The 72,089-nt window shown below is 41.2% G+C and overlaps 2 protein-coding genes and 1 long non-coding RNA gene across 4 annotated transcripts; all 3 read right to left on the bottom strand.

Annotated features, from left to right (window-relative positions):
- Nucleotides 1-17,353: 17,353 nt before the first annotated feature.
- On the bottom strand, nt 17,354-20,786 carry LOC115151145 (uncharacterized). Its single transcript, XR_003867222.1, has 3 exons — nt 20,703-20,786; nt 18,564-18,712; nt 17,354-18,290 (listed from the first exon to the last, which is right to left on the bottom strand). It is a non-coding gene; the product is annotated as an uncharacterized LOC115151145 (long non-coding RNA).
- A 134-nt stretch (nt 20,787-20,920) lies between these two features.
- Nucleotides 20,921-41,692, bottom strand: LOC115151139 (vicilin-like seed storage protein At2g18540). Its single transcript, XM_029695152.1, has 2 exons — nt 40,372-41,692; nt 20,921-21,064 (listed from the first exon to the last, which is right to left on the bottom strand). Exon 1 carries the CDS (start codon nt 41,681-41,683, stop codon nt 40,610-40,612), a length of 1,074 nt encoding a protein of 357 aa, XP_029551012.1. The 5' UTR covers nt 41,684-41,692; the 3' UTR covers nt 20,921-21,064; nt 40,372-40,609.
- LOC115151140 (trichohyalin-like) lies at nt 21,228-24,688 on the bottom strand. Of its 2 annotated transcripts, none has more exons than XM_029695153.1 (3): nt 24,377-24,688; nt 22,405-22,945; nt 21,228-21,362 (listed from the first exon to the last, which is right to left on the bottom strand). In XM_029695153.1, exons 1-3 carry the CDS (start codon nt 24,606-24,608, stop codon nt 21,347-21,349), a joined length of 789 nt encoding a protein of 262 aa, XP_029551013.1. In that variant the 5' UTR covers nt 24,609-24,688; the 3' UTR covers nt 21,228-21,346. The 2 variants fall into 2 exon arrangements, with proteins under 2 accessions (XP_029551013.1, XP_029551014.1); XM_029695154.1 differs by having other exon boundaries at nt 21,228-21,369.
- Nucleotides 41,693-72,089: the final 30,397 nt, after the last annotated feature.

The raw sequence follows: 72,089 nt of genomic DNA on the forward strand, positions 1-72,089 counted from the left end.
GAGACTCAGAGTTACAAAATGGTATATCATACACTGCATTTGAGGAACAATGGGAAAGTCATTCTGATTTGAAAGTTGATCAACATGTAAACTCACTTTTGTGAAAAATCGCCGTTGAATGTTTTGGTATGTAGTGAAGAGCTCTTTGAGAAAATCGCCTTTGAATGTTTTGGTATCTAGTGAAGAGCTCTTCTGTGTCTACACCCATTCAGCATCGTTCACACCCTCTTAAGCTTTAGCCCCACCCATCTCGGAGCTCTCTCTGGCCGATGATTTGTTTACTTCTGGATAACATGAAAACAGCCTAACCAGCTCTGCTGGCAACAATTTCATTATGCTTTTTTGCAGACGTTTACTGACACCGGCCATATTCAACGGGTGTTGTACACACGTTATGTAATGTTAGCTAACGAGCCAGCCAGCTAACGTTAGCTAGTGAAACAATAATGAACAAAGTGCCAACACTGCCTAACATTAGGCTCTAACTAGAAAAGCAAACAGTTCTGGGAAACGTATAATAACGTCCGCTAGGGAGCCAGCCAGCTAACGTTAGCTAGCTAGCTAACAGTACACTTTAGCTTAAGACATATAGCTAGCTAACTAGCTAGGTAAACAATGAACCTAGCTAGGTAAACAAGCTAGGTAAACAATGTTTAAGACCACACACATCACGTAACTTTAGCTAAGGAGCCAGCCAGCTAACATTAGCTAGTTAAACAACAATGAACAAAGTGGCAACAATGCCACAGTGCTGGGAGCTAACCAACCAGGTCTAATGTTAGCTAGCTAACATTAGACTCTTAACTAGAAAAGCAAACGGCTCTGGGAAACAAATAATGTCAACTAGGGACCCAGTCAGCTAACGTTAGCTGGCTAGCTAACAATGCAATTTAGCTTGAAATGAAACCAGTTTCTGTTAAAATTAGAAACATGTTATATATGAAAATGTAGTTAGGTAACGCTAGACTATCTTACCCGCATACATCAACATGCATCATTGATGCGTCTCACTGTCAGTGATGCCATGTCACGGTTGCCCTTAGTTTAAAGATGTAATCCGGAGACAGGTGTTTTCTCCATCTCTTTAGCTATCATAGTCTAATTCCACTGATTTCAAAACTTGATCCTCCAGAAAATGGAGAGCAACACTTATGCAGCTCCACTACACAATACATTAAAAAAGAGCTGCGTTCAACAGGATTACCAACACAGGCTGATGAGCTCAAATAGACAGACGCCTTCAATATGGCAGACCAATCCGAACTCCTCTCTCGGCATGTCCAGCCCACTCATTATCTCAGCCAATCATGGCTAGTGGGAAGGTTGCAACTTTTTCTGTGGCTTAACCAACAAGGCTCATAATTTACAGATGGCATACAAGTTTGTTATTAAGGCACATTAAAGTTCACATGTTTGAGAAGGCATTTCTGGCAAAAAACGCATTTTGATAAAACCATTCTTTTTCGTTCAAACGACTTGGAACATACGCCTGGTTTCCTGAATCAGGTCAGAAATGGTCACACTGCTCTAAAATGGCCAGTGGAGCAAAAGCTGGTCTCTGTACCTTTTTCATTCTAACAAGTCATATGGAATGGAAGTAATTGAGATTTGAAGAAAGTATTTGTCATGTTAACACAATTAACAAAAATAGAGAATGTCCAAACGTACTTATTGGTTGTATTCATACAAGTCATATTGAGTTGAAGCTATTGAAGTTTTATTAAGGAAGTTTTCTTAACATAAAATGAAATGAATTGAAAATATTTTAAGTCAAAAATTGCATGGAATTGCTGTTGATTGGAGGGAAGAGATCCGTGAACTAATATCAGTTTGTTGTATTGAAGCTATTGAAGTTTTTTAGGGAAGTATTTTTAATGTAAACTCAATTCAAATTAATTTAAAAAATACCAAATACAAAAAAGTAATATGTGGGGTGAGGTTCCTGTACCAAAAACAGCTGGTTGTATACATATCCTATAGGACACCATATTTGGTGAGAGAGCAACGCCGGCGGTCTTCACTTGAATGTCAAATAAGCACAAACAAACAAAGCTAGCTAGATAGACAGTGAGCTGGGCTTTACGGGAGTATTCGGAAACCCTGTATCTGTCATAAAATGTAGCTAGTAACCTTGTACGACAGCATGCCTTTTCCTTTTGGACAAAAATTATAAGAATATTTAGAATGTTGAAGTTATAATATGGCTACTAATACTGGAAGAGCTAAATAAAAGTCCAAGTATCAGAAAAATGTAATATGAATGCAAATGTCTCCTTCACGATTTGCCCAAATGTACCTGGGTGACTTCACACTAAATGTCATGTAGTTTGCTCATACTTCAAGTTATCCGTCTTTGCTCATACACTGCTGCCATCTTGTGGACACCAACAGAATTACAACCAAAGTGATGGCTGGAACTGGGACCTTTCTGTTGCGTTTCAGAGATGGTGGTAGAAAAAAAAACGTTAGTTTTTTTCTTTGTATTTTCTACTACCAGATCTATTGTGTTATATTCTCCTACATTCAATTAATATTTCCACAAACTTCAAAGTGTTTCCTTTCAAATGGTGCAAAGAATATATAATAATATACTTGCTTCAGGGCCTGTGCTACAGGCAGTTAGATTTGGGTATGTAAAATTGCTAAAGAAAGAAAATACAAAAGTAATTGTAGTTGATTGTAGGGATGAGGTCTGTGAACCAGTAACAGTTGGTTGTATTCATGAAAGTCTTATGGTGTGGAAGATATTGACATTTTTTGGAAGTACTGACTTTTTTCACATTTTGTAGATAAAGTCAAACAGAGTTAAACTAATTGCGCTCGAGAGAAGAGGTGTCTTTACAATGTCAAATTGGTTTGAGATCTCTATGTCATGTAGCTGAGAAGATATTGACATTTTTAATTTACAAGCAATAGTAGACGTTGCAGTTTTAAGACGGTCCCTTAACCCTCTGAGCAGAAGATGGCACATTGTTAGCTACATTTCACCTCCAAAAAGTAAATATGACACCGGATTGGAAAAACAAGGGGTGTAACTTATTAACTATCATCAACCGATTTAGAATATTACAGTGATATCATCCTTGCATGTTCCGTTGAAGAGGTATTGAAGAGCAAAGTCTGAATCTTTCATATAAAACTAACTTCGCTGTAAAACACTGTATGATTGAATCATCCCATTTTGATTCACCAATAAAAACGGTGAGCTCATCTTTTAATAATAATGTATTCATCATAGAATCATCTTAGTATTGTAAGTGGCGAGCCGTCATTTAGGGCAGGTGGGGCAGAGCCACACCCGTTTTGAGCTCAATGTGTTTAGAAAAAAACAAACATTTTGCAATTATGTTGCTTGTTTTGCATGTTATTTTGGCATTAACAAGTGTCACATTTAAGTTTGCAAACAATGTAAAAAAAAAAAAAAAAATATATATATATATATATATATATATATATATATATAATAAAGCCGCATTCGTACATGGTCTCTTTTCTTGCGTAAGGCAGCTCCAAAATGCAGGTGTTAAAAACTAGCTCAGTGCTCTCTGTGTTGTGGTGGTACAGCCAGCGGAAAATACAGAGCGTAGGGGTTGGTAATGTTCTCTAGTTGTGCCGTGATTGGCTCAGTGTTCTGTCACTCAAGGGGACACTACATCACCGCAAAACTTAAATTCAAGCCCCTTTGGTCCTGCCATAGTTACATTAGAAGTGCCCATCCAAGAATGCTCAAGGTAATTGGCCACAGATAAAATGAAGTAAAAAATCAGGTTATATTTACCGTAGCTTTGATTGGACTGATCATGTCAACATCATATTTTCTAAATCTTAGCTACTAAGCTAGCAGTCATCATAATGAATCCAGTCAACAATCTACTGGCAAATACTATTCAATCCTTGTCATATGAAGAGAAATTATAGCTAAAAAGTATCGGTGGTCATCGGCCATCGGACATAAACATTACACAACAAGTTGGAAATCGCTAATTCAACAATGAGTGGTTTGGAAGGAATCAGTGGCTAACTGCAAGCTTAACAAAGCAATCACTAGCCTGCTATTCAGCATGACTCCTGCCATGTTCAAAACAACTGGAAACTCAGAACTGGGAAAATACGTTTTGAACGGTCATCCAATTCGGTATTCAAAGTCGGGAACTCAGGCCTTTTTCTTGAGCTCCAACCTGAAGATCACTGATGTCATGATTCAACCTTGTTTTTTTTTCAAGTTCCCAGTTGTCTTGAAAGCACCATAAATCCTGAAAATGCCAGACTGTGATGACAAGGTTTGATGATAAACTTTGCCACAAGAACCGCCACACCACCTTCCTGTTCAAGTGAGCACAGCATAACAAGTTGAGTCCAAAAATGTATTGTATGCTGCTCTATAAATGATGTAATATGCCAGGGAGATATGTATACTGTAGCTAAGAAAGTAATACTAAGTGTAGGTTGTGTAGTAAGCTGTTAGTAGCCCATGTGGCTCACCCTAATAATTTTGTCCCTTTCCCCTCCGATACTGTTCTGACTTGGTGGTGCACATGTAGACTATAGCCCGTTTTAGAGAAATGTAATCATCGAATATTGTAAGAGCTTTCATTGTCTGCTTTATTTATCCTGCGGTTCTGATATGGTGTACAGGGAGAATACTGTAATAATGGCCCATGTTCTAAATTCTGTCGCTGTACATTTCAAAAGTGCTGAACAAATGGTTATATTGATTACAGTGGTTTTCCTGTTTCCTGTCACAACTTGCAGACTTGTTTACGCTGCTGTGCGTTTTTGTTGCCGATCTTACTTTGCTACCTAACGGTTTTTACTTTTTCATTACCGTATATTTTTACTTTTTACCCTCACTCAACTTTTTTCATTCAACTTTCTTACCCCGGAGGTTTTATCTGGACATGGTTCGTCAGGACTTCAAACAGCCGAAGCTAAGTAACATTAACATGATGCCTTCTAATTGCAGTCGTTGTACTTATAATATACAGGAGAACGATCGCCTTACGGCAAGGATAGCTGTGCTGCAAGCCCAGCTTCAGACGCAATCGTTAGGCAAGGGTAATTTCAGTGTAGGAAAGGATGAAACAGCGTCTGTGCCACCAGCAAGTACAGATAATAACGTTAGTATAAACCCCCTCGCACGGTCCCCGCAGCCGGACAACTTTCTCATGGCTTCTGGAGGGAAACGCTGTAGGAATGCTCAACCGGTGTCGCTTATTCAGCCGACAGAAACTTTCAACCGGTTCTCCCCATTAAGTGAGTCGGAGTCGGAGGCCGAGACTTCTCTGGGCTCTACTCCTCCCGCTGTGGGGTCTGAGACGCCGACGGCTCCCACCATTAGCTCTGACAAATTGAAAACACTAGTCATTGACGACTCCATTACCCGCAGTATTAGACTTAAAACGAATCATCCAGCGATCATACACTGTTTACCAGGGGGCAGGGCTACCGACGTTAAGGCTAATCTAAAGACAGTGCTGGCTAAAGCTAAATCTGGCGAGTGTAGAGAGTATAGAGATATTGTTATCCACGTCGGCACCAACGATGTTAGGATGAAACAGTCAGAGGTCACCAAGCGCAACATAGCTTCAGCGTGTAAATCAGCTAGAAAGATGTGTCGGCATCGAGTAATTGTCTCTGGCCCCCTCCCAGTTAGGGAGAGTGATGAGCTCTATAGCAGTCTCACAACTCAATCGCTGGATGAAAAGTGTGTTCTGCCCCTCCCAAAAGATAGAATTTGTAGATAACTGGCCCTCTTTCTGGGACTCACCCACAAACAGGACCAAGCCTGGCCTGTTGAGGAGTGACGGACTCCATCCTAGCTGGAGGGGTGCTCTCATCTTATCTACGAACATAGACAGGACTCTAACTCCTCTAGCTCTAGAATGAAATAGGGTGCAGGCCAGGCAGCAGGCTGTTAGCCAGTCTGCCAGCTTAGTGGAGTCTGCCATTAGCACAGTCAGCGTAGTCAGCTCAGCTTTCCCCATTGAGACCGTGTCTGTGCCTCAATCTAGGTTGGGCAAAATTAAAAATGGCGGTGTTCGCTTTAGTAATCTCACTAGTATAAAGACCTCCTCCATTCCTGCCATTATTGAAAGAGATTGTGATACTTCACATCTCAAAATTGGGTTACTTAATGTTAGATCCCTCACTTCCAAGGCAGTTATAGTCAATGAACTAATCACTGATCATAATCTTGATGTGATTGGCCTGACTGAAACATGGCTTAAGCCTGATGAATTTACTGTGTTAAATGAGGCCTCACCCCCTGGTTACACTAGTGACCATACCCCCTGTGCATCCGGCAAAGGCGGAGGTGTTGCTAACATCTACGATAGCAGATGAAAAAAACAATGACGTTTTCGTCTTTTGAGCTTCTAGTCATGAAATCTATGCAACCTACTCACTCACTTTTATAGCTACTGTTTACAGGCCTCCTGGGCCATATGCAGTGTTCCTCACTGAGTTCCCTGAATTCCTATCGGATCTTGTAGTCATAGCAGATAATATTCTAATTTTTGGTGACTTTAACATTCACATGGAAAAGTCCACAGACCCACTCCAAAAGGCTTTCGGAGCCATCATCGACTCAGTGGGTTTTGTCCAACATGTCTCTGGACCTACTCACTGCCACAGTCATACTCTGGACCTAGTTTTGTCCCATGGAATAAATGTTGTGGATCTTAATTTTTTTCCGCCTAATCCTGGATTATCGGACCACCATTTTATTGCGTTTACAATTGCAACAAATAATCTGCTCAGACCCCAACCAAGGAGCATTAAAAGTCGTGCTATAAATTCTCAGACAACCCAAAGATTCCTTGATGCCCTTCCAGACTCCCTCTGCCTACCCAAGGACGTCAGAGGACAAAAATCAGTTAACCACCTAACCGAGGAAGTCAATTTAACCTTGCGCAATACTCTAGATGCAGTTGCACCCCTAAAAATTAAAAACATCTGTCATAAGAAACTAGCTCCCTGGTATACAGAAAATACACGAGCTCTGAAGCAAGATTCCAGAAAATTGGAACGGAAATGGCGCCACACCAAACTGGAAGTCTTCCGACTAGCTTGGAAAGACAGTACCGTGCAGTATCGAAGAGCCCTAACTGCTGCTCGATCATCCTATTTTTCCAACTTAATTGAGGAAAATAAGAACAATCCGAAATTTCTTTTTGATACTGTCGCAAAGCTAACTAAAAAGCAGCATTCGCAAATGGAGGATGGCTTTCACTTCAGCAGTAATACATTTATGAACTTCTTTGAGGAAAAGATCATGATCATTAGAAAGCAAATTATGGACTCCTTTTTAAATCTGGGTATTCCTCCAAAGCTCCATTGTCCTGAGTCTGCACAACTCTGCCAGGACCTTGGCTCAAGGGAGATACTAAAGTGTTTTAGTACTATATCTCTTGACACAATGATGAAAATAATCATGGCCTCCAAACCCTCAAGCTGCATACTGGACCCTATTCCAACTAAACTACTGAAAGAGCTGCTTCCTGTGCTTGGCCCTCCTATGTTGAACATAATAAACGGCTCTCTATCCACCGGATGTGTACCAAGCTCACTAAAAGTGGCAGTAATAAAGCCTCTCTTGAAAAAGCCGAATCTTGACCCAGAAATTATAAAAAACTATCGGCCTATATCGAATCTTCCATTCCTCTCAAAAATTTTAGAAAAAGCTGTTGCACAGCAACTCACTGCCTTCCTGAAGACAAACAATGTATACGAAACGCTTCAGTCTGGTTTTAGACCCCATCATAGCACTGAGACTGCACTTGTGAAGGTGGTAAATGACCTTTTAATGACGTCAGACCGAGGCTCTGCATCTGTCCTCGTGCTCCTAGATCTTAGTGCCGCTTTTGATACCATCGATCACCACATTCTTTTGGAGAGATTGGAAACCCAAATTGGTCTACATGGACAAGTTCTGGCCTGGTTTAGATCTTATCTGTCGGAAAGATATCAGTTTTTCTCTGTGAATGGTTTGTCCTCTGACAAATCAATTGTACATTTCGGTGTTGCTCAAGGTTCCGTTTTAGGACCACTATTGTTTTCACTATATATTTTACCTCTTGGGGATGTCATTCGAAAACAATGTTAAATTTCACTGCTATGCGGATGACACACAGCTGTACATTTCAATGAAACATGGTGAAGCTCCAAAATTGCCCTCGCTAGAAGCCTGTGTTACAGACATAGGGAAGTGGATGGCTGCAAACTTTCTACTTTTAAACTCGGACAAAACAGAGATGCTTGTTCTAGGTCCCAAGAAACAAAGAGATGTTCTGTTCAATCTGACAATTAATCTGGATGGTTGTACAGTTGTCTCAAATAAAACTGTGAAGGACCTCGGTGTTACTCTGGACCCTGATCTCTCTTTTGAAGAACATATCAAGACTGTTTCAAGGACAGCTTTTTTCCATCTACGTAACATTGCAAAAATCAGAAACTTTCTGTCCAAAAATGACGCAGAAAAATTAATCCATGCTTTTGTTACTTCTAGGCTGGACTACTGCAATGCTCTACTTTCCGGCTACCCGGATAAAGCACTAAATAAACTTCAGTTAGTGCTAAATACGGCTGCTAGAATCCTGACTAGAACCAAAAAATGTGATCATATTACTCCAGTGCTAGCCTCCCTACACTGGCTTCCTGTTAAGGCAAGGGCTGATTTCAAGGTTTTACTGCTAACCTACAAAGCATTACATGGGCTTGCTCCTACCTATCTTTCCGATTTGGTCCTGCCGTACATACCTATACGTACGCTACGGTCACAAGACGCAGGCCTCCTAATTGTCCCTAGAATTTCTAAGCAAACGGCTGGAGGTAGGGCTTTCTCCTATAGAGCTCCATTTTTATGGAATGGTCTGCCTACCCATGTGAGAGACGCAGACTCAGTCTCAACCTTTAAGTCTTTCAGTAGGTCCTATGATTAAGTGTAGTCTGGCCCAGGAGTGTGAAGGTGAACGGAAAGGCTGGAGCAACGAACCGCCCTTGCTGTCTCTGCCTTGCCGGTTCCCCTCTTTCCACTGGGATTCTCTGCCTCTAACCCTATTACAGGGGCTGAGTCACTGACTTACTGGTGTTCTTCCATGCCGTCCATGGGAGGGGTGCGTCACTTGAGTGGGTTGAGTCACTGACGTGGTCTTCCTGTCTGGGTTGGCGCCCCCCCCTTGGGTTGTGCCATGGCGGAAATTTTTGTGGGCTATACTCGGCCTTGTCTTCGGACGGTAAATTGGTGGTTGTAGACATCCCTCTAGTGGTGTGGGGGCTGTGCTTTGGCAAAGTGGGTGGGGTTATATCCTGCCTGTTTGGCCCTGTCCGGGGGTATCATCGGATGGGGCCACAGTGTCTTCTGATCCCTCCTGTCTCAGCCTCCAGTATTTATGCTGCAGTAGTTTATGTGCCGGGGGGCTAGGGTCAGTCTGTTTCATCTGGAGTATTCTCTTGTCTTATCCGGTGTCCTGTGTGAATTTAAATATGCTCTCTCTAATTCTCTCTTTCTCTCTTTCTTTCTTTCTCTCGGAGGACCTGAGCCCTAGGACCATGCCTCGGGACTACCTGGCATGATGACTCCTTGCTGTCCCCAGTCCACCTGGCCATGCTGCTGCTCCAGTTTCAACTGTTCTGCCTGCGGCTACGGAACCCTGACCTGTTCACCGGACGTGCTTGTTGCACCCTCGACAACTGCAATGATTATTATTATATGACTATGCTGGTCATTTATGAACATTTTAACATCTTGACCATGTTCTGTTATAATATCAACCCGGCACAGCCAGAAGAGGACTGGCCACCCCTAATAGCCTGGTTCCTCTCTAGGTTTCTTCCTAGGTTTTTGGCCTTTCTAGGGAGTTTTTCCTAGGGAGTTTTTCCTAGCCACCGTGCCTCTTTCACATGCATTGCTTGCTGTTTGGGGTTTTAGGCTGGGTTTCTGTACAGCACTTTGAGATTTCAGCTGATATACGAAGGGCTATATAAATAAATTTGATTTGATTTTGATTTGGTTCCTTCTTTAAAAGTTGTGAGCTTACACCCCGGGACTTTAGAGGTAACCAGCGTCACCGCTTCATTGCTCCAGACCACCACAAGGGGGAGTTAGAGCACTCATTATGCATTTAGGTCCCAAGGTTTTTATATTACCAATCATATCAAATTTGATGTGAGCCACCCAGCCCTGGTGACTTTCTTCAGCAAAGATGGCTGACAAAACATTACGGGGGAAGCAAATGTAAGTAATAACGTCATAACGAGTCAAGCAAAAATTTACAATTGAGAGGAATATGTTAATTAATGTAAAGACAAACGATAGCATTTTTTCCCCATACAGTTAATTTACAAAAATCGCTATTTAGCAAGTTAGCTAACTAGCTAACATTAGCCAGCTGGTTTAATGACATGAGTATGACATTGTAATTTGTGTTGTTTAATGTTTTAGGGACTTCTGAGAAAACCAGCAAACCCAGGCTGTCGTCCTGGGAAACAGTGGATGTAAAGAATCTAGCTAGCTAAAGCACTTACTGAAAATTAAATGTACAATTGTGTAAGCTTGCCTTGCCGTGCAATGCATCTGAAGTAACATAGATAGCTAACTATTTACTTGCTTATTGTGTAGTGGAGGATAAAAATAACTGTATGCCTATGGATGTGTAGCTAGCTACAGTATGTAGCCGATCTGTGTATGGACCCTAAAACGTTAGGTTCTGAACTAATATTCATACCAAATCTATGAACCTCAGCTATCATAGTTGTTGTATCAACTTCAAGTCTGAATGGCATTAATGAAGCCTATGAATTGAGTAGAATATAATAACTTTATTGTGCCAAGGATGCAAGTCCTATATACATGTACTGTAGTTATTTCCACGCATGAGATTCCCACATTGTAGCCTGTACATTAAATATATATTCACTGATCATGTACTCTTCCTTGGCAAATAAAAGGTGCGGTTGAGGTATGAAACATATCAAACTCCATTATTTGAATGATGCTGTGTCTGCAGGCATGTATTACAATTATACACTTCAACAGTGTTTACCACTCCTGGGACATCAATGATTACACATTGTAACTATGCAATAGAGTAGAAACATGATTTAAGTAAAAGCTAATTAAAAGCTAATGTAATCCATATATACAGAAATAAAAATCTAACTCCCTTCATCTGCATCTGCATTAATCTGAGGACACAGGATAGTATTTCAATGAGATACTTAATTTCAACCAGTGGAGAACGTGAAATGCGTTATTGAAAGAAGTTCATTATCCAGGTGTTATAAATACATAATACATGCATTATAATTATGATAACTGTAATATTATATAATAAATACAAATTCAATTTGTACTTCAATGCACATATGGTGTACATTATAAAACGAGGAAAAAAGATGAGGTATAGAAGACAGAAAGGGAAAGAGGTAGGAACGGAGGCAGACAGCATATGATTAATGAATTACAGTGCTACCCTAATATTCTCTCAGTTCATCACAATTACAGTGTCTCCTAACCAGCCTTGGGCCCCCAGTTGGCCGGAAGGTTATCTTAAGAGCGGGTGAGGTTGCGATGACAGGACTGGCTTCCTCTTTCACATCAAAACATACCTACCTGCAGACGAGAGACAGATGGATAGAGAGAGAGCATGATTAAGCCTTGTTTTATTATTCTAACACGGTCAGTCATCATAATCATCAGGAAGTGAAATGCAAAACTGACCTTGGATCATTAACTCTGGGACTACTACATCTATCTGTATTTCAATGTAAAGCATCTCTTTAATAATACCTGTTGACCCAACCAAGTGACCTCTCACCTATGATCATGCTGTGCCCTCTGTGTCAGCCAGTTCAGATGCACATCTGATATAACCTAGAGGATTTAGGGAGAAGGGAGAGAGGGATGAAGTGAAGGAGAGAGACTGTTTTAGTGTGTTTGTGGTCTCACCTGGTGTCCACACCAAGTGGCTACAGAGTACTTTATGCTGAAAAACAGACACATGAGGACAAACAATAGAAGATAATGTCATTATTAGACAAATACCACTTGAAGCTTGATGATGACTTGAATCAGCTGTGTAGTGCTAAGGCAAAAAACAAAATGTCCACAGACAGGTGTTTGGAGCATTCCGGTATGCCACAGCTGGTGAGATGTCAGGTCGCCTCTGAACTTGAAGGGTGATTATTCCAACTCTCCGTGAAATGCTGCAGATCTGCCCGCAGACGAGGTAGGAACACATATCTCACACTGAGGAGGTGGATAGAATTCGACAGGTCAAGGTATCCTTCTTCCTCCAACCTGTGCATGTGAGACAGGTTCCATGTACAACAAGACAGGCAGAGAGGAAGAGAGAAAAAGAACACAGAACAGTTTAATTACCTCTGGTTATGGACACTTTTGCCAGCAATAAACCTTACACGACCTGTTCCTCGGACAGTGAACATCTGGCAATATCTACATTTTCGACCCCTTGATCAGCTTGCACTCTGAAAGTAAAGAAAACAGCTTATTTTTTTTGAGATGAAAACAATAACTGAGACATGACTGATCAATCTAAAGCAGCAGAAGTCATTTTCAGGATACATCAATACAGCACAGAAAGCTTAACACCAGACTGGTATTGTGGTTGTTCATTAGGTGATGGGAAATATGCAATATGTATACAAAATAATATACTTACATGTATCCTGAAAAAAAGCACTGAAATTAAAAGTGAAATGTTTAACTTCTTTTGGCTCAAATCCCGTTAACGGGATCGATTTGACAACAGCCAGTGAAATTGCAGGGCGCCAAATTCAAAACAACAGAAATCTCATAATTAAAATTCCTCAAACATACAAGTATTATACACCATTTTAAAGATAAACTTCTTGTTAATCCAACCACAGTGTCCGATTTCAAAAAGGCTTTACGGCGAAAGCATACCATGCGATTATGTTAGGTCAGCACCTAGTCACAAAAAAAGAGCCATTTTCCAGCCAAAGAGAGGAGTCACAAAAAACAGAAAGAGATAAAATGAATCACTAACCTTTGATCTTCATCAGATGACACTCATAGGACTTCATGTTACACAATACATGTATGTTTTGTTCGATAAAGTTCATATTTATATCCAAAAATCTCAGTTTACATTGGCACGTTATGTTCAGTAATGTTTTGCCTCCAAAACATCTGGTGAATTTGCAGAGAGCCACATCAATTTACAGAAATACTCATCATAAACTTTGATGAAAGATACAAGTGTTATACATAGGATTAGAGATAAACTTCTCCTTAATGCAACCGCTGTGCCAGATTTAAAAAAAACTTTACGGCGAAAGCACACCATGCGATAGTCTGAGTACAGCGCTCAGCCACCAAAACAAGCCATACAGATACCCGCCAAGTTGTGGAGTCAACAAGTCAGAAATAGCGTTATAAATATTCACTTACCTTTGATGATCTTCATCGGAATGTACTCCCAGGCATCCCAGTTCCACAATAAATGTTTGTTTTGTTCGATAAAGTTCATCTTTATGTCCAAATACCTCCTTTTTGTTTGCGCGTTTAGTTCACTAATCCAAATGCACAAAGCGCAGGCGCTAAGTCCAGACGAAAAGTAAAAAAAGTTCCATTGAATTTCGTAGAAACATGTCAAACGATGTATATATTCAATCTTTAGGATGTTTTTATCATAAATCTTCAATAATATACCAAACGGACAATTCCGTTGTCATTAGAAAGGAAACGGAGCTCATAAACAACTCATAGCTTTCAGCTGAGGCACTTACTGTGAGTGGTCTTATTCTCTCCCCTTTCACAATAGAAACAACTTTCTTAACCTGTTTGGGCTAGGGGGCAGTATTGAGAATTTTGGAAAAAATATGTGCCCATTTTTAACTGCCTCCTACACCAACTCAGAAGCTAGAATATGCATATTATTGTTCAGGTTTGGATAGAAAACACCCTAAAGTTTCTAAAACTGTTTGAATGGTGTCTGTGAGTATAACAGAACTCCTATGGCAGGCAAAAATCTGAGAAGGTTTCATGCAGGAAGTGGCCTGTCTGACAAGGAGTCGTTCATCTTGCCTCTGTTTATTGAAGAGTAAGGATCTTAGCTGTAACGTGACAATTCCTAGGGCTCCAATAGGCTCTCAGAACCCGGGAAAAACCTGAACGATGACGAGGCAGCCTCAGGCTGAAACAGATTATCGACTTTTCCAAGTGTCCCATTAGGTGACAATGGAATGAGGCGCGTGCGCGATTCGCCCCCGTGGAGTATTTTCCTTCGGCTGTTTAGCTTATTGCAGATTCCCGGTCGGAATATTATCGCTTTTCTACGAGATAAATGGCATAAAAATTGATTTTAAACAGCGGTTGACATGCTTCGAAGTACGGTAATGGAATATTTACATTTTTTTTGTCACGTTATGCGCCATGCTCATGACCGTGATTTACAATTCTGATAGTGTCTAGAACGCATGAACAAAACGTCGCTGATGGAACATAACGATGGATTATTTGGGACCAAACCTACATTTGTTATTGAAGTAGAAGTCCTGGGAGTGCATTCTGACGAAGAACAGGAAAGGTAAGACCATTTTTCTTATAGGAAATGTGATTTTGGTGAAGGCCAAACTGGGTGGGTGTCTAAATAGCTAGCCCGTGATGGCTTACAATATTGCAAAATGTGCTTCATCCGAAAAGCTATTTTAAAATCGGACATATCGAGTGCATAGAGGAGTAATGTATCTATAATTCTTAAAATAATTGTTATGCTTTTTGTGAAATGCAGCACTAACCTTTGATCTTCATCAGATGACAACCCTAGGACATTATGTTATACAATGCATGCATGTTTTGTTCAATCAAGTTCATATTTATATCAAAAACCAGCTTTTTTACATTAGCATGTGACGTTCAGAACTAGCATACCCCCCGCAAACCTCCGGTGAATTTACTAAATTACTCACGATAAACGTTCACAAAAAACATAACAATTATTTTAAGAATTATAGATACAGAACTCCTCTATGCACTCAATATGTCCGATTTTAAAACAGCTTTTTGGTGAAAGCACATTTTACAATATTCTCAGTAGATAGCCCGGCATCACAGGGCTAGCTATTTAGACACCCAGCAAGTTTAGCCTTCACCAAACTCCGATTTACTTTTAGAAAAGTTTGATTACCTTTGATGTTCTTCATCAGAATGCACTCCCAGGACTTCTACTTCAATAACAAATGTTGGTTTGGTCCAAAATAATCCATAGTTATGTTCCAACAGCGGCGTTTTATTTGTGCGTTCAAGACACTATCCGAATGGTAAATAAGGGTCACGTGCATGGCGCATTTCGTGACAAAAGATTCCTAAATATTTCATTACCATACTTCGAACCATGTCAACCGCTGTTTAAAATAAAAAATGTTATGCTAATTTTCTCATAAAAAAGCGATAATATTCCGACCGGGAGTCGTTGAATCCGTTCAGACGATAGAATAAAAACATGGTGTCGTATCGTGCACGAGCATGAATCCCTTTGTCCGCTGATAGACCACTTAGCAAAAGCGCTCGTGTGTTTCAGCCAGGGCTTGTAATTACGTCATTCAGCTTTTTCCCGGGCTCTGAGAGCCCATGGGAGCCGTAGGAAGTGTCACGTAACAGCAGAGATCCTTTGTAATGGATAGAGATAATCAAGAAGGGCAAGAAATGGTCAGACAGGGTATTTCCTGAACAGAATCTTCTCATGTTTTGGCCTGCCAAATGAGTTCTGTTATACTCACAGACACCATTCAAACAGTTTTAGAAACTTTGGGGTGTTTTCTATCCAAAGCTAATAATTATATGCATATTCTAGTTTCTGGGCAGGAGTAATAATCAGATTAAATCAGGTACGTTTTTTATCCAGCCGTGAAAATACTGCCCCCTATCCATAACAGGTTAAACTGCTTCATTATTTATGCATTACCAGTTTCATACATCATTAAAAATCTGTCTAGGAATAAGTAAGAATAAAAAAGTTATAATATCTTCTTAGATTTGATGGAGACATACATCTTAGTACCTTATCAATTTAGGATTTGTATCAATGTGGATGGAGTATTTTTGCCGAGCAATGCAACGAAGCTGTATCATTCTGGCAATGATACCTGCACCATCTACACGCAGCAAAGACTCCCTAACTCTTCGCCATTGTACAAGATGGCCCATTGCTCTGAGACTTCCTTTGACCATTTTAAAGCTGGCATGGGGCATCCTTGCCTTAATGGCGCTGACTTTCTGGTCTAACTCTTCATCTGACATATCAGAATAGCATTCCCTGACAGACATATTATGCTCTTTCATCCTTCTGTAAAAAAGCGAACCGTTTCACTGTCATGAAATATGACTATATATTGACTATGAAACAAACAGGACATTACCTGCTTATGAGTCGCCATGAAAGAAAGTTAATTAATTCAACTGAAAATGGCGAGAACAGGCTAAATGCTTTTGGTTAGCTTGAGAATAATAATTGCATGAATTATCATTTTATGGTATGTATGAATGTAATATAGTACAATGTTATGAACCAACACTGAATTGTATGAGTTAACTACTAGCTATGTAAAAGTTGGATGGAAGAACGCCCAGTGCTGCTTACCTGAGATGCCATCATCACACAGTCCTTCTTCGTAGGTGTCCACTATGACTTCCTTTGTGTCGGAAAGAAAGGCTGAACAGTATTGGTTGAAGTGTGGGAGAAAAACTCATGACTATGATTACATTTCCATTATCAGCAGCATTTAGGCTGTCCACTTTGAAGAACTGAGACAGAATAGCCATATAAGGAATGGAACATATATGACCAGGGCCTGCTACCATTATAACCTATACAGCCGTCAGATGTGGGCGTTATCAAGCAAGAACTGAGATGGAAAGATAATGGAGAAAGGTCAAGGAAAGCTATTTTCATATAGAGGGAGGGGACTCAATACGTTATGCAAAGACAGAATCCTATAAAGGTAGGACTCTGTGATATGAGAATTTAGTATTTTTCATGGAAGGGCTCGGCTCTGTTACATGTGTAATAGGGTCCTTCCATGGAAGGGCTCAGCTTTGCTACTCTGTATTAAAGTCTATATTGAATTCACAAGTTCTCGTAAGAGTGTTATATTTCTGAGGCAATATTCTACAACAGTAGCCAAACTGGCACTATGAAAACTGGCCAAAATGGAGGGTGGTTGATAGCAAAATTAAATTGGAGATTTGTCTAAATATTTTTTGGGGAAAAATGCATAAAGTTTTGCGCTCCATTACAAAACATTTGATTGCAAACATTTTTTTTATTACTCTGAAGCCTTGTTTTTGCTTTCAGATTTTTTTTTTTTTTTAAGTTTTGCTCTCAACAAAAATACATCCATTTGTTGCAAGTTGGGGAGGGGAGCTAATAGCTGAACAATAGACTATTCAACCATTACTAAAGAATAGTCTAATAGCCGAGCTAGGTGTGAAAAACCCCTGTGCTATCACAAACCAGATTTGCCCTAACGACCAAGGGGAGTTACACAGAACCGAAACCGACCATGTGCAAATTGACTTTGTCCCCCCACACCAAACGCGATCACGACACGCAGGTTAAAATATCAAAACAAACTCTGAACCAATTATATTATTTTGGGCGTGGAACAATGTTTTTAGCACCTTTTTTTGCCTGCATTTTTCAGTGACCCTGTTTATTTTGATTCTTCTGATTTCATCGCGATTGAGGAGTGATAACATTGGAAAGTACATGATTGCATATTGTACAATAGTGATGCCAGGACAGGAGTTAATACATTTAATAAAAACAAAATTGGTTTTACACAATTAGGCACTTTCCTCTCAAAGACTCCATTATGCCAATAATACACATGATAGCAGGCTGATTACTATAATTAGCCAGTCTCTTTCACCTTACAACCAAACCACTCTGGGATGATATAAACAATGCATTTACTCAATAAAAGCCCATGAAATAAGAAACTGTAATATTATACAACTAAAACTAAACAATACTTTATGCATGCTTTTCTAAACAGCATGGATTAACAGACCACCTGCTAAAACAGAAGTTGGTCGCCGTTGTATTATTGAGGCGCAGACAGGGAAGGAGGAGGTTATGGGTGCATCCCATAGATGTGCAGAGAAGGGAGCATGGGCAATACTACCACCTTGTCCAGGAGCTGCTCTTGGACCCTGTCCGACATCACCGATGCTTCTGGATGAGTGCAGAAGAGATGGAGACTCTTCTGTCTTTTGTTGGCCCAGACCTCACCAAGCAGACGACCAACTACAGGACCCCAAATAGAGTCGAAGCAAAGACTAGCTGTCACTCTAAGGTTAGTTATTGGAAAAAGTTGTATTGTGTAAGCAGGTGCATGGAGAAAAGCAGCGTATATGGTGTAAAGAAACTCCAGCACACTGGTGATCATGATGCTCCACAGATGTAGACCTGTGTTCCATTACATCTAGGAAGCAGATTACCTAAATAAGGCCAGCAATGCTGCAATTTGCTGAGATTTAGAATTCTGTGCAATCAATTCAAATGTATATTATAACTTACCTTCTTGGCTGGACATAAGGTATCAAGAATGATATTTTCATGTATTTCCATTCTTTCTGATTGGTTCCCCCAGAACCACAGGGCTGGGCCTTCCGTAGGTGCCTTACAAAAGTGTCACGGAGGGACTTCCATCTGGTTTTGCACAACTTCTGTGAAGAGTAAAATAGAATTGATTGTTAACAATAACAAAACATTTATTTTGTCATTACAGGTATTTGGCATCTGGCGACTATTTGTAGCCTGGCCTAAACCTATTGTCTTGGATTCAAGACAGTGTCGCAGTGTATTATGGAGACCTGTGAGGCCATAGAGAGGAAGATGCTGGCGACCCATCTGCCACGACCCACTGAGGAAACATGGAGACAAACTTCTCAAGTTTCATGAAAAATGGGATGATCCCCAAACCACCAAACTCGGGGAGCCGTTTTGTTTTTATTATAAAGGAACCTTCTCTCTGGTGATACTCGCCCTTCTGGATGCCAATTACCGCTTCACAGCTATTCAAGTGGGAGATTTTGGGAGAAACAGTGATGGAGGAGTCTATGCCAACTCCCCACTTTGGAAGGGCAATGGCACCAAAAACCCTGCAGGTGCCCCAAGATGCCTTTCTGCCTGGGAGTGAAGATTTGGGAACGATACCATACACAATGGTGGGGGACGCTGCCTTCCCACTAAAGCCCCACCTGATGAGGCCATATGCCGGGAATAACATCAGCTACGAGAAAGAAATGTTCAACTATCGTCTCTGTCGAGCTAGAATGACAGTGGAGAAGGCATTCGGGATCCTTGCAGCCAGATGGAGGATCCTCTACCAAAAAATAAACCTACTGCCAAGCAAGGTTGATACCCTAGTGGTTGTGATGTGCATCCTCCACAACTTCCTCACAAAGCCTTGTGATGTGGAGATGTGGCTTCAGCAGGGTGGGGCAGGGATGAGGCGAGGCATAGCCATCCAGGCCAACAGAGCAGGTCAGGAGGCAGTTTCTGTCAGAGAAAAGTTTACTCAGTATTTCACCTCTGTGGAAGGCAGAATTGAGGTTAGTTATTGGAAAAGGTTGTATTGTGTAAGCAGGTGCATGGAGAAAAGCAGTGTATATGATGTAAAGAAACTCCAGCACACTGGTGATCATGATGCTCCACAGATGTAGACCTGTGTTCCACTACATTTATTTAACTCTTTAGTTAAATAGCCCAGTACTGTACTGCTGACCGTCACGTTGTACAGCACCACATTTTCCGTTCCATCCTAATAGATGTAACATCCTACAAGGACAGCCTACTCCTTCCTCCCCGTCGGGGAATTGAACCCCGGTCTCCCGCGTAATGCCAATATAGAAGATTATCAAATGCTTCTCAAAGATGCCCTCTGGTGGTCAAACTAGCACTAACTTGCAGTAACAGAAAAAATGGCTGACAATTAAATGACGAGCTATGGAATGCTGCGGCAGGCCGCAAGTTGTGCCGTAGTATGATGCAACTTTTAAAGGAGGAACCACTGTATGTCCGTGCTAGCTTGCACATTAAGGTCTTAATCGAAATTACGGATTGCCTCTTATCCGCTCGTCGTCCCTTTATGGCATAGTTTGTACATCTAAATTGTCAGGAGAAACCACATTTAATTTCTCAAAACAAGAGTAGAGTGCTGAGTTTCAGTAGAAAGGTCTTTGTTTCTGGCCATTTTGAGCCTGTAATCGAAACCACAAAATGCTGATGCTCCAGATATTCAACTAGCCTAAAGAAGAACACTTTTATTTATTCGTTAATCAGGACAAGTTTTCAGCTGTGCTAACATAATTGCAAAAGGGTTTTCTAATGATCAATTAGCCTTTTAAAATGATAAACTTGGATTAGCTAACACAACGTACCATTGGAACGCAGGAGTGATGGTTGCTGATAATGGGCCTCTGTACGCCTATGTAGATATTCCATTTTTTTTTTAAATGCCGTTTCCAGCTACAATAGTCATTTACAAAATTAACAATGTCTACACTGAATTTCTGATCAATTTGACGTTATTTTAAAATGGACCAAAAATGTAATTTTCTTTCAAAAACAAGGACATTTCTAAGTGACCCCAAACTTTTGAACGGTAGTGTATATTAACCCTGTAAAACATGAATACAATTTTAAACATTTTACCCCTTAACTCTTCCAGATGCCTGGCTCTTTCTTTTTCTTGAAGGTTGGCTCTGATGTCTCAGCCTCTTCTGGACCGTATAACTGCTGGCTCTCTGGCTCCCCCTGCTGGCTCCCCCTGCTGGCTCCCCCTGCTGGCTTCCCCTGCTGGCTTCCCCTGCTGGCTTCCCCTGCTGGCTTCCCCTGCTGGCTCTCTGGGCATCTGGAATGTAATGGACACAGAATTAAGAATAGAAACCCCAGTTTGATCTCAATGATTCTTTACTCTTTTCAATTGAACAAGGCATGGAATTTGTCAATAAAGTGCAATAATTCCCATCCCGAATTGACCTGACCCTAAGTTGAACATGAGTCCCAAATGGCACCTATTCTTTGTATAGGCATATGCGATCGCTTAGGGCCCCATGGCCACTAGTGGCCCCCCCCAAAAAACATTTTGGGTGTCTATTTGTTAGGAAATATTACAGGGTCTCAACTTACTCTGGTATCAACTTAAACGTTATGAACAGAGGGAAAACGGGACTTACCTTTGTTGATGATCTTATAGCCCTTCTCAGCCTCTCTCTGATATGTTCTCTATCTTTTTGAGGTTCCTCTTCTCCCACTTCTTGTTCCCCCAGCCCACAGCTCTCCTTCGGATACTTTTATCAGGTGGGACAAGGTCTATGGTCTAAAATAGATGTGTATAGATGACTCCTCTCTAATATAACGTCATTTTTATTAGGATCCCCATTAGCTAACGCCGTAACGCTCGCTGATCTTCCTGGGGTCCAACACCAATTAACAAGACATTACAAACAACCACAAATCAAGACTTCACAAACATTCAACAAGTAGACAATACATACAATTAAAACACCTGACAGGAAACACATTTAACATTCAGTTGATGATTTCTATTTCCTGTCCAGTCATATGGTCTATTGCATTAGATGTTATTTTATTTTCTTCTTGAAGGGGTATTTACTTTTTGCCTGAGAAATATGGATTGGTAAAGAGTTCCATTCAGCTATGGCTCTTTATAAAACTGTAGATTTAAATTGATTTGTCCTTGGATTGGGTTGTTTTAGCTGCCCTGAATTTGCCTGTCTGGTTTGGTGGTTATGTGTGTTGCTAATATAAACTAACTGGCCTGAAAGATAACATTCCTAAAGAAAATCAGAAGACTGGATAGTAATTTGTTTTCAACATGAGGCCATGAGAGATTCTGATGCATTTGGATATTATTCATATGGATAGATCAATGAAGAGCTAATCTGGCAGCCCTGTTCTGAGCAATGAAGAGCTAATTTGGCAGCCCTGTTCTGAGCAATGAAGAGCTAATCTGGCAGCCCTGTTTTGAGCCATTTGGAGCTTTTTATATCTTTCTTTGCTGCAGATGATCATATAACTGGACAGTACTCTAAGTGTGATAGAACCAGGGATTGACCGTATAACTGGACAGTACTCAGTACATTTGTTAGCTCATTACATTCTGATGCTGTGCTATACATTGTAGAATCATCAGCATACATGACCACTCTTGCTTTGTTCATTAGTGAAGGTAAATCATTAGTAAAGATTGAGTAGAGAAGTGGGCCTCAGTGGTACTGTGGCTACGTCGAGTTCCAGCTCTCAGCTGGGATGCTGTAAGACATCACTTTTTAAAGTGAAAACATATATATCAACAGTGTAAAACATGAATACATTTTTAAACATTCTTTACCCCATCTTAATTCTCTTCCAGATGCCTGGCCTTTTCTTGTTCTTGGAGGTTGGCTCTGATGTTTCAGCCTCTTCTGGAGCTTCCAGCTGCTGGCTCTCTGGCACCCCCTGTTGGTTCTCTGGCCACTCCTGCTGGTTCTCTGAACTCCACTCCTGGTTCTCTGCCCATGCCTGCTGCCTCCTTGGCCCCTCCTGCTGGCCATCTCCAGATCCAACAGGCTCTTGGCTTACCTGTTGGCCTGTGGCCCATCCCGGCAATGCCTGACCGTGGTTGGAATCGTGGCTGTGTTGGGTGGTTAGACACCGGGTGTTGATTTGAGCATCAGCCTCCAGATTCATCTGCTCCAGGTACTTTTCCTTCATCCTCTCCTCCTTCAGTTTCTGATGAGTCCTGTTTTTAAGCAGGGACTGCTCTCTCCACTGCTTATTGAAATCCTCCAACTTCTTCCTTCTCTCCTCATCCTTCAGCAGCTCCTTCCTCTTCTCCCTCTCTCTCTCTGCCCGGGTCATGGTGGATATTACCCTTGGTTGTCCAGGGATGGCTGGGAGGGGAGAAGAAGTAAAGTTCACATTCAATTTAGTGGATCTGGTATCAACTTAAATGTAATGGACACAGGGAATTAGGAATAGAAAACACAGTTGGAGCTCAATGATTCTTTAATCTTTTCAATTGAGCAAGGCATGGAATTTGTCAATAAAGTGCAATACCTCCCTTCCGTAAGTTTAACATGTGAGTCCCAAATGGCACTTATTCTTGTATAGTGCCATGCCAGGGCCGGCCCTAGGCATATGCGATGACTTAGGGCTCCATGGCAACTAGGGGCTACCATTGATCGTGTTAGTCACTTTCATTCAGATTGCATCTTAACATGACATAAATCATGACAAAATGTGTAGAATTACACACTACCCAAACCGGACGCATTGTGTGTGCGAGCGTTGCAAAATAAATGTAGACATACATGTTATTAAATCATTGCACCCACACTGCTCGCACGTGCGTTTCCAAGCACGAAAATAGAAGTTGTTTCTATTTGTGACGGCGAACGCGATGCAAGTCCTGCCTCTCCCATCTCCTCATTGGCTTTCAGAAGCATAAACCCACGTGCCATCTCCTCATTGGTTATACCCGCGTGGGTGATTGAAAGATGAACTGAAGTCGGTCGGTTGTGGTAATACACCTTATTATGAAAGTTAGATGCCAATCGCCATATAAAGTCCAAAAAAGAAACGATTCAGATGACCGTTTTATGTGTGGATTCATTTTCAAGTAGAGGACAATTTCAGGTCAAATAACAACTCAACGTTTATATCCCTGGACAAATTAGCTAGAAACTGCAAGTTAGCTAGCTAATTTGCCATAAATGTTTAATACTTTTTGACCTGTCCCCAAATTAATATAATTGGTTCAGGGTTCGTTTTGATATTTCAACCTGCGTGTCGTGATTGCGTTTGGTGTGGGGGGACAAAATCAATTTGCGCACGGTGGCGCATGCGGACGCGTTTGGGCATGGTGTTAGATTCAAAACTGCCAACATTTTCTTTCAACCTCATGGCAAAAGGTGTAGAATTGAAGGAAATTAGCTTTGAAACGGTTAATTCTTCTCTCCACCCCATGGGAAAATGTGTAGAATTGCAGCAAACTTGTTTAAAAACTGCAACATGTTCTCTACGCCCCATTGCAAAGTGTAGATTTGGAGGAATTGTAGTCAAAAACCTGAACAAAATGTTTCTTAGGGCCCCAAAAGGCTATGATGCACTACTTTAGACCAGGGTAATTGAGATCCAGTTGAGTTTTCCATTCTAAATTCCCTGTGTACATTACATTTAAGTTGATACCAGATCAACTTGACCATTTTGGACAGTAGTTTTATATTGAAACAATGATGCAACATGATGACTGGTGTGGAACTTATGTGTGTAGAGGAGACTAAAGAGAATGAGGTCATAAGCAGAGGGAAAACAGGTCTTACCTAGGTGGACGATCTTATAGCCCTCCCTAGCCTCTCTCTGATACGTTCTCTCAATCTTTATGAGGTTCCTCTTCTCCCACTTCTTATTTACCCAGTCCACAGCTCTCCTTCGGATACTTTTATCAGGTGGGAGAATGTCCTCCTTGTCATCTTCCTTCTCCTCCTCTTCACTGTTCTCTGTCTCACCCATCTTGTAATTCCCAGGGATCTCTCTTCTTTCCTCTTCTGCCATCTCCTCTCTTTTGTTTGCCTCTATTTATCTTCTCTCTCTCCCCGATTAGAGCTAAACGAAATTCCCAATTCAATTTGTGATGTTACAACAATGTTGCCTCTGAAATTTATGCTTGTAGTAATTACTCCTACAAATGTTGCTCTAATGCAATTATTTACAACCTGCACAGATATAGTTATAAACAACAACAGTAATGATGTTAATATGGAAGTGTATATTCAACCAGCAGAAGAAAGGCATAGGGGTTGAGATAAATTAAGGTTAGGTTCAGGACCTAGGGTTGGGTTAACTTCTCAGGGCTACGTGGGACCTAGCGTCCCACTTGCGGGACACAGCCAGTGAAATATCAGGGCTGCAAATTCAAAAACAACAAAATGTCATAATTCAACTTTCTCAAACATACAACTATTTTACACCATTTTAAAGATACACTTCTCCTTGATGTAACCACATTGTCCGATTTCCAAAAGGCTTTACAGCGAAAGCAAAACATTAGATTATGTTAGGAGAGTACATAGACAAAAATAATCAGCCATTTTCCAAGCAAGGATATGTGTCAATAAAACCCAAAACACAGCTAAATGAAGCACTAACCTTTGACAATCTTCATCAGATGACACTCCTAGGACATTATGTTACACAATACATGTATGTTTTGTTCGATAAAGTTCATATTTATATCCACAAACAGTATTTTACATTGGCGCGTGATGTTCAGAAAATGTATTCCCACCAAAACTTCCGTTGAATGGTCACATCAATTTACAAAAATACTCATCATAAACTTTGACAAAATATATACAAATTATTTTAAAAGAATTATAGATAGACTACTCCTGGATGCAACCGCTTTGTCAGATTTTAAAATAGCTTTACGGAGAAAGCACATTTTTCAATATTCTGAGTACATAGCTCAGCCATCACAGCGAGCTATACAGACACCCGCCAAGTTCGGCGCAACCTAAACTCAGAATTAGTATTAGAAATATTATCTTACCTTTGCTGATCTTCGTCAGAACGCACTCCCAGGACTGCTTCTTCCACAAGAAATGTTGTTTTTGTTCGAAATAATACATATTTATGTCCAAATACCTCCATTTTACTCGTGAGTTCAGAGCACTATCCAAAGGCATAATGCGCGAGCGCGGTACCAGAGACGAAAAGTCAAAATGTTCCATTACTGTACTTAGAAGCATGTCAAACACTGTTTAAAATCAATCTTTATGGTATATGATGATTAGACAATGATGTTGTAATTTATCTGCAGAAAAACGTTGATCTGAGCTCAACAAGCAGTAGTAGCAGTATGCAAATCAGAGAGCCAGATGAATGGATCTTTCACCGATGCATTTCGGTTCCCGACGTTCAACAAAAAGATCCGTTCAAAAAGAGCCGTTCGTTCGTGAACGACACATCACCACACTGTAGTTCTCCACCATTGCGTATCGTGAGCTGGAGGAGCGTTCGTCCAACCTCTCATCCAAGTAAATGGCAGCGGCGCATCATCCATCCGCTGAATGTCCCAAGGGAGGGAGGATAGTTACCGATGCAACAAGCGTTTGGGGAGCACATTCATTGAAACGCAATGAGTGTTTTTAAATTGTTGAGGGACTCTTGCTCCAGGGGAAATCTCAGCAGCGATGTCTCTGCTGTGTGTCAGAGGTGGGATATTTACCTTCTTCACTATGCTTATTATACTGTACATATCTGTCACATTAATCACATTGCACTCAGGAAAGTTGTCTGTAGGCTATTGGCGAGATGCGCATAGCCCGTTGAGTTGTCACGTTCCAGTCCAAACATGACCTGGGATGTGAGAAGGGAGCTATTCTATAACACATGTAGATGACATGTCTTTATATGTAGATTATATTTTGGTTTTATATTTCATATTTGATTGATGATTAGGCCTATGACTTTTGATTCCACTTTGGCTACCTTGCACCATATTGTCCTCTCTTGCTATATCTTACACTTTATGCCCTTGTGCAGATCTTCTCTCTAAACAATAATCATGATAGTGTGAATGAGTTGCGTAAACTACACTGTTGTTAGTGTAACAGATGTTAATCTTACTCTCCTTGCATTGTGTTTTGTCCTAATAAATCACCACGGCCAGTGGTCCCAGTTGAGCATTAGTTATTAAATAGGTAACTACACGTTAGTTGTGCAGGGCCTAATGATGTTGATGGCTGTCGATGGTAAAATCCCTTGCATCACATTTTCATACTGGGCGAACAAAATACAAAAAATAACATGTGTAAATACCTGTTGTTAAATGGTTAACAGCGCGTTAGTTGTGCAGGGCTTAATGATGTTGATGGCTGTCGATGGTAAAATCTGTAGCATGAAAACAACTGTGTTAGCAGTGAGCTCATGTGACCATTACATCGGTGCATGCTAGCTAACACACATATTTACAGCAATCATATACCAAAGTACATCCCAGAAAGCCCCTCAATCCCTAACAGGTACCATATACCCACACATGTATAAATCACCAACGTACAGCAAACTTGTACACATTGTAAAATATAAAATAGTATTCACAACGTCACCTACCCCTTGCATCACATTTTCAGACTGGGAAGACATGACGTTCCCGATCTCCCCCTGTCTGCAAGCGGGCCAATCACATCGCGCCTTATTGTCATCAGAGTTGAACCAACCAATAAGAATGCTTGAACATTAAATTCGCCTTTCTTTAGAGGCAAGTGGAAACATAACGAACCCTGGAAAAGGCGCGCAAGATGGCGGTCAATGCAGATCATTTGTTTTGGTAGCTGAAGGAATTATTGGATTTCTTTACCCAATTATAACCATTGGATTATTTATACGGTCATAAAACGCTGCATGTATATGGTTTAGTTTATTTACCAAAGTAATTGATTACTTTCTGCAAGTTATTCACCTCTAAAACGAAGTTTGCGACAACAGTATCTGATATGCTAGCTAGCTCAAAAACTAGCTTGTCGAACGTACATGGAAACTGCCACGACCAGAACCAAAAGGAAAGAAATGGAGAGGTCGTCAGATGGACAATTAACCACAAAAGATAGTATGATTTTTATGATTTCATGGAAGATTTTTTGCCCATAAAATGAAGTGGGCAGAGAACAAACCCCTTTTCACATTATTTAAGATGGATTTGAAATATTATTTTGAAATGATCAGTAAATGTAAAAACAAAAAAGCAATACGCACCATAAAAGTATTTAACAAATTGAAAATTAATCTTGATATGTAGTAATAATAATGTCTAATATGTTTTGTACTCTTGTTTGTATATTTATTTTTTGTTGTTGTATTTGTTGTGTTCATAATAATAATTTAAAAAAACATAACCAACCCTGTTACATTAGCTTCTCAGTCTGTACTGTACTGTCCCTGGAAGACCCTCCACATAGTTCACCTAGATCCAGTCCACTTTGTACCGCTGGTCAACTAATCATCCATACCTCTGTTCACATGAGCATGTGGAATTTGGTGTCAAATGAAATCTAAGAGTCTATATTTTGGGGAAATGTGATTCTAGATACATTTTTCAACCAGTGAAGGCTTTGATTTCTGGGTAAACATGGAAAAGGGATATTAGAAAACATCTTCCAGAAAAAGTCTTAAAAGGTCCAATATCAGAACTACATAAAAACAGAATCATGTTGACGTAAAGACCCCTGACTACTAATATCAACACTTACATTTGGGTTTGGAGAAAGAGTTAACCTTCTTTAAGTTTCAGAAATATTCCCTTGTGCCTTAGAATTCCGTTACCAAAAACCCACATAACTTATATTAGATATTAGATATTTTCACATTTTTCTTTGTGGAGAGGGAGGATAATGAAAGTTCACAGAAGTAACAAGTAATGGTAGAGCTAACAATTAGTTCTACTGATTTTTCTGATGTATATTTTGTTTGTGAATTATTAAGTGATTTATTACCAAAAAATCTGTAACAGAATTACTGCAACTAATTGGCTAAAATGGGATATCATAATAGTCACAAACCACAATTGGGTCACCTGGTACTGTCCTCCCTTCCACTGGCATACTGTTCAGCTCATAACTGTTTTCTTTCTCCTCTGGTCATCAAACCAAGAGTATGGATCATTTTTCATTGCTTTGGCACAAAATGCATTCAATGACTACATCTTTCAAATTTCATGAATTCTTTTCTCACTCAGACACAACCACCACCAAAACTCTATGTCCCTACAGGCCAATTTGCACATGTTTACTTACTCTTTTCAAAACTGTTAAACTTAAGTTCAAAACCTAACATAACACAAAATTAAATAAGATAGTAATACCATATTGAAATATATTCCAAATTAGACCAACCACAGATGGTTCCCATTGTAGCTGAACACCTACCCAATTGTTAGTCTTTCAATTTCATTACCATCTATACAAAAGGGGACATCTTAGGAATAATGCTGTACTGTAATGTAAACATGGACCCAGCCAGATATAGAGAAGTGGCTGACAGAGGAAGAAGAGTGGCTGGGAGAGGGAGAGGAGTACGTACGCGTGGTGGAAGAAGACTGAGAGGAAGATCAAGAGTTGTAGTCTCAGATGAGATTAGGGCTACTATAATTGACAATGTAATAAATCATGGTCTATCAATGAGAGAGGCTAGTCTGAGAGTGCAGCCAAATCTGCAACGGTCAACAGTGGCATCTATCGTGAGAAATTTCCGGCAAAACAATAGTAAGATGTGCATTCTGCAAGGGCATCTGACTGAACTGCACATTACAGAAGTAAAGTAAATTGAGCAAAGCCTCCAAACCCATTTGTGTGTAATTTTTGTATTTCTGCATAGGACCAAACAGTTACCCCCCACAGGCGGGAGAGGTAGGATTTTCACTGCTGTGCAGGAAACTGCAACTTTGATATGGTATTCAGAAACAATGGCATAAAACTCACAGATATTCGGGACAGTGTTGGCAGACAACATTACATTTGGATATATTCACAATGTAAGCATGACAACTATTTCTAGAGTCCTGAAACAACATCAAGTCAGGATGAAGCAATTGTAAACTGTCCCCTTTGAGAGGAACTCTGATCGAGTCAAGCAACTCAGGAACCAATATGTCCAGGTAAGAGGACTATAAAATACACAACTGGTTTTGAACAAAACCAAACAGGGCAGATGCACACAATGGCATGTTTTTAGGTATAATGTAAACTACCGTAATAGCCTAACTCTTATGTTGCCTTGTGGATTTATTTTAGAGAGTCATGGAGATTGAAGCCAGGCAAACACCCCACATATTCATCTTTGCGGCGAGGAAGAAATGTGATTGGGAAAAGAGCCACAGTGGATGTCCCGGGCTTTTGCTGTTACACAAACCGATAATTGGGCCTCATTTCATTCCTGGATGACCTCTATGGAAGGGTTGTGCCAGGTGAGGAAAGGGTTTCAGTGAGGCGAAATCGGTCAACGTTTGTAATTGTATGGGACAATGTGGCATTTCACCACTCCCGTGCAGTCACAGAAGGGTTTGCAGCCCATCCCAGGATGGTGTCGATTTTCCTACCACCTTACTCTACATTCCTCAACCCCATAGAGGAATTATTTTCCTCATGGAGGTGGGAGGCTTATGACCACCATCCACATGATCAAATGTGTATTGCCCAAGATGACATAAGATGTGATGTGGATGAGAACCTGTGGTTAAATGCAGAAGACAGGGTTGACTAGCATTGCTACTGTATCTGTATCGGTAGATGGTGTATATACAAATTCTTGTATTTTTGGAGTCACTCAATGCCATAAAATGCCCTAAAACATATTGAAGCATATTGCATCATGTCTGATTCATTCCTGTAACATATACTGCAGTGAATTCTAAACAATAGAGAGGTGTCATTCTTGTTTTGTAAAATTTGACAAAAGAAAACATTGTGTAATGCTACCTGTTGTTAGTGTTGTTTAGGTGGTTGTTTTATGAGTGACAACGTGTGCTTGTTGGGTGACAACCTTTGTTAGTGTTATGGAAGAATGAGTTGATTTGAGACATGTATGAAGTGTTTTGGTAGTTTTAGTGCATTTTGGATGTGAAATGAACTGCTGTGCCAAGCTGAAAGTTGGTTAGAACTGTGTGAAAAGTTTTGAAAAAGTGACCTAAGTATTGAGAAATGGGTCCTAGCGATTGTAAAAAACTGTAAATAAATTATACCATAGCACATTCAAGGACATTATTGTTGTAGACTATAGGCTACTCCTGTATCTACCTTCTACAATACCGTAGTCAGTGAATGAAGCAGCATACCAATCCACATTTACAATGGTAGGTATGGTGATGGTAGGGCTGGTAGGTGTGATGATGGTAGGTGTGGTAGGTGTGGTGATGGTGGGGATGGTAGGTGTAATGATGGTAGGTGTGGTGATGGTAGGGATGGTAGGTGTAATGATGGTAGGTGTGGTGATGGTAAGTGTAGTGATTGTATGTGTAGTGATGGTAGGTGTGGTAGTTGGGGTGATGGTAGGTGGGGTGATGGTATGTGTGATAGGTGTGGTGATGGTATGTATGATGGTAAGTGTGGTGGTGGTAGGTATGGTGGGTGTGGTGATGGTGGGTGTGATAGGTGTGATGGTAGTTGTGGTTGATAGGTTTGGTAGGTGTGGTGATGAGCATCTTGTTTACATTTTCACATTTTAGGCGTCCAGCTGAGGCCTTGGATGGATCATATTGCAATGAGATGGGCACTGGGGTATGTACAGTTGAAGTCGTAAGTTTACATACACCATAGCCAAATACATTTAAACTCCGTTTTTCAAAATTCCTGACATTTAATCCAAGTAAAGATTCCCTGTCTTAGGTCAGTTACGATCACCACTTTATTTTAAGAATGTGAAAAGTCTGAATAATAGGACAGAGAATGATTTATTTCAGGTTTTATTTTATTACATACAATCAATTAGTATTTGGTAGCATTGCCTTCAAATTGTTTAACTTGGGTCAAATGTTTCGGGTAGCCTTCCACAAGCTTCCCACAATAAGTTGGGTGAATTTTGTCCCATTCCTCCTGACAGAGCTGGTGTAACTGAGTCAGGTTTGTAGGCCTCCTTGCTCGCACACGCTTTTTCAGTTCTGCCCACAAATGTTCTAAAGGATTGAGGTCAGGGCTTTGTGATGGCCACTCAATACCTTGAATTTGTTGTCCTTAAGCCACTCAGCCACAACTTTGGAAGTATGCTTGGGGTCATTGTCCATTTGGAAGACCCATTTGCAGCCAAGCTTTAACTTCCTGACTGATGTCTTGAGTTGTTGCTTCAATATATCCACATAATTTCACTTCCTCATGATTCCATCTATTTTGTGAAGTGCACCAGTCCCTCCTGCAGCAAAACACCCCCACAACAAGATGCTGCAACCCCCGTGCTTCACGGTTGGGATGGTGTTCTTCGGCTTGCAAGCCTCCCCCTTTTTCCTGCAAACATAACGATGGTCATTATGGCCAAACAGTTCTATTTTTGTTTCATCAGACCAGAGGACATTTCTCCAAAAAGTACGATCTTTGTCCCCATGTGCAGTTGCAAACCGTAGTCTGGCGTTTTATGGCGGTTTTGGAGCAGTGGCTTCTTCCTTGCTGAGCGGCCTTTCAGGTTATGTCGATATAGGACTCGTTTTGCTATGGTTATAGATATTCTTGTACATGTTTCCTCCAGCTACTTCACAAGGTCCTTTGCTGATGTTCTGGGATTGATTTGCACTTTTTGCACACCAAAGTATGTTAATCTCTAGGAGACAGAATGCGTCTCCTTCCTGAGCGGTATGACGGCTGCGTGGTCCCATGGTGTTTATACTTGCATACTATTGTTTGTCCAGATGAACGTGGTACCTTCAGGCATTTGGAAATTGCTCCCAAGGATGAACCAGTCTTGTGGAGGTCTACAATTTTTCTCTGAGGTCTTGGCTGATTTCTTTTGATTTTCCCATGATGTCAAGCAAAGAGGTACTGAGTTTGAAGGTAGGCCTTGAAATACATCCACAGGTATATCTCCAATTGACTCAAATGATGCCAATTAGCCTATCAGAAGCTTCTAAAGCCATGACATAACTTTCTGGAATTTTCCAAGCAGTTTAAAGGCTCATTCAATTAGGTGTATGTAAACTTCTGACCCACTGGAATTGTGATACAGTGAATTATAAGTGAAATGATCTATTTACAATTTCATTCATCAATTATATAAACGATACTATAACACATTCAATGACGTTATTAATGTAGACTATAGGCTACTCTACCTTCTGCAATACCGTAATCATTGAATGAAGCAGCATACCATCCACATTTACAATGGTAGGTGTGGTGATGTTAGGTGTGATAGGTGTGGAGATGGTAGGTATGTTAGGTGTAATTATGGTAGGTGTGGTGATGGTAAGTGTAGGGATTGTAGGTGTGGTGATGGTAGGTGTGGTTATGGTAGATGTGATAATGGTAGGTGATGGCAGGTGTAATGATGGTAGGTGTGGTGAAGTAATTATAGTATGGTATTTGTGGTAATGGTAGGTGTGATTGTTGTGGTGATGGTATGTATGATGGTAGTTAGGTGTGGTAGTTGTGGTAGTTGTGATATGTAGGTTGGTGTAGTAGTTGTGATAGGTAGGTGTGGTAGTTTTGGTAGGTAGGTGTGGTAGTTGTGGTACATAGGTGTGGTAGTTGTGGTAGGTAGGTTTGGTAGTTGTGGTAGGTAGGTGTGGTAGGTAGGTTTGGTAGTTGTGGTAGGTAGGTGTGGTAGTTGTAGTAGGTAGGTGTAGTAGTTGTGGTAGGTAGGTTTGGTAGTTGTGGTAGGTAGGTGTGGTAGTTGTGGTAGGTAGTTGTGGTAGGTCAGTTTGGTAGTTGTGGTGATGGTAAGTATAGGGATTGTAGGTGTGGTGATGGTAGGTGTGGTGACGGTAGGTATGGTAGGTGTGGTTATGGTAGATGTGATAATGGTAGGTGATGGCAGGTGAAATAATGGTAGGTGTGGTGAAGTAATTATAGTATGGTATTTGTGGTAATGGTAGGTGTGATAGTTGTGGTGATGGTATGTATGATGGTAGTTAGTTGTGGTAGTTGTGATATGTAGGTTGGTGTAGTAGTTGTGATAGGTAGGTGTGGTAGTTTTGGTAGGTAGGTGTGGTAGGTAGGTTTGGGGATGGTAGGTTTTGTAGGTGTGGTGTTGGTGGGTGTGGGAGTTGTGGTAGGTTGGTGTGGTAGTTGTGGTACATAGGTGTGGTAGTTGTGGTAGGTAGGTTTGGTAGTTGTGGTAGGTAGGTGTGGTAGGTAGGTTTGGTAGTTGTGGTAGGTAGGTGTGGTAGTTGTAGTAGGTAGGTGTAGTAGTTGTGGTAGGTAGGTTTGGTAGTTGTGGTAGGTAGGTGTGGTAGTTGTGGTAGGTCAGTTTGGTAGTTGTGGTAGGTGTGGTAATTAGGCTTGGGCGGTATCCAGATTTTCATATTGTCATACCTTCCTTCTCTCATACCGGGATTTACAGTACTACCAGCATAGCACATGAGGGGATGCTAAAAACACAAGAAAAGCCTGTGGGCATCTATTACCAGAATGCTAACAGATTAGCACAAACTGATAGCAAATTCACTTAGACGTTGTTGGCTAAATGCTAACAACTGAAAACGAACAAACTAATTGCAAAGCAGTGGAGGCTTCTGAGGGGAGGACAGCTCATAATAATGTCTGGAATGAAGTCAATTGAGTGGTATCAAACACATGGAAACCACATCTTTGATGGGTTGATACCACTCCATTGACTCCATTCCAACCATTATTATGAGCCGTCGTTTCCTCAGCAGCTTCCACTGTTGCTAAGAAGGCAAATCCAGCTCATAAAGTTATGTAAGGGATAATCAACGAGGGACTATGTGTTCTATGGTAAATAATGAACACTGTGGAACTGACCTTCCATGGACTTGCATTATTTTCCAGAGAACCCATAAAGCCCTGAGTTTTTAAAGTTTTTTTTACCTTTATTTAACCTCTCTTGGGTATGTGGGACTTGACCGCCCCACCTGCGGGACACACTATTCAACAGTCAGTGAAATAGCAGAGCGCCAAATTCAAAACAACAACAATCACATAATTCCAATTTCTCAAACAGACAACTATTATATCCCATTTTAAATATACACTTCTCCTTAATCCAACCACATTGTCCGATTTCAAAAAGGCTTCACGGCGAAAGCATAGCATTAGATTATGTTAGCACATCACCTTGACAAGAAAAACCACACAGCCATTTTCCAAGCAAGGAGAGGCGTCACAAAAACCAGAAATACAGCTAAAATGAATCACTTACCTTTGCTGATCTTCATCGGAATGCTCTCCCAGGACTCCCACTTCCACAAGAAATGTTTGTTTTGTTCGATAAGCTCCATATTTATGTCCAAATACCTCATTTTTGTTCGCGCCTTCAGTTGAGTTATCCAAATGCGCTATGTTCGCGCATTTTGTTGAGACGAAAAGTCAAAAAAGTTATACTACAGTTTGTAGAAACATGTCAAATGATATATAGCATCAATCTCTAGGATGTTTTTATCATACATCTTCAATAATATTCCAACCGGACAAATCCTTTGTCTTCAGAAAGGAAAAAGAAATCACCTCCCGCTGACGCATGAATGATCTAATGGCACTCAGCCAGACCTGGTTGAATTGACTGTCATTCACAGTAGAAGCCCTAGAGAAAACAATTTTTCTCAGGGTTTTGCCTGCCATATGAGTTCTGTTATACTCACAGACATCATTCAAACAGTGTTAGAAACTTCAGAGTGGTTCTATCAAAATCTACTAATAATATGCATATCCTACCTTCAGAGCCTAAGTAGCAGGCAGTTTAATTGGGCACGCCTTTCATCCAGACGTCAAAATACTGCCCCCTACCCTAGAGAAAACAAGGCAAGTCAGTTAAGAACAAATTCTTATTTTCAATGACGGCCTAGGAACAGTGTTCCTGCCTTGTTCAGGGGCAGAATGACAGATTTGTACCTTGTCAGCTCGGGGATTCGATCTTGCAACTTTTCGGTTACCAGTCCAACGCTCTAACAACTAGGCTACCCTCCGCCCCACTGTTGATTATAGTTGATTTTCCCTTTAATACCATGGCTATAATTTAACACATTTGCCAGTAGAAATGTGTTCAACATCCACTGAAGTAGCTAGCAAGTTTACTAGATAGCTACAGTAGTTGCCTTGGTAACCAAACAAACATACTTGCTAGTTTAGATAACCAAACCATCAGTCCTAGCTTGCTATTATGAAAACCTAATTCAACAATACCAATACTGTTTTCAATTTGACTAAATTTGTAATGTCAAAACGTCCAAACGTAATTGCCATGGATTGGAAGGAAGAGGTCCATGAACCAATATCAGTTTGTTGTATTCATAAAAGTAATATGGGGTGGAAGCTACTGAAGTTTTAGGGAAACATTTTTCAGGTAAAGTCAATTCAAATTTATTAAAAAAAATTTAAGTAAAAAATATACAAAAGTAATTGACGTTTATTAGTGGGATGAGGTTACTGAACCAATGACAGTTGTTTGTATTCATTAAAGTAACATAGGGTGGAAGCTATTGACGTTTTAAGGAAGTATCTTTAATGTAAAGTCAATTTAAGATGGTAGAATATCACCAAAGTAAAAAAATACAAAGTATTTGCTATTGATTGGAAGGATGAGGTCCCTGAAGCAATCACAGTTCGTTTTACTCATTAATGTCACATGGGCTGGAATCTATTGACAATTTAAAGTATTATTCATGAAAATTTAATTAACATTTGTAAAAAAGTATCCAAAGTCAACAAATACAACACAAATTGCTGTTAATTGGAGGCATGACGTCCCTAAACCAATAACAGTTGGTTGTATTCACGAAAGTCTTATGGGGTGGAAGATATTGATGTTTAAATTAAGATTTGTTTATGTAAAGTGATTTATTTTACATTTTGTAGATTTTATAGAAGTAAAAAAATGTAACTAATTGCATTCGAGAGAAGAGGTCTCCTTACCGTGTCAAATTTGTTTGAGATCACTATGTCATGTAGTTGAGAAGGTATTGATATTTTTCATTTACAGACAATTGTATGCATTGCAGTTTTAAGACGGTTCCTTAACCCTCTGAGCAGAGTGTCTTGTTTTGTGCGCTTTGTACAAATAATAAAACGCAGAACTACAGGATGTTTCTTAACATAACTCTTTATTAGCTAGCTACAACTACATGTTCGCCTATCTCCAACCACGATCACCTGACAATGCCCTAACCGTCTGGGTGGTCTTAACCAATCACTGCACAGTAGGATACGGCGGTAAAATGCATCCAATTATAATTCAGTATGTATTCACATATGAATATTACACAGAGGATAGCACATTTTAATCTACATTTCACCTCCAAAAAGGAAATATGACACCGAATTGGAAAAACAAGGGGTTTAACTTATTCACTATCGTCAGCCGATTTAGAATATTAAATGTATATATATTTTTTATTTATTTAACCTTTATTTAACTAGGCAATTGAGTTAAGAACAAATTTGTATTTGCAATGACGGCCTAGAAACAGTAGGTTAACTGCCTTGTTCAGGGGAGGAATGACAGATCTTTACCTTGTCAGCTCGGGGATTCTATCTAGCAACCTTTCGGTTACTGGCTCAACACTCTAACCACTAGGCTACCTGCCGCCCCCAGTAGCCTAGTCATCCTTGCATGTTCCGTTGAAGAGGTATTGAAGAGCAAAGTCTGAATCTTTAATATAAAGCTAACTTCACCGCTGTAAAACACTGTATGATTGAATCATCCAATTTTGATTCACCAATAAAAACGGTGAGCTCATCTTTTAATAATAATGTATTCATCATAGAATCATCTTTGATTATAGTATTGTTAGTGGCGAGCCGTCGTTCAGGGCAGGTGGGGCGGAGCAGACATGGTATGTTTTTGCTTTCTTTCTTTTTCCTTGTCATTTGAAGAGAAATTATGAAGAGAAATTATAGATTAAATGTATCGGTGCTCATCAACCCTTGGACATAAACATTACACAACAAGTTGGAAATCGCAAATTCAACAATGGGTGGTTTGGAAGGAAACAGTGGCTAACTACAAGCTAAACAAAGCAATCACTAGCCTGCTATTCAGCATGACTCCTGCCGCATTCAAAACAACTGGAAACTCGGAACTGGGAAATCTTAGACTTCAGTGAGTTCAAGACAACTGGGAACTCCGACTGGGAAAACAAGTTTTGAACGGTCATTCAACTCGGAATTCCAAGTCGGGAACTCGGGCCTCTTTCTTGTGCTCTGACCTGAAGATCACTGACTTCATGATTCAACCTTGTTTTTTATTAGTTCCCAATTGTCTTGAAAGCACCATAAATCCAGAAAATGCCAGACTTTGATGACAAATTTTGATGACAAACCGCCGCGACACTTTCCTGTTCAAGTGAGCACAGCACAACAAGGTGAGTCCAAAAATGTCTTGTATGCTGCTCTATAAATGATGTAATATGCCAGGGAGATATGTATACTGTAGCTAAGAAAGTAATACAAAGTGTATGTTGTGTAGTAAGCTGTTAGTAGCCCATGTGCCTCACCTTAATAATTTTGTCCCTTTCCCCTCTCATAACTTAGCCTACTGCTCTGACTTGGTGCACCTGTAGACTATAGCCTGTTTTAGAGAGAGGTAATCATCAAATATTGTAAGAGCTTTCATTGTCTGCTTATATGCCCTCTTTATTTATCCTGCAGTTATGACTTGGTGTACAGGGAGATACTGTAAGAACGGTCCATGTTCAAAATTCTGTCACTGTACATTTCAAAAGTGCTGAACAAATGCTTATATTGACTACGTCCATGCTAGCTCTCTCATTAATGTCTTAATCAAAATTACGGATTGCCTGTTATCCACTCATTGTCCCCTTATGTTTGTACATCTCAAGTGTCAGTAGAAACCACATTTGTTTAAGCAAGTCAGCCATATCAGCTATGTTCTTTTAAAAGGATTCACTCCATGGTGCTGAAATGAAAGCTCTGCTGTTAGGTTCTACATAAAGCTGTCCCAACTGTTTGTGGGCACCGTTTGTCACCGTTATAGTGCAATTTATGTGTATAGAGGACTCCTCTCTAATATAACATGTTACACATTGTGTCAGACTGATGGAATGTTAGGTGTCTCATTGAAAGTCTAACATCTACCATGACTACTGGATGTTTCAATTCTAATAAATTACAAAACAATCCACACCGTAACAACAATATTGCTTTTTTAATAACTTCTTTTATTAAAGTGTGAAACTTTGCTAACAAAAATGACATCAACTAACATCACTGGCCTGACTTGAGCAGCTCTGCCCGGGGATGGAGCCAGCAACTTAGCTGCTACCGGTCCGGTCCAGGCTACCTGCAGACCTCCTCCCAGACCTCCTTTTCAGCACCTCCCCTTAACAGGTGAGGTGGTGGAAACGATCAGAGTTGCGTTCAACTTGAATAAAGATGAGAAACTCTGGTCTGTGGAGCCACTGGTCTGAGGGGAGGACTTCTGTTTAAACCATGTCCATTTGGGGATATTTTCTAGGACAGTAGAGGTGGTGAGCAGAGATGAATTCAACTTGGATAAAGATGAGAATCTCTGCTCTGGGGAGGAGAGTCACTGACCTTAGATGGTTTGTTGCCTTGATAAAGAGGATACTTTCTGGCTTGAGGAGAATATAATGTTTTGTGGAGGAAATGTGGCTTGATGACTTGAAGAGGAGGAGGAATTATTGGGCGACACTTTTAATTACCAACGTAACCTCAGTGGAACTGTGGCTTCATGGAGTTCCAGCTCTAGGCAGACAGCACGTCAGGAATGCTGTAAGACATCACAGAGACAGGTAAGTATCTATATATTTACATGTGTGTTGCATGTACACTAAACCCTCACATTTGGATAATGTCACTTTTTAAAGTGACAATGTATATTTTAACAGTGTAAAACATGAATACATGTTTAAACATTATTTACCTCCTCTTGATTCTCTTCCAGATGCTTGGCCTTTTCTTGTTCTTGGAGGTTGGCTCTGATGTTTCAGCCTCTTCTGGAGCTTCTAGCTGCTGGCTCCCTGGCACCCCCTGTTGGTTCTCTGGCCACTCCTGCTGGTTCTCCGAACTCCCCTCCTGGTTCTCTGCCCATGCCTGCTGCCTCCTTGGCCCCTCCTGCTGGCTATCTCCAGATCCAACTTGGCTTACCTGTTGGCCTGTGGCCCATCCCGGCAATGCCTGACCGTGGTTGGAATCGTGGCTGTGTTGGGTGGTTAGACACCGGGTGTTGATTTGAGCATCAGCCTCAAGATTCATCTGGTCGAGGTACTTTTCCTTCATCCTCTCTCTCTCCTCCTTCAGATTCTGATGAGTCCTTTTTTTAAGCAGGGACTGCTCTCTCCACTGCTTATTGAAATCCTCCAACTTCTTCCTTCTCTCCTCATCCTTCAGCAGCTCCTTCCTCTTCTCCCTCTCTCTCTCTGCCCGGGTCATGGTGGATATTACCCTTGGTTGTCCAGGGAAGGCTGGGAGGGGAGAAGAAGTAGAGTTCACATTCAACTTAGTGGATCTGGTATCAACTTAAATGTAATGGACACAGGGAATTAAGAATAGAAAACACAGTTGGAGCTCAATGATTCTTTAATCTTTTCAATTGAGCAAGGCATGGAATTTGTCAATAAAGTGCAATAATTCCCATCCCGAATTGACCTGACCCTAAGTTGAACATGAGTCCCAAATGGCACCTATTCGTTGTATAGTGCCAGGGCATTTTTGATAGCTTAGGGCTCCATGGCAACTAGGGGACCCCCGACCCCCCCAAAAGCCTTTTTTGTGTGTGTTTTTTAGGAACTCTTTCTGGGTCTCTACTTAGTCTTGAGAGTTAGACTAGTAGATGACATAAGGTATCATTTAAAAACGTGGTTGTTACATCAGCAGTATTTTTCTTGTTATGTCAGTCAGTCACTCAATTAGCCATGTCAGCTAACATATTCTTTGGACAGTAGTTTTATATTGAAACAATGATGCAACATGATGACTGGCTTGGAACTTATGTGTGTAGAGGAGACAAAAGAGGATGATGTCATAAGCAGAGGTAAAACAGGTCTTACCTAGGTGGACGATCTTAAAGCCCTCCCTAGCCTCTCTCTGATACGTTCTCTCGATCTTTTTGAGGTTCCTCTTCTCCCACTTCTTATTCACCCAGTCCACAGCTCTTCTTCGGATACTTTTATCAGGTGGGAGAATGTCCTCCTTGTCATCTTCCTTCTCCTCCTCCTCTTCACTGTTCTCTGTCTCACCCATCTTGTAATTCCCAGGGATCTCTCTTCTTTCCTCTTCTGACATCTCCTCTCTTTTGTTTGCCTTTATGGTGTTCTCTCTCTCTCTGATTAAAGCTAAATGGCCTTCAATAGCTCTCTTTCTCTCCTCCTCTCTCTTTTCCTCTCTCTGCCTCTCCTCCTCTCTTAGTCTGAACATTTCTTTCTGTCTGGCAATTCCAATCTCTCGTTTTTTATCCTGCTCCTCTTGTTGTCTTGCCCTCTCCTGTTTTCTTTCCATCTCCAGCCGTCTTTCCTCCTTCTCCCTCCTGATTTGTTGTCCTCTTTCTATGTGTTCTCGTTCCCCCTTCAACACTTCTAACCTCCTCTCTTTACGTCTATTGAAGACTTCCCGTGCTTTAGCTTTAACATTAACTACTACATCTTTCTTCATGCTTACTTCCTTTCCTCTCTCTTCTCTTTCCATGTACTCTTCCTCTGCTTTCTTAATAATCACTTCCTGCTTTTCTTCCATCTCTCTCTCCTGTTCTATCTCCAGTTCATTCTGCCCCTCATTTCTTCTTCCTACTTCCTCCCTCTCTCTCATAATCATATTTTCTTTCTCCATCTCTTTCTGTTGCTGATCTTTTAATTCCTTCTCTCCCTGATTCTCATTGTCTTTCTCCCTTTCTTTCTCTTTCTCCATTTGTTTCTGTCTCTCCTCTTGTTGTTGTCGTCTGTGTATCTCTTCTATCTTTCTCTGTATCTTCTTCTCCCTCTCTTTTCCCTCCTTCTCCATGTCAATTTGCTTCTGTTTCCATATATCTTCTTCTTCTTGATTTCTCTCAAACTTTCTCTTTTTCTCCTCTTGTTGTTGTTGTCTCTCTTTCTCTCCCATCTCTCTCTGTCTCTCTTCTTCTCTTTCTTCCTCTTCCATCTCTATTTGCTTATTTTTACATCTTTCTTCTTCATTCTCTCTTTCAATCTCTCTCTGTCTCTCTTGCTCTCTTTCCATATTTTTTTGTCTCTTCTCCATTCTCTTTCTTTTGATCTCTCTCTGTCTCTCTTTCTCCCTCTCTCTTTCTTCCTCTTCCATCTCAATTTGCTTCTGTTTCCATATATCTTCTTCTTCTTGATCTCTCTCAAACTTTCTCTTTTTCTCCTCTTGTTGTTGTCGTCTCTCTTTCTCTCCAATCTCTCTCTGTCTCTCTTTCTCATCGATTTCTTTCTGTCTCTCTTCTCTTTCTTCCTCTTCCATCTCTATTTGCTTCTGTTTAAATAGTTCCTCTTCATTCTCTCTTTCAATCTCTCTCTGTCTCTCTTCTTCTCTTTCCATATTTTTTTGTCTCTTCTCCTTTCTCTTTCTTTCAATCTCTCTCTGTCTATCTTCTTCTCGTTCTTCCTCTTCCATCTCTATTTTCTTCTGTTTAAATGTTTCTTCTTCATTCTCTCTTTCAATCTCTCTCTGTCTCTCTTGCTCTCTTTCCATTCTTTTTTGTCTCTTCTCAATTCTCTTTCTTTTGATCTCTCTCTGTCTCTCTTTCTCCCTCTCTCTTTCTTCCTCTTCCATCTCTATTTGCTTCTGTTTAAATAGTTCCTCTTCATTCTCTCTTTCAATCTCTCTCTGTCTCTCTTCTTCTCTTTCCAAATGTTTCTGTCTCTTCTCCATTCTCTTTCTTTTGATCTGTCTCTCTTTCTCCCTCTCTCGTTCTTTCTCTTCCATCTCTATTTGCTTCTGTTTACATATTTTTTCATCATTCTCTCTTTCAATCTCTCTCTGTCTCTCTTCTTCTCGTTCTTCCTCTTCCACCTCTATTTGCTTCTGTTTAAATATTTCTTCATCATTCTCTCTTTCAATCTCTGTCTGTCTCTCTTCTTCTCTTTCCATATTTTTCTGTCTCTTCTTCATTCTCTTTCTTTTGATCTCTCTCTGTCTCTCTTTCTCCCTCTCTCGTTCCTCCTCTTCCATTTCTATTTGCTTCTGTTTGTGTCTCTCCTCTTCTTCTCTCTCCATCTCCTTCTTCTTCTCATCTTCTTGGTGTCTCTGTTTTGGTATTTTCTCCATTCTCTTTCTTTCTACATCTTTCTGTTTGTTGTTCTCACCCTCCATCTTCTCCTCCATGTCCATTTGGTTCTGTTTCCATAGATTTTTGTCTGTTTCCATATTTTCTAATTCTATCAGCTGTTCCTTGATTTTCTTGAAGACTTCCTCCAATTCAGACATCTTTTTGTCATTGATGAGGGCTGTCTCCATCTCCATCGCTCTCTCCACTCTATTTTTCATCTCCTCTTCACTTCGTCTCCAATCATTTTCTCTCTCTCTGTCTCTATCAAATGTTCTCTCTGGTTCAGTCTCGTTTTTCAATCTAATCTCTTCTTTCATTCTCGCAACCTCTCTGTCTAACACTAGTACATTTTGGTGAACCTGTTTCACTCTCTCATTCTGTCTTCTATACGCTTCTTTCGCTCTTTCAAATTTGATTTTGTATTGCATTTCTTTTATTGTCATATCTTCTTTCAGTCTCTCAACCTCTCTCTCTAACTCTTTTGCCTTTTCGTTAACCAGTTTGACTTTCTCGTTCTCTGCAATACGCATGTCTCTTTCTCTTTCAAATATTATCTTCTTTTCAATCTCTTTCAATCTATCAATCTCTCGTTCTAACGCTTTTATCGTTTCTTCTGCCTGTTTCACTTTGTTCTTCATTTCTTGTCTTTCCAATTCTGGTTTTCTCTCCCTTTCCATCTCCCTTTCTCTCTCTCTTTCCCTCTCTCTTTCCCTCTCTCTTTCTGTCTCAATAGGTTTGTTGTTCCAGGCCAGTCTTGGTCGCTGATCCTCCATGACTTTCTGCCATAGCCTCAATCTCTCTATCTCTTGCTTCATTTTAAAAGGTGAAATTAGTGATAATCTATGACCAAGACATACTTTCAAAGGATTTGCAGAGAATGATACATAGAAATACAACCTAGACCTAGGTAATTGAATCAAACACTGGACAACATCAATAGCAGGGTTATTTTGATCAATTCATCTGGACAATTCATTGTCAATTAATGTATTGACATGTTTGAAAAAATTACGAGACATTTTATGGACAAATACAAACACACAACTAGCTTGCCCATTCAGTTAGCGGTTTGAGAAATTCCCGTTGCAATTTGTGTGATGTTATAACAATGTTGCCTCTGATGTTTATGCTTGCAGAAATTACTCCTACAAATGATGTTTCACTAATGCAATTATTTACAACCTGCACACATACAGTTATCAACAACAACAACAGTAATGATGTTAATAAGGAAGTGGATATTCAACCGGCAGAAGAAAGGCATAGGGGTTGAGATAAATGAAGGTTAGGTTCAGGACCTAGGGTTGGGTTAAGGTAAAGGTTAGGTATAGTTTCAGTGAGGTCAAGGTAAGGGTTAATGTTAAGGAAAGGCATAAAAGTTAACATTGGGTTAGTGTACCGCTGTCCACCGTCATTCATTTTCAGCTGGGTGAATATACACTGCCTTTTAATAATAACAATGACATGTCTTACGTGGGCCAGTTGTAGATCCACCATCAGTAGCTCCAGCAGATGTTTGACTCTCTTGATCTCCTGCATTTTTCTCTGGTTCTCCATCGCTTCTGTGACTCTCTCTGCCTCCCTCTGTCTCTCTGCTTCTCTCTGTCTCTCTGCTTCTCTCTGTCTCTCTGCTTCTCTCTGTCTCTCTGCCTCCCTCTGTCTCTCTGCCTCCCTCTGTCTCTCTGCTTCTCTCTGGCTCTCTGACTCCCTCTGTCTCTCTGCCTCCCTCTGGCTCTCTGCCTCTCTCTGGCTCTCTGACTCCCTCAGTCTCAGGATCTCAGCCTTCCACTCATTCATTAGACCCCTTTCTACTCTTCTTTTCCTCCTTTCCTCTTTTAAAAGGGATCTGAGATGGTCTGTCTCAGACTGTAGATGTTCAATGATCTTGTCCTTCTCCGTTCCATCATTGCTCTTCTTCTTTTCCTCCTCCCAGAGGCAGACTTGAAGTCTGTCCATCTCCTTCTTCTGATTTCGGATCGTTCGATCCTTCCCTCTCAACTCAAGCATGTGGGCTTCCTTCGTTGTACAGGTCTTCTTCTCTTCTCTCAGGAACTGAAACTCCATCTCTGCCTGCTTGTAGCTGGGAGGAAAGGAATGTCAACACATTATTTAGGAAGTGAACTCAGACAATTTATTACAGCGTTAAAATAATAATTAAACCTCTGCGCAATTAAACTGTCTTTAATAACACAACTCACACAACTGTGACTTACAGTACGTGAATGTAATGTGTTGACTGTCCATGATGGCCAGAGGTGGGTAATGTGTAGCTCTGGTCCAGGGCGTTACGTACAGCTTGCAGACACTGAGCCTTCCTTCAGCAAGCCGCACATAATGCCCTGGACCAGAGCTAGGTTATTTGATGAATGACTTACAGACTGTTCCACATGATAGGAGGGGGTAAGAAGACAGTCCCAGTAGGAGACGGAGATCGTCCAGAAGAAGAAGAGGTGTCCATCTTCTCAGAGACTGTAGTAAAGGTCTACAAGTTTTATTTCTGGAAAATAAAGAGATGCCTTCGTTCAGCAACAATGTGTGTTTCTATGTTTCTGTCACTAGATGGGGCCATTGTACACAACATTTACTCACCAGGTCAGTGAATTCAGAAATAGTCTACACACTACAGTACTCAAGCTCTAGCCTACAACCCATCATGCATCAGCACAAGTAATATAATAATACCTCATCACAACTTCATAATCACAGTACACCTGGATTGTGTTCACAAAGTGTTTCAGGGTAGGAGTGCTGATCTAGGATCAGATCCCCCCGTCCATCAAAACGTATTCAGTTGGATTTAAAAGACAAAACTGATTATTGATCAGCACTCCTTCTATGAGACTTTGTGAATATGAGCCTGTGTGAAAGAACCTTTCTGGCATATGCTGGCTAGACGGTACACAGACAGACAGATAGTCCGACAGACAGACAGATAAGTCAGCAAGACAGACATATAGAAGAGTAGATATAGATGGACTGATTGATAGCAACAGAAAAAAACAAAGATATAATTGTATTTTATAATGTCAGAAAGAAAAAATATTTCAAATACATTAACGTTCACCTTCACATGTGTTATCTTACCATGACAGAATTATAGGCTAAGTAGGCTAGCGGTTGGTTCATGTATTGTAAACTTGTGTAAATATTTCACTCACCTCAAATCACACGTGTCAAAGCGCAGTTTTAGTGTGGAACCGAATAATATCTTTGGCATTAACTTTCTCTGGTCTGGAGCTGTATTGTTGCGTCATTTGAAACGCTTGAGCGTCATAATCGGTTCACCGCGCCTGCTTGATTGACAGCTAGGGGTTCTCCTGCGCATCAGTGTCCAAAAGTCAATATTGTTGAGCTACTCATAATTGATAAAGACATTTATAACCATTTTCACTTGACTTTTATTTCGTGTATTTTTGCCTAAGGTTATTTGGTAGTCTATGTTGTGTGATTTCTCTTTGTATGGACCTAAAGTTCAATGAAATACAAACAGCAACCATAGCCTACAAACATTTCCCACACAAATACAAATGTGGGTGTTTAGTGAGTACACAAAATAATAACAGGACAGCCATAACTGTACAAACAAATATACAATCACAACTCTTGGGCGCCAAATATTCAATGTAAAAGCCAAAAGGTAGGCTAACATGAAGTCCGATTCTTAAATGCGCGTCAACAACAATTGAAGAACTCGTTTTTAAGCATGAAATAAATCCTCGTGGACCAGATTGACCCGCTCTCCCCACTATGTATTGTTTCTGCAGTGAGGATTCACCCCCTTTAGACAATGATGTTGTAATTTATCTGCAGAAAAACGTTGATCTGAGCTCAACAAGCAGTAGTAGCAGTATGCAAATCAGAGAGCCAGATGAATGGATCTTTCACCGATGCATTTCGGTTCCCGACGTTCAACAAAAAGATCCGTTCAACGACACATCACCACACTGTAGTTCTCCACCATTGCGTATCGTGAGCTGGAGGAGCGTTCGTCCAACCTCTCATCCAAGTAAATGGCAGCGGCGCATCATCCATCCGCTGAATGTCCCAAGGGAGGGAGGATAGTTTACGATGCAACAAGCGTTTGGGGAGCACATTCATTGAAACGCAATGAGTGTTTTTAAATTGTTGAGGGACTCTTGCTCCAGGGGAAATCTCAGCAGCGATGTCTCTGCTGTGCGTCAGAGGTGGGATCTTTACCTTCTTCACTATGCTTATTATACTGTACATATCTGTCACATTAATCACATTGCACTCAGGAAAGTTGTCTGTAGGCTATTGGGGAGATGCGCATAGCCCGTTGAGTTGTCACGTTCCAGTCCAAACATGACCTGGGATGTGAGAAGGGAGCAATTCTATAACACATGTAGATGACATGTTGTCTTTATATGTAGATTATATTTTGGTTTTATATTTCATATTTGATTGATGATTAGGCCTTTGACTTTTGATTCCACTTTGGCTACCTTGCACCATATTGTCCTCTCTTGCTATATCTTACACTTTATGCCCTTGTGCTGATCTTCTCTCTAAACAATAATCATGATAGTGTGAATGAGTTGAGTAAACTACACTGTTGTTATCTTCTCAGTCTGTACTGTACTGTCCCTGGAAGACCCTCCACATAGTTCACCTAGAATTCTTAGATCCAGTCCACTTTGTACCGCTGGTCAACTAATCATCAAAACCTCTGATTAGTGAATCAGGTGTGCTGGTGGTGGAATACATGATATGAACTGGTTAGGGGGAGGACAGGTTTGAGAAGGGAGAGACTAAATGGACTTTTCTGACCAACATCCCATTGACAGCCCGTCTGGCCAAAACCTGAAACTGACCCTAACCTTAACCTTAACCCTAACATTAACCAAACCTTTAAGCCTTAAAGGTAGTCTCATCATGGGTGTGATTCAGACTGTAGTTTCTCCCTGTGTCCAGTAAACCTCCTCTCATCATGGGTGTGAATCAGACTGTAGTTTCTCCCTGTGTCCAGTAAACCTCCTCTCATCATGGGTGTGATTCAGACTGTAGTTTCTCCATGTGTGTCCAGTAAACCTCCTCTCATCATGGGTGTGATTCAGACTGTAGTTTCTCCATGTGTGTCCAGTAAACCTCCTCTCATCATGGGTGTGATTCAGACTGTAGTTTCTCCCCGTGTCTCCAGTAAACCTCCTCTCATCATGGGTGTGATTCAGCCTGAAGCTGGAGAGGCCAGTAGCAACCAGGCGATCACTTTATTACAAGTTGGGGATGGATAGCATCTCTAGAGTCACAGTAGGGCATTTCCATGCAAAAGGACCCAGGAGCACCAATGTGACGTTTATAGGAGCATGTGTAATTTGGTGTCAAATGAAATCTAAGAGTATACATTTTGGGGAAATATTATTCTAGATACATTTTTCAACCAGTGAAGGCTTTGATTTATGGGTAAACAGATGGAAAAGGGATTTTAGAAAACATTACCCAGAAAAAGTCTAAAAAGGTCCAATTGTCACCGTTGACGTCTGGAATGGAGGACCAAAACGCAGCAGGAATGTGGATGCTCATCTTGATATTTATTTTAACTCAAAAGTGAACACCAAAATAAACAATAAACAAAGGACGAACGATCAACAGAAGTCTTGTAAGGCTCACACACGCAAAACAAGAAACAATCTCCCACAAACACTAAACTAAACACATACCCATATATAGGACTGTCAATCAGAGGCAACGAGAAAGCACCTGCCTCCAATTGAGAGTCCAACCCTCCATTAACCTAAACATAGACATACAACCAACTAGACTAAACATAGAAATACATAAACAAGGAACAGTACCCAAAAACCCCGGAATACATAAATCAAATACCCTTCACCAAAAACACCACCCCGAACCACATAAAACAAATACCCTCTGCCACGTCCTGACCAAACTACAATAACAAATAACCCTTATACTGGTCAGGACGTGACAGTTCCCCCCCCCCCCCCCCCCCCCCCTAAAGGTGCAAACCCCGGATGCAAACCCCAGATCCGGCGCGACGGGCCTCTCTGGCAGCTCCGGGCAGACGGGCCACTCTGGTATCTCCGGGCAGACGGGCCACTCTGGCTGATCCGGGCAGACGGGCCACTCTGGCTGATCCGGGCAGACGGGCCGCTCTGGCTGATCCGGGCAGACGGGCCGCTCTGGCTGATCCGGGCAGACGGGCCGCTCTGGCTGATCCGGGCAGACGGGCCGCTCTGGCTGATCCGGGCAGACGGGCAGCTCTGGCGGCTCCTGACTGGCGGGCGGCTCTGGCGGCTCCTGACTGGCGGGCGGCTCTGGCGACTCCTGACTGGCGGACGGCTCTGGCGACTCCTGACTGGCGGGCGGCTCTGGCGACTCCTGACTGGCGGACGGCTCTGGCGACTTCTGACTGGCGGGCGGCTCTGGCGACTCCTGACTGGCGGGCGGCTCTGGCGACTCCTGACTGGCGGGCGGCTCTGGCGACTCCTGACTGGCGGGCGGCTCTGGCGACTCTTGACTGGCGGGCGGCTCTGGCGACTCCTGACTGGCGGGCGGCTCTGGCGACTCCTGACTGACGGGCGGCTCTGGCGACTCCTGACTGACGGGCAGCTCTGGCGACTCCTGACTGACGGGCAGCTCTGGCGACTCCTGACTGGCGAGCGGCTGACGCACTAGATGCCTGATGCGTGGTACTGGTACTGTAGGTATCAGTTTGGGAACAGGCACCTCAGGGCTAGTGCGGGGAGCGGGAACAGGACGAGTCGGACTGGGCTGACGCACTGGAAGCCTGATGCGTGGTGCTGGTACTGGTTGTGCCAGTCTGGGGACACGCACCTCAGGGCTAGTGTGGTGTTGCGGGAACAGGCCGAGTCGGACTGGGTTGGCGCACTGGAAGCCTGATGCGTGGTGCTGGTACTGGAGGTATCAGCCTGGGAACACGCACCTCAGGGCTAGTGCGGAGAGCGGGAACAGGACGAGTCGGACTGGGCTGACGCGCTGGAAGCCAGATGCGTGGTGGTGGTACTGGACGTGCCAGACTAGGGGTTCAAACTTCAGGGCTAGTGCGGGGAACGGGAACATGACGAGTTGGACTGGGCTGACAAACTGGAGGCCTGGTGCGTGGTGCTGGTACCATCTTCACCAGACACCTAGCACGCACCTCAGGATTAGTATACAACCCTAACTCAGGTGATATCATTAGGACACGCTCTGTAGGGCGAATGTCGTGCCTAATACACCAACACAGTAGCTCTCTCATCCTTTTCTCCTCCAATTTTCCCATTAACTCCTTTATAGTCTCCGTTTCTCTCACCTCCAATTTTACCCCGACTAGCTCTGGTTCCAACCTTGGCTCCGCCGATCTGTCCGTGTGCCCCCCCAAAAAAATGTATTGGGGGTGCGTCTCCGGTCTCCTCGCCAGTTGTGTACCCTGGTAGCGTTCCCGGTCCTCACCAGACTTCCTCCATGGGCCCTGTCCGGCCAGAATCTGCTCCCATGTCCATTTCTCCCGTTGGTCCAACTCAAATTCCCTCTGCTCCTTCCAGTCCACCTGTTGCTCCTTCCTCTGCTGCTTGGTCCGTTTGTGGTGGGAGATTCTGTCACGGTTGACGTCTGGAATGGAGGACCAAAACGCAGCAGGAATGTGGATGCTCATCTTGATATTTATTTTAACTCAAAAGTGAACACCAAAATAATAAACAAAGGACGAACGATGAACAGAACAGTCTTGTAAGGCTCACACACGCAAAACAAGAAACAATCTCCCACAAACACTAAACCAAACACATACCCATATATAGGACTCTCAATCAGAGGCAACGAGAAAGCACCTGCCTCCAATTGAGAGTCCAACCCCCCATTAACCTAAACATAGACATACAACCAACTAGACTAAACATAGAAATACATAAACAAGGAACAGTGCCCAAAAACCCCGGAATACATAAATCAAATACCCTTCACCAAAAACACCACCCCGAAACACATAAAACAAATACCCTCTGCCACGTCCTGACCAAACTACAATAACAAATAACCCTTATACGGGTCAGGACGTGACACCAATATTAGAACTACATAAAAACACAGATTAATGTTGACGTAAAGACCCCTGACTACTAATATCAACACTTACATTTGGTTTTGGAGAAATTGTTTAAGTTAAAGAAATATTGCTTTGTGCCTTGTAATTCCGCTTAAGATATTTTCACATTTGTCTTTGTGAGGAGGGAGGATAATTAACATTCACAGAAGTAACAAGTAATGGTAGAGCTAACAATTAGTTCTAGTGATATTTCTGATGTATATTTTGTTTGTGAATTATTACGTGATTAAAACTAATATTTCCGTTACGAAATTGGTAGCGGAATTACCAAAAATTCTGTAACCGAATTACTGCAACTGAATTGGCTAAAATGGGAAATCATAATAGTCACAAACCACAATTGGGTCACCTGGTACTGTCCTCCTTTCCACTGGCATATTGTTCAGCTCATAAATGTTTTCTTTCTCTTCTCTGGTCGTCAAACCAATCGTGTTAAATCAGTCTGAGTCTAGACAATCTCTCTCTCTCTCTCTCTCTCTCTCTCTCAATCTCTCTGTGTTGATTCAGTCTGTCTTTACTGAGTCACTCTGACCAGACAGTCAATTTGGAAAAAGCTATAAATTACTGGAGGTCTGTGCTAAACGGTGCTACAACCATTATATTATAAACCACTAACATGTAAGATAACACTGACTGAGATCAACTAGCCTAGAGCTAGCTAGCGCTTAGAGAAGCTAAATTTAGTTAGCATCAAGTTAGCAAACTTTTAAATGCTATTTTTGTAGAAATATTAACGCATTTTATCGTGACATCACATATATTACCTGAACTAAACTGGGTCTTTGTTGATAGAAAATAAAACAAATAGGATCTAAAACGTTGTTGAAAAAAAGTACAGAAAGTTCGGACGCCATCTTGATCCCTTCTCTTACATGTAAACCATTAGCAACCTAGCCAACCTCCATTACTTACAATGGAGAAAATACCAACCAGTTTATCACTCTGTTAAAACTCCCTTCAATTGTCTTCAAATGTGACCAAACTCATGGACAATGTAGTTAACCATGTTACCTCAATATTTTCAGAGTCATATTGCACTTTTGCACATTACCTAACTGAATTAATATGGTAAAATGATGAGACGGAGAAACGTTATTAGTTTTCAGTAGTAGGCATTCTCCAAGATTGAAGAAGAAACCTCTAAGACCTCACGATCTCACTAACGCTCCCCATTGACGTCACAGCTACCCCTAGCAGCAGTAATCATATACATTACTTTAAATGCAAATACCTGGGAGGCCTAGAAAATGATACAAGGAATGGCTCCATCAGATAACAAATGAAATAAACATAAAAAATATGACATTCATATTTGTGTGTGGCACATAAACACATGGCATATGCGTGGGTGTTACCTTAGCATCTCTGATCTGCTTGCCTCAGTGGTGGAAAAAGTACTCAATTGTCATTCTTGAGTAAAAGTAAAGATACCTTAATAGAAAATGACTCAAGTAAAAGTGAGTGTCACCCAGTGAAATACTACTTAAGTAAAAGTCTAAAAGTATTTGGTTTTAAATATACTTAAGTATCAAAAGTAAATGGAATATACTGGTGTGGTGTGGGGGCTGTGCTTTGGCAAAGTGGGTGGGGTTATATCCTGCCTGTTTGGCCCTGTCCGGGGGTATCATCGGATGGGGCCACAGTGTTTTCTGATCCCTCCTGTCTCAGCCTCCAGTATTTATGCTGCAGTAGTTTATGTGTCGGGGGGCTAGGGTCAGTCTGTTACATCTGGAGTATTTCTCTTGTCTTAGCCGGTGTCCTGTGTGAATTTAAATATGCTCTCTCTAATTCTCTCTTTCTTTCTTTCTGTCTTTGTCTCGGAGGACCTGAGCCCTCGGACCATGCCTCAGGACTACCTGGCATGATGACTCCTTGCTGTCCCCAGTCCACCTGGCCGTGCTGCTGCTCCAGTTTCAACTGTTCTGCCTGCGGCTATGGAACCCTGACCTGTTCACCGGACGTGCTTGTTGCACCCTCGACAACTACTATGATTATTATTATTTGACCATGCTGGTCATTTATGAACATTTTAACATCTTGACCATGTTCTGTTATAATATCCACCCTGCACAGCCAGAAGAGGACTGGCCACCCCTCATGGCCTGGTTCCTCTCTAGGTTTCTTCCTAGGTTTTTGCCTTTCTAGGGAGTTTTTCCTAGGGAGTTTTTCCTAGCCACCGTGCTTCTTTCACCTGCATTGCTTGCTGTTTGGGGTTTTAGGCTGGGTTTCTGTACAGCACTTTGAGATATCAGCTGAAGTACGAAGGGCTATATAAATACATTTGATTTGATTTTGATTTGAATATCTCAAATGTACTTAAGTATCAAAAGTAAAAGTACAAGTGTAAACCATTTCAAATTCCTTATATTAAGCAAACCAGACGGCACAATTTTCTTTTTTTTTAAATGTATTTGCGGATAGCCAGGGGCACACTCCAACACTCAGATATAATTTACAAATGAAGCGTTTGTGTTTAGTGAGTCCGCCAGATCAGAGGCAGGAGGGATGACCAGGGATGTTCTCTTGATAAGTGTGTGAATTGGACCGTTTTCCTGTCAAAATGTACCAAGTACTTTTGGATGTCAGGGAAAATGTATGGAGTAAAAAGTACATTATTTTCTTTAGGAATGGAGTGAAGTAAAAGTAAAAGTTGGCAAAAATATAAATAGTCAAATAAAGTCCAGATAACCCAAAAAACGACTTAAAAAAAAGACTTAAGTAGTACTTTAAGTAGTTTTACTTAAGTACTTTACACCACTGGCTACATTGGTAGCCTTCCCTTGTAACGAGCATCAGCGATATTGGACTCACTCACCACCTGTTATTACCTCCCCTATATTTGTCAGTTCCCCAGCTCTGTTCCCCGCTTCTGCATTAATAGTTTTTTGTTTGTATTACTAGGTTGCTGATGCTGTTCCTGTCTCGTTCCATGTCCGTTCTTTATTAAATGTTTGACTCCCCGTACCTGCTTCGTCTCTCCAGCATCATTCCACGTGACAGGATTAGCTGTTTGTATCTAGTCTCTTAATAACGGTGCAACGGTGCAAGCTAGACACACTTAATAAAGGTTAATAACGGTGCATAACGGTGCAAGCTAGACACGTGTTATCTTTTGTTTACATGTGAGCATGTCTTTTTCTGTCGGTCCTGTCAATGTTGAGTGATCACACATGCCTCAGCACACATAGGAGGTTACTTTGCCTGCTTGTAAATGTGTGCTAAAAGTGGGGATGTTTCATATTATTTCAGATTATCTTAACTCCCCACCACCAATGAACCATTTATTTTATTACAGAAAACCACTGAACCACCACTGCAATATAGGCCTACACTAATAAAAAGAGGTGCTTTCTACAACCTAAAAGGATTCTTCTGCTGTCCGCATAGGAGAACCCTTTTTGGTTCCAGGTAGAACCCCTTCTGTGCCTAGGTAGAACACTTTTGGGCTCCATTCCACAGAGGGTTCTACCTGGACCCAAAAAGGATTTTCCTTTGGTGACAGCCAAGAACCCTGTTGGAACCCCTTTTTGGAAGAGTGTACTCAACAAGTTCAACCTGTTAAGTTTACACCATTTCATTCTGTTCTCAAACATCTGATTGGTATTCAAGATAACACGCAACATAGCACCACCACCGTTGAAGGTTTTCATCAACCTCTTAAATAGCAGTGTTCCAAGATCCTCCACCAGAGGTGGCTGTAGTATCCTCAAACGGACAAAAGGAGACATGAGGGCCCCAACACTCAGTTTAGATCCCAAGGGGTCCTTATTTTCATCCTGGATGCTCTCACCCTCATCACTATCTCCTTTGCCATCTTCCACTCATGGCATTTCAACATGAAAACAGAGGGGCACATCACACTCATGTCTTTTCTTGGAACTCAAACCACACACACACACACACACACACACACACACACACACACACACACACACACACACACACACACACACACACACACACACACACACACACACACTACTATAGCATCTTGTTTACATTTCTCTCATTTTAGGCGTCCAGCTGAGGCCTTGGATGGATCATATTGCAATGAGATGGGCACAGCGGTATGTACAATTGAAGCCAGAAGTTTACATATACCTTAGCCAAATACATTTAAACTCTGTTTTTCACAATTCCTGACATTTAATCTAAGTAAAGATTCCCTGTCTTAGGTCAGTTAGGATCACCACTTTATTTTAAGAATGTGAAATGTAAGAATAATATTACAGAGAATGATTTATTTCAGCTTTTATTTCTTTCATCACATTCCTAGTGGGTCAGAAGTTTACATACACTCATTTAGTATTTGGTAGCATTGCCTTTAAATTGTTTAACTTGGGTCAAACGTTTCGGGTAGCCTTCCACAAGCTTCCCACAATAAATTGGGTGAATTTTAGAAAAGTTCTGTTTTTATTTCATCAGACCAGAGGACATTTCTTCAAAAAGTACAATCTTTTTGGCTTTTTTATGGCGGTTTTGGAGCAGTGTCTTAATCCTTGCTGAGCGGCCTTTTCAGGTTATGTTGATATAGGACTCGTTTTACTGTGGATATAGATATTTTTGTACCCGTTTCCTCCAGTCTCCTTCCTGAGCGGTATGACGGCTGCGTGGTCCCATGGTGTTTATACTTGCGTACTATTGTTTGTACAGATGAACGTGGTACCTTCAGGCATTTGGAAATTGCTCCCAAGGATGAACCAGAGTTGTGGAGGTCTACCATTTTTGGGCTGATTTCTTTTGATTTTCCCATGATGTCAAGCAAAGAGGCACTGAGTTTTAAGGAAGGCCTTGAAATACATCCACATGTACACCTTCAATTTACTCAAATGAGGTCAATTAGCCTATCGGAAGGTTCTAAAGCCATGACATCATTTTCTGGAAATTTCCAAGCTGTTTAAAGGCACAGTCAACTTAGTGTATGTAATCTTCTGACCCACTGGAATTGGGATACAGTGAATTATAAGTGAAATAATCTGTCTGTAAACAATTGTTGGAAAAATGGCTTGTGTCATGTACAAAGTAGATGTCCTAACCGACTTGCCAAAACTCTAGTTTGTTAACAAGAAATTTGTGGAGTGGTTGAAAAACAAGTTTTAATGACTCCAACCTAAGTATATGTAAACTTCCGACTTCAACTGTATGTACAGTGGCGACACATTAGTGGCGACACATTAGTTGACACAGTGGCGACACATTAGTTGAACAGGAGAACAGGATGAGGTGGCTTGTGGAGGGAGAGCAGTGGGGGGGGGGGGGGGGGGGTAGAACAGCTCCAGGGAAGTTGATTGGATGCTCTGGCTCATCATGTTGACTAAAAGAAAGACAGATTTAGAAAATAGTTCGACATTTCCATAGTTCAACAGCTGAAAAGCCTTCATTAACATACTCCCAGAGATAGAAAGACATCCAGTATTCACTGAATGAAGTAGCCTATTTACAATTTCATTCATCAATTAAATAAATGATACTATAGCACATTCAATGACGTTATTATTGTAGACTATAGGCTACTCCTGTATCTACCTTCTACATTACCGTAATCATTGAATGAAGCAGCTTACCCATCCACATTTACAATGGTAGGTGTGGTGGTTGTAGTGATGGTAGGTGTGATAGGTGTGGTGATGGTATGTATGATGGTAGGTGTGGTGGTTGTAGTGATGGTAGGTGTGATAGGTGTGGTTATGGTAGGTGTAATGATGGTAGGTGTGGTGATGTACGTGTGATGTAGGTGTGATAGTTGTGGTATGTAGGTGTGGTAGGTAGGTAGCTTTGGTGGGTGTGGTGATGGTAGCTGTGATAGTCAGGGTAGGTGTGGTATTTGTAGGTTTGGTGATGGTAGGTTTGGTAGTTGTGGTAGTTGTGGTAGGTAGGTGTGGTAGTTATGGTAGGTAGATGGGGTAGTTGTGCTGGTTGTGAAAGTTAGGTGTGGTAGTTGTGGTAGGTAGTTGTGGTAGGTGTGGTGATTAGGTTTCGGCGGTTTTCCGATTTTCATATTGTCATACCATCCTTCTCTCATACCAGATTTACAGTACTACCGGCATAGCACATGAGGGGATGCTAAAAACACAAGAAAAGCATATGGGCATCTATTTCCAGAATGCTAACAAATTAGCACAAACTATTAGCAAATTCACATAGACGCTGTTAGCTAAATGCTAACAACTGAAAACGAACAAACTAATTGCAAAGCAGTGGAGGCTTCTGAGGGGAGGACAGCTCATAATAATGTCTGGAATGAAGTCAATTGAGTGGTATCAAACACATGGAAACCACATCTTTGATGGGTTGATACCACTCCATTGACTCCATTCCAACAATTATTATGAGCTGTCGTCTCCTCAGCAGCTTCCACTGTTGCAAAGAAAGGCAAATCCAGCTCATAAAGTTATGTCAGGGATAATCAATGAGGGACTATGTGTTCTATGGTAAATAATGAACATTGTGGAACTGACCTTCCATGGACTTGCATTATTTTCCAGAGAACCATAAAGCCCTGAGTTAAAACATTTTTTACCTTTATTTAACCTCTCTTGGGTATGTGGGACTTGACCGCCCCACCTGCGGGACACACTATTCAACAGCCAGTGAAATAGCAGGGCGCCAAATTCAAAACAACAAAAATCTCATAATTCAAATTTCTCAAACATACAACTATTATATCCCATTTTAAAGATACACTTCTCCTTAATCCAACCACATTGTCTGATTTCAAAAAGGCTCTACGGCGAAAGCATAGCATTAGATTATGTTAGCACATCACCTTGACAAGAAAAACCACAGCCATTTTCCAAGCAAAGAGAGGCGTCACAAAAACCAGAAATACAGCTAAAATGAATCACTAAGCTTTGATGATCTTCATCAGATGGCACTATTAGGACTTCATGTTACACAATACATGTATGTTTTGCTCGATAAAGTTCATATTTATATCCAAAAACCCCATTTTACATTGGCGCGTGATGTTCAGAAAATGTATTGCCTCCAAAATTTCCGGTGAATGAGCACATCAATTTACAGAAATACTCATCATAAACGTTGATAAACTTTACAACAGTTATTGAAAGAATTATAGATACACTTCTCCTTAATGCAACCGCTGTGTCAGATTTCAAAATAGCTTTACGGCGAAAGCACATTGTTCAATATTCTGAGTACAGAGCTCAGCCATCAAAGCAAGCTATACAGTTACTCGCCTTCAGTTGAGTTATCCAAATGCGCCATGCTCGCGCATTTTGTTGAGACGAAAAGTCAAAAAAGTTATACTACAGTTTGTAGAAACATGTCAAACGATGTATAGCATCAATCTTTAGGATGTTTTTATCATACATCTTCGATAATATTCCAACCGGACAAATCCTTTGTCTTCATTAAGGAAAAAGAAATCACCTCCCGCTGACGGCCACGCGCATTAATGATCTAATAGCACTCAGCCAGACACCTGGTTGAATTGACTGTCATTCACAGTAGAAGCCTGTAACAACGTTCTAAAAACTGTTGACATCTAGTGGAAGCCTTAGGAACTGCAAAATGACCCCTAAGTCACTGTAGTTTGAATTGGGAATCAATTGAAAAAACTACAAGCCTCAGATTTTCAACTTCCTGGTTGGATTTTTCTCAGGGTTTTGCCTGCCATATGAGTTCTGTTATACTCGCAGACATCATTCAAACAGTTTTAGAAACTTCAGAGTGTTTCCTATCCAAATCTACTAATAATATGCATATCCTACTTTCAGAGCCTAAGTAGCAGGCAGTTTAATTTGGGCACGCCTTTCATCCGGACGTCAAAATACTGCCCCCTACCCTAGAGAAAACAAGGCAAGTCAGTTAAGAACAAATTCATATTTTCAATGACGGCCTAGGAACAGTGGGTTAACTGCCTTGTTCAGGGGCAGAATGACAGATTTGTACCTTGTCAGCTCGGGGATTCGATCTTGCAACTTTTCGGTTACCAGTCCAACGGTCTAACAACTAGAAAACCCTCCGCCCCACTGTTGATTATAGTTGATTTTCCCTTTAATACCATGGCTATAATTAACACATTTGCCAGTAGAAATGTGTTCAACATTCACTGAAGTAGCTAGCAAGTTTACTAGATAGCTACAGTAGTTGCCTTGGTAACCAAACAAACATAACTTGCTATTATGAAAACTATGAAAAATTATGAAAAATATACAAAAAGTAATTGACGTTTATTAGTGGGATGAGGTTCCTGAACCAATGACAGTTGTTTGTATTCATTAAAGTAACATAGGGTGGAAGCTATTGATGTTTTAAGGAAGTATCTTTAATGTAAAGTCAATTTAAGATGGTAGAATATCACCAAAGTAAAAAAATACAAAGTATTTGCTATTGATTGGAGGGATGAGGTCCCTGAACCAATCACAGTTAGTTTTACTCATTAATGTCACATGGGGTGGAATCTATTGACATTTTAAAGTATTATTCATGAAAATGTAATTAACATTTGTAAAAAAGTATCCAAAGTCAACAAATACAACACAAATTGCTGTTGATTGGAGGCATGACGTCCCTGAACCAATAACAGTTGGTTGTATTGATGAAAGTCTTATGGGGTGGAAGATATTGATGTTTAAATGAAGATTTGTTTAGGTAAAGTCATTTATTTTACATTTTGTAGATTTTATAGAAGTAAATTTTTTTAACTAATTGCATTCGAGAGAAGAGGTCTCTTTACCGTGTCAAATTTGTTTGAGATCACTATGTCATGTAGTTGAGAAGGTATTGATATTTTTCATTTACAGACAATTGTATGCATTGCAGTTTTAAGACGGTTCCTTAACCCTCTGAGCCGTCATTTAGGGCAGGTGGGGCGGAGCCACACCCGTTTTGAGCCCCACGTGTTTAGCAAAATATATATATATATATATGTGTATATATACATATATATATATATATATATATATATATATATGTTGCTTGTTTTTCATGTTATTTTGGCATTAATATGTGTCACATATCAGTTTGCAAACAATGTAAAAAAGAAAATGTAATCATTGAGTTAATAAAGCCTCATACAGACATGGTATGTTTTTGCTTTCTTTCTTTTTCCTTGTCATTTGAAGAGAATTTATGAAGAGAAATTATAGATTAAATGTATCGGTGCTCATCAACCATTGGACATAAACATTACACAACAAGTTGGAAATTGCAAATTCAACAATGGGTGGTTTGGAAGGAATCAGTGGCTAACTACAAGCTTAACAAAGCAATCATTTACATTACATTTACATTTAAGTCATTTAGCAGACGCTCTTATCCAGAGCGACTTACAAATTGGTCCATTCACCTTATGATATCCAGTGGAACAACCACTTTACAATAGTGCATCTAAATCTTTTAGGGGGGGGGGGGTTAGAAGGATTACTTTATCCTATCCCAGGTATTCCTTAAAGAGGTGGGGTTTCAGGTGTCTCCGGAAGGTGGTGATTGACCTCCGCTGTCCTGGCGTCGTGAGGGAGCTTGTTCCACCATTGGGGTGCCAGAGCAGCGAACAGTTTTGACTGGGCTGAGCTATTCAGCATGACTTCTGCCGCATTCAAAACAACTAGAAACTTGGAACTGGGAAATCTTAGACTTCAGTGAGTTCAAGACAACTGGGAACTCCGACTGGGAAAACAAGTTTCGAACGGTCATTCAACTCGGAATTCCAAGTCGGGAACTCGGGCCTCTTTCTTGTGCTCTGACCTGAAGATCACTGACTTCATGATTCAACCTTGTTTTTTATTAGTTCCCAGTTGTCTTGAAAGCACCATAAATCCAGAAAATGCCAGACTTTGATGACAAATTTTGATGACAAACCGCCGCGACACCTTCCTGTTCAAGTGAGCACAGCACAACAAGGTGAGTCCAAAAATGTCTTGTATGCTGCTCTATAAATGATGTAATATGCCAGGGAGATATGTATACTGTAGCTAAGAAAGTAATACTAAGTGTATGTTGTGTAGTAAGCTGTTAGTAGCCCAAGTGCCTCACCCTAATAATTTTGTCCCTTTCCCCTCTCATAACTTAGCCTACTGCTCTTACTTGGTGCACTTGTAGACTATAGCCTGTTTTAGAGAAATGTAATCATTAAATATTGTAAGAGCTTTCATTGTCTGCTTATATGCTCTCTTTATTTATCCTGCAGTTATGACTTGGTGTACAGGGAGATACTGTAAGAACGGCCCATGTTCAAAATTCTATCACCGTACATTTCAAAAGTGCTAAAAAAAATTGTTAAATTGACTACTTACATGCTAGCTCGCTCATTAATGTCTTAATCAAAATTACGGATTGCCTCTTATCCACTCATTGTCCCCTTATGCCATAGTTTGTACATCTCAATTGTCAGTAGAAACCACATTTGTTTAAGCAAGTCAGCCATATCAGCTATGTTCTTTAAAAGGATTCACTCCATGGTGCTGAAAAGAAAGCTCTGCTGTTGGGACAGCTTTATGTAGACCCTAACAGTTTGTGGGCACCGTTTGTCAAAGTTATAGTGCAATGAATGTATTGTTTAGTGTTGTGTTGTGTAGTGGCTTTGCTGGCATGCATCTAAAACATTTTGGGGAGTTTTCCCCACCAAGATTTACATGCTACAATCACCACTGGGTGGGTGAATTATAACACATCAACCCTGTTACCTAAGAATGTTAGAATTAGGTGAAATAAAAGTTACACTCCCCAAAAGGGACTCAATTGGTGGAATGACCCAAGAACTGAACTGGAGGTGGGAGAGCTAACGATGCGTCTACTGTTGCTCTCTCCTCAGATTCTTAGAGAAGCTATTTCAATCTGATATTTCTCCTATGGTCTAAAATAGATGTGTATAGAGGACTCCTCTCTAATATAACATGTCACACATTGTGTCAGACTGATGGAATGTTAGGTGTCTCATTGAAAGTCTAACATCTACCATGACTACTGGATGTTTCAATTCTAATAATAACAAAACAATCCACACCGTAACAACAATATTGCTTTTTTAATAACTTCTTTTATTAAAGTGTGAAACTTTGCTAACAAAATGACATCAACTAACATCACTGGCCTGACTTGAGCAGCTCTGCCCGGGGATGGAGCCAGCAACTTAGCTGCTACCGGTCCGGTCCAGGCTACCTGCAGACCTCCTCCCAGACCTCCTTTTCAGCACCTCCCCTTAACAGGTGAGGTGGGGGAAACGATCAGAGTTGCGTTCAACTTGAATAAAGATGAGAAACTCTGGTCTGTGGAGCCACTGGTCTGAGGGGGAGGACTTCTGTTTAAACCATGTCCATTTGGGGATATTTTCTAGGACAGTAGAGGGTGGTGAGCAGAGATGAATTCAACTTGGATAAAGATGAGAATCTCTGCTCTGGGGAGGAGAGTCACTGACCTTAGATGGTTTGTTGCCTTGATAAAGAGGATACTTTCTGGCTTGAGGAGAATATAATGTTTTGTGGAGGAAATGTGGCTTGATGACTTGAAGAGGTGGAGGAATTATTGGGCGACACTTTAATTACCAACGTAACCTCAGTGGAACTGTGGCTTCATGGAGTTCCAGCTCTAGGCAGACAGCACGTCAGGAATGCTGTAAGACATCACAGAGACAGGTAAGTATCTATATATTTACATGTGTGTTGCATGTACACTAAACCCTCACATTTGGATAATGTCACTTTTTAAAGTGACAATGTATATTTTAACAGTGTAAAACATGAATACATGTTTAAACATTATTTACCTCCTCTTAATTCTCTTCCAGATGCTTGGCCTTTTCTTGTTCTTGGAGGTTGGCTCTGATGTTTCAGCCTCTTCTGGAGCTTCTAGCTGCTGGCTCCCTGGCACCCCCTGTTGGTTCTCTGGCCACTCCTGCTGGTTCTCCGAACTCCCCTCCTGGTTCTCTGCCCATGCCTGCTGCACTCCTTGGCCCCTCCTGCTGGCTATCTCCAGATCCAACAGGCTCTTGGCTTACCTGTTGGCCTGTGGCCCATCCCGGCAATGCCGGACCTTAGTTGGAATCGTGGCTGTGTTGGGTGGTTAGACACCGGGGTGTTGATTTGAGCATCAGCCTCAAGATTCATCTGGTCGAGGTACTTTTCCTTCATCCCTCTCTCTCTCCTCCTTCAGATTCTGATGAGTCCTTTTTTTAAGCAGGGACTGCTCTCTCCACTGCTTTATTGAAATCCTCCAACTTCTTCCTTCTCTCCTCATCCTTCAGCAGCTTCCTTCCTCTTCTCCCTCTCTCTCTCTGCCCGGGTCATGGTGGATATTACCCTTGGTTGTCCAGGGAAGGTTGGGAGGGGAGAAGAAGTAGAGTTTCACATTCAACTTAGTGGATCTGGTATACAACTTAAATGTATGGACACAGGGAATTAAGAATAGAAAACACAGTTGGAGCTCAATGATTCTTTAATCTTTCAATTGAGCAAGGCATGGAATTTGTCATAAAGTGCAATAATTCCCATCCCTAATTGACCTGACCCTAAGTTGAACATGTGTCCCAAATGGCACCTATTCTTTGTATAGTGCCAGGGCATTTGTGATAGCTTAGGGCTCCATGGCAACTAGGGGACCCCCGACCCCCCCAAAAGCCTTTTTTGTGTGTGTTTTTAGGAACTCTTTCTGGGTCTCTACTTAGTCTTGAGAGTTAGACTAGTAGATGACATAAGGTATCATTTAAAAACGTGGTTGTTACATCAGCAGTATTTTTCTTGTTATGTCAGTCAGTCACTCAATTAGCCATGTCAGCTAACATATTCTTTGGACAGTAGTTTTATATTGAAACAATGATGCAACATGATGACTGGCTTGGAACTTATGTGTGTAGAGGAGACAAAAGAGGATGATGTCATAAGCAGAGGTAAAAACAGGTCTTACCTAGGTGGACGATCTTATAGCCCTCCCTAGCCTCTCTCTGATACGTTCTCTCGATCTTTTTGAGGTTCCTCTTCTCCCACTTCTTATTCACCCAGTCCACAGCTCTCCTTCGGATACTTTTATCAGGTGGGAGAATGTCCTCCTTGTCATCTTCCTTCTCCTCCTCCCTCTTCACTGTTCTCTGTCTCACCCATCTTGTAATTCCCAGGGATCTCTCTTCTTTCCTCTTCTGACATCTCCTCTCTTTTGTTTGCCTTTATGGTGTTCTCTCTCTCTCTGATTAAAGCTAAATGGCCTTCAATAGCTCTCTTTCTCTCCTCCTCTCTCTTTTCCTCTCTCTGCCTCTCCTCCTCTCTTAGTCTGAACATTTCTTTCTGTCTGGCAATTCCAATCTCTCGTTTTTTATACCTGCTGCTCTTGTTGTCTTGCCCTCTCCTGTTTTCTTTTCCATCTCCAGCCGTCTTTCTCCTTCTCCCTCCTGATTTGTTGTCCTCTTTCTATGTGTTCTCGTCCCCCTTCAACACGTCTAACCTCCTCTCTTTACGTCTATTGAAGACTTCCCGTGCTTAGCTTTAACATTAACTACTACATCTTTCTTCATGCTTACTTCCTTTCCTCTCTCTTCTCTTTCCATGTACTCTTCTCTGCTTTCTTAATAATCACTTCCTGCTTTTCTTCATCTCTCTCTCCTGTTCTATCTCCAGTTCATTCTGCCCCTCATTTCTTCTTCCTACTTCCTCCCTCTCTCTCATAATCATATTTTCTTTCTCCATCTCTTTCTATTGCTGATCTTTTAATTCCTTCTCTCCCTGATTCTCATTGTCTTTCTCCCTTTCTTTCTCTTCCTCTCATTTGTTTCTGTCTCTCCTCTTGTTGTTGTCGTCTGTGTATCTCTTCTATCTTTCTCTGTAGCTTCTTCTCCCTCTCTCTTCCTCTCCTTCTCCATGTCAATTTGCTTCTGTTTCCATATATCTTCTTCTGTCTTGATTTTCTCTCAAACTTTCTCTTTTCTCCTCTTGTTGTTGTTGTCTCTCTTTCTCCTCCCATTCTCTCTCCTCTCTCTCTTCTCTCTTCTCTTCTTCCTCTTCCATCTCTATTTGCTTATTTTTACATCTTTCTTCTTCATGCTCTCTTTCAATCTCTCTCTGTCTCTCTTGCTCTCTTTCCATATTTTTTTGTCTCTTCTCCATTCTCTTTCTTTTGATCTCTCTCTGTCTCTCTTTCTTCCTTCTCCCTTTCTTCTTTCTTCCTCTTCCCATCGCAATTTGCTTCTGTTTCCATAGATCTCTTCTTCTTGGAGTCAATCTCTCAAACTTTCTCTTTTTCTCCTCTTGTTGTTGTCGTCTCTCTTTCGCCTCCAATCTCTCTCTGTCTCTCTTTCTCATCGGGGGGGGGAGTTCTTTCCTGTCTCTCTTCTCCTTTCTTCTTCTTCCATCTTCCTCCATTTGCTTCTGTTTACATATTTCTCTTCTTCAATTCTTCCTCTTTCAATCTCCTCTCTCTTCCCCCCCCCCCTTCTCTCTGCTCTCTCTGTCTCTCTTCTTCTCTTTCCTGTTCCTCTTCACTCTCTATTTGCTTCTGTTTACAGATTTCTTCGTCAATGCTCTCTTTCAATCTCTCTTCCCTCCTCTCTGTCTCTCTTCTTCTCTTTCCAAATGTTTCTGTCTCTTCTGCCATTCTCTTTCTTTTGTATCTGTCTCTCTTTCTCCCTCTCTCAGTTCTTCCTCTTCCATCTCTATTTGCTTCTGTTTAAATATTTCTTCTTCATTCTCTCTTTCAATCTCTGTCTGTCTCTCTTCTTCTCTTTCCATATTTTTCTGTCTCTTCTCCATTCTCTTTCTTTTGATCTCTCTCTGTCTCTCTTTCTCCCTCTCTCGTTCTTCCTCTTTCTTTCCATTTCTATTTGCTTCTGTTTGTGTCTCTCCTCTTCGTCTTCTCTCTCCATCTTCCTTCTTCTTCTCATCTTCTTGGTGTCTCTGTGTTTGGTATTTTCCTCCATTCTCCTTTCATCTTCTTACATCTTTCTGTTTGTTGTTCTCACCCTCCATCTTCTCCTCCATGTCCATTTGGTTCTGTTTCATAGATTTTTATCTGTTTCCATATTTTCTAATTCTATCAGCTGTTCCTTGATTTTCTTGAAGACTTCCTCCAATTCAGACGTCTTTTTGTCATTGATGAGGGCTGTCTCCATCTCCATCGCTCTCTCCACTCTATTTTTCATCTCCTCTTCACTTCGTCTCCAATCATTTCTCTCTCTCTCCTGTCTCTATCAAAATGTTCTCTCTGGTTCAGTCCTCGTTTTTCAATCTAATCTCTTCTTTCATTCTCGCAACCTCTCTGTCTAACACTAGTACATTTTGGTGAACACTGTTTCACCTCTCTCATTCTGTCTTCTATACGCTTCTTTCGCTCTTTTCAAATTTGATTTTGTATTGCATTTCTTTTGTTGTCATATCTTCTTTCAGTCTCTCAACCCTCTCTCTCTAACTCTTTTGCCTTTTCGTTAACCAGTTTGACTTTCTCGTTCTCTGCAATAACGCATGTCTCTTTCTCTTTCAAATATTATCTTCTTTCAATCTCTTTCAATCTATCAATCTCTCGTTCTAACGCTTTTATCGTTTCTTCTTCTGCCTGTTCCCTTTCACTTCTCTTCTTCATTTCTTGTCTTTCCAATTCTGGTTTTCTCTCCCTTTCCATCTCTCCCTTTCTCTCTCTCGTCTTTCCCTCTCTCTTTCCCTCTCTCTTTCTGTCCTCAATAGGTTTGTTGTTCCAGGCCAGTCTTGGTCGCTGATCCTCCATGACTTTCTGCCATAGCCTCAATCTCTCTATCTCTTGCTTCATTTTAAAAGGTGAAATTAGTGATAATCTATGACCAAGACATACTTTTCAAAGGATTTTGCAGAGAATGATACATAGAAATACAACCTAGACCTAGGTAATTGAATCAAACACTGGACACATCAATAGCAGGGTTATTTTGATCAATTGCATCTGGACAATTCATTGTCAATTAATGTATTGACAGTGTTTGAAAAAATTACGAGACATTTTATGGACAAATACAAACACACAACTAGCTTGCCCATTCAGTTAGCGGTTTGAGAAATTCCCGTTGCAATTTGTGTGATGTTATAACAATGTTGCCTCTGATGTTTATGCTTGCAGAAATTACTCCTACAAATGATGGTTCACTAATGCAATTATTTACAACCTGCACACATACAGTTATCAACAACAACAACAGTAATGATGTTAATAAGGAAGTGGATATTCAACCGGCAGAAGAAAGGCATAGGGGTTGAGATAAATGAAGGTTAGGTTCAGGACCTAGGGTTGGGTTAAGGTAAAGGTTAGGTATAGTTTCAGTGAGGTCAAGGTAAGGGTTAATGTTAAGGAAAGGCATAAAAGTTAACATTGGGTTAGTGTACCGCTGTACACCGTCATTCATTTTCAGCTGGGTGAATATACACTGCCTTTTAATAATAACAATGACATGGTCTTACGTGGGCCAGTTGTAGATCCACCATCAGTAGCTCCAGCAGATGTTTGACCTCTCTTGATCTCCTGCATTTTTCTCTGGTTCTCCATCGCTTCTGTGACTCTCTCTGCCTCCCTCTGTCTCTCTGCTTCTCTCTGTCTCTCTGCTTCTCTCTGTCTCTCTGCCTCCCTCTGTCTCTCTGCCTCTCTCTGGCTCTCTGCCTCCCTCTGTCTCTCTGCTTCTCTCTGGCTCTCTGACTCCCTCTGTCTCTCTGCCTCCCTCTGGCTCTCTGCCTCTCTCTGGCTCTCTGACTCCCTCAGTCTCAGGATCTCAGCCTTCCACTCATTCATTAGATCCCCTTTCTACTCTTCTTTTCCTCCTTTCCTCTTTTAAAAAGGGATCTGAGATGGTCTGTCTCAGACTGTAGATGTTCAATGATCTTGTCCTTCTCCGTTCCATCATTGCTCTTCTTCTTTTCCTCCTCCCAGAGGCAGACTTGAAGTCTGTCCATCTCCTTCTTCTGATTTCGGATCGTTCGATCCTTCCCTCTCAACTCAAGCATGTGGGCTTCCTTCGTTGTACAGGTCTTCTTCTCTTCTCTCAGGAACTGAAACTCCATCTCTGCCTGCTTGTAGCTGGGAGGGAAAGGAATGTCAACACATTATTTAGGAAGTGAACTCAGACAATTTATTACAGCGTTAAAATAATAATTAAAACCTCTGCGCAATTAAACTGTCTTTAATAACACAACTCACACAACTGTGACTTACAGTACGTGAATGTAATGAGTTGACTGTCCATGATGGCCAGAGGTGGGTAATGTGTAGCTCTGGTCCAGGGCGTTACGTACAGCTTGCAGACACTGAGCCTTCCTTCAGCAAGCCGCACATAATGCCCTGGACCAGAGCTAGGTTATGTGATGAATGACTTACAGACTGTTTCCACATGATAGGAGGGGGTAAGAAGACAGTCCCAGTAGGAGACGGAGATCGTCCAGAAGAAGAGAGGTGTCCATCTTCTCAGAGACTGTAGTAAAGGTCTACAAGTTTTATTTCTGGAAAATAAAGAGATGCCTTCGTTCAGCAACAATGTGTGTTTCTATGTTTCTGTCACTAGATGGGGCCATGTACACAACATTTACTCACCAGGTCAGTGAATTCAGAAATAGTCTACACACTAACAGTACTCAAGCTCTAGCCTACAACCCATCATGCATCAGCACAAGTAATATAATAATACCTCATCACAACTTCATAATCACAGTACACCTGGATTGTGTTCACAAAGTGTTTCAGGGTAGGAGTGCTGATCTAGGATCAGATCCCCCGTCCATCAAAACGTATTCAGTTGGATTTAAAAGACAAAACTGATTATTGATCAGCACTCCTTCTATGAGACTTTGTGAATATGAGGCCTGTGTGAAAGAACCTTTCTGGCATATGCTGGCTAGACAGTACACAGACAGACAGATAGTCCGACAGACAGACAGATAAGTCAGCAAGACAGACATATAGAAGAGTAGATATAGATGGACTGATTGATAGCAACAGAAAAAAACAAAGATTAATTGTATTTTATAATGTCAGAAAGAAAAAAATATTTCAAATACATTAACGTTCACCTTCACATGTGTTATCTTACCATGACAGAATTATAGGCTAAGTAGGCTAGCGGTTGGTTCATGTATTGTAAACTTGTGTAAATATTTGCTACTCACCTCAATCACACGTGTCAAAGCGCAGTTTTAGTGTGGAACCGAATAATATCTTTGGCATTAACTTTCTCTGGTCTGGAGCTGTATTGTTGCGTCATTTGAAACGCTTGAGCGTCATAATCGGTTCACCGCGCCTGCTTGATTGACAGCTAGGGTTCTCCTGCGCATCAGTGTCCAAAAGTCGATATTGTTGAGCTACTCATAATTGATAAAGACATTTATAACCATTTTCACTTGACTTTTATTTCGTAGTATTTTTGCCTAAGGTTATTTGGTAGTCTATGTTGTGTGATTTCTCTTTGTAGGACCTAAAGTTCAATGAAATACAAACAGCAAACCATAGCCTACAAACATTTCCCACACAATACAAATGGTGGGTGTTTAGTGAGTGACACAAAAATAATAACAGGACAAGCCATAACTGTACAAAACAAAATATACAATCACAACTCTTGGGCGCCAAATATTCAATGTAAAAGCCCAAAAGGTAAGGCTAACATGAAGTCCGATTCTGAAATGCGCGTCAACAATTGAAGAACTCGTTTTTAAGCATGAAATAAATCCTCGTGGACCAGATTGACCCGCTCTCCCCACTATGTATTGTTTCTGCAGTGAGGATTCACCCCCTTTAGACAATGATGTTGTAATTTATCTGCAGAAAAACGTTGATCTGAGCTCAACAAGCAGTAGTAGCAGTATGCAAATCAGAGAGCCAGATGAATGGATCTTTCACCGATGCATTTCGGTTCCCGACGTTCAACAAAAGATCCGTCAAAAAGAGCCGTTCGTTCGTGAACGACACATCACCACACTGTAGTTCTCCACCATTGCGTATCGTGAGCTGGAGGAGCGTTTCGTCCAACCTCTCATCCAAGTAAATGGCAGCGGCGGCCATCATCCATCCGCGAATGTCCCAAGGGAGGGAGGATAGTTTACGATGCAACAAGCGTTTGGGAGCACATTCATTGAACGCAATGAGTGTTTTTAAAATTGTTGAGGGACTCTTGCTCCAGGGGAAATCTCAGCAGCGATGTCTCTGCGTGCGTCAGAGGTGGGATCTTTACCTTCTTCACTATGCTTATTATACTGTACATATCCTGTCACATTAATCCATTGCACTCAGGAAAGTTGTCTTAGGCTATTGGGGAGATGCGCATAGCCCGTTGAGTTGTCACGTTCCAGTCCAAACATGACCGGGGATTGAGAAGGGAGCATTCTATAACACATGTAGATGACATGTTGTCTTTATATGTAGATTATATTTGTTTTATATTTCAGATTTGATTGATGATTAGGGCCTTGACTTTTGATTCCACTTTGGCTACCTTGCACCATTTGTCTCTCTCTTGCTATATCTTACACTTTATGCCCTTGTGCTGATCTTCTCTCTAAACAATAATCATGATAGTGTGAATGAGTTGAGTAAACTACACTGTTGTTATCTTCTCAGTCTGTACTGTACTGTCCCTGGAAGACCCTCCACATAGTTCACCTAGAATTCCTTAGATCCAGTCCACTTTGTACCGCTGGTCAACTAATCATCAAAACCTCTGATTAGTGAATCAGGTGTGCTGGTGGTGGAATACATGATATGAACTGGTTAGGGGGAGGACAGGTTTGAGAATGGGAGAGACTAAATGGACTTTCTGACCAACATCCCATTGACAGCCCGTCTGGCCAAAACCTGAAACTGACCCTAACTTAACCTTAACCCAACATTAACCAACCTTTAAGCCTTAAAGGTAGTCTCATCACTGGGTGTGATTCAGACTGTAGTTTCTCTCCCTGTGTCCAGTAACCTCCTCTCATCATGGTGTGAATCAGACTGTAGTTTTCTTCCCTGTGTCCAGTAAACCTCCTCTCATCATGGGTGTGATTCAGACTGTAGTTTCTTCTCATGTGTGTCCAGTAAACCTCCTCTCATCATGGGTGTGATTCAGACTGTAGTTTCTCCATGTGTGTCCAGTAAACCTCCTCCTCATCATGGGTTGTGATTCAGTACTGTAGTTTCTCTCCGGCCGTGTCTCCAGTAAACCTCCTCTCATCATGGGTGTGATTCAGCCTGAAGCTGGAGAGGCCATTAGCAACCAGGCGATCACTTTATTACAAGTTGGGGTGGTAGCATCTCTAGAGTCACAGTAGGGGCATTTCCATGCAAAAGGACCCAGGAGCAACCAATGTGACGTTTATAGGAGCATGTGTAATTTGTGTCAATGAATCTAAGAGTATACATTTTGGGGGAAATATTATTCTAGATACATTTTTCAACCAGTGAAGGCTTTGATTTATGGGTAAACAGATGGAAAAGGGATTTAGAAAACATTACCCAGGAAAAAGTCTAAAAAGGTCCAATTGTCACCGTTGACGTCTGGATGGAGGACCAAAACGCAGCAGGAAGTGGATGCTCATCTTGATATTATTTAACTCAAAAGTGAACACCAAATAAACAATAAACAAAGGACGAACGATCAACAGAAGTCTTGTAAGGCTCACACACGCAAAACAAGAAACAATCTCCCACAAACACTAACTAAACACATACCCATATATAGGACTGTCAATCAGAGGCAACGAGAAAGCACCTGCCTCCAATTGAGAGTCCAACCCTCCATTAACCTAAACATAGAACATACAACCAACTAGACTAAACATAGAAATACATAAACAAGGAACAGTACCCAAAAACCCCGAATACATAAATCAAATACCCTTCACCAAAAACACCACCCCGAACCACATAAAACAAATACCCTCTGCCACGTCCTGACCAAACTACAATAACAAATAACCCTTATACTGGTCAGGACGTGACAGTTCCCCCCCCCCCCCCCCCCTAAAGGTGCAAACCCCGGATGCAAACCCCAGATCCGGCGCGACGGGCCTCTCTGGCAGCTCCGGGCAGACGGGCCACTCTGGTATCTCCGGGCAGACGGGCCACTCTGGCTGATCCGGGCCAGACGGGCCACTCTGGCTGATCCGGGCAGACGGGCCGCTCTG

Source organism: Salmo trutta, chromosome 16 (assembly GCF_901001165.1).
Source record: "Salmo trutta chromosome 16, fSalTru1.1, whole genome shotgun sequence".
Taxonomy (NCBI): domain Eukaryota; kingdom Metazoa; phylum Chordata; class Actinopteri; order Salmoniformes; family Salmonidae; genus Salmo; species Salmo trutta.

Coding starts and splice junctions, on each gene's coding strand:
- LOC115151139 (XM_029695152.1), bottom strand. CDS start 41,683: ATGGAGAAGGAGGGAAAAGAGAGGGAGAAGAAGATACAGAGAAAGATA.
- LOC115151140 (XM_029695153.1), bottom strand. CDS start 24,608: ATGGCAGAAGAGGAAAGAAGAGAGATCCCTGGGAATTACAAGATGGGT. Junction 22,946..24,376: donor CTATAAGATCGTCCACCTAG/GTAAGACCTGTT, acceptor CTCCCCTCCCAG/CCATCCCTGGACAACCAAGG.